Below are 72,089 nucleotides of genomic sequence, written 5' to 3'. Positions count from 1 at the left end.
AGGACTCGTACCTCTACCACCATGACTTGGACTTGTACCACCGTGACCGGAATATCCTGGACTCATCTCAACATTAGGCTTTCCCTGACTATCTGCATCTCACTCAATTGGAATTTCTGAAATCCCTGTAGTAGACCAGGATATTTGTTCAACTGGTTCTAGTACTTCTATGGTATAACATCTACCTCCCAGTATGGATAAGTCTGTTCAAGTACTTTAGAATCAATCAGATGAGTAAAAATATCTCCATACATAGATAGAGTATGTACGTCCCAAGAAAATGGTGGCATAGTCAGCGATGAACCCGCTTGACTAGGATATGCAAATGCGTCGCCATCTCTAGTGGAGTTTCAGAAAGAAGATATTCATCACCAATGGCATCCTACCTAAAGCTGGGAAATCCACCCGACCTAAATTTGCGACTGCATAGCAATATTAGGCTTGTAAATAGTACTAACCAATAAAGGTAATTTGTTCTGGATCTCGGCTCCTAGATCAAATTTAAGATGCTTCCCAATGTGCACCATCCCTTATCGACTTCTCTCAATTATCTCGAGAAATCTCTTCACGCAGACAAGGGTTGAAGGTTGTCACCTTTCTTTTCTGCAACTGAAGAAGTAGTCTTTCGCCGTAATTCCAAACATCATTTGCAAAAATAGGAAATTATAACTCAATCTCTTAAGGATTAGGTCTAGCCTCCACTTTTTTGAACTCGAGAATCGTTGTATACAGCATGAAAAAAAGGTTAAGGATTGTTTTACGTAACTATTGAGTCCTCTGAACAAGGACAACATGTTGACCGTCTTCAATATGTTCTTTCCAATGTCCGATATCGTACTTCTGTGCGATTAGAAAAACTATGATTGAATTGCAGAGAAAAGGTTCAGAAACACGTAACTATGTATACCCATTAATACTGAAAATAATAACATTGCATTGGTTAGTACATTTACCATATCAAAACGTAATGTGAAAAATATTGGTCCTTACCTCCAACATTCCCCAAAAACCATTAAAGATATCTTTGGCACACGTCAAGCAAACATCGAGGGCTATGTAAAGTTCTGATAAAATTGGAAACCCCCAGTCGTATCTTGGTATTTGCTCTAAATATTCTAATGCCTCGAGAAAACCAATAAACACCACTGATCTTGCATTTGGAAATAAACATTGGCATATTGACCACAACAAAAACAAACGTTTGAGATCTTAATAATGGCCAGTGAACAAATATTGTTTGTCATCTAACCTTTGCTCGCTCATTTTGCTAGCATAACATTGAAAAAAACTTTTCAACCGGACAACTTTTAGTCCATGGTTTTTATTTGTCTATATGCATGATTTCCTTATACATCATTTGAGTATAAAGGAAGTCTTTTTTTCCATCTACCTTCTGATACCCAATTTAGTCTGTTAAATGGAAGTAAGTTTCCTTCACATGAGATTCTTGTTAACATGTACAAACACTAGTGGAAATATGGGGCTTTTATGACCTACATCCCCGACCCTCAATGGCGGTCAATTGACCGTGGACTGGTCAAGACGGTCATTGATATAAAAGAAAACACGGGAAAAATTCTTGTGCGGCTAAAGTTCGTCGTTGATATATTACTATTTTAACCCTCTAGTTCAACTGACGCTACGACCGGTGAACTTAGTTAATTATGTGACACGATTTTCTAGGCCAGAATAGGATCTATATCCTTATTTCCTCTTTCTCCTTTCTGGATTTCTCCGCTCATCTCTCTCTCTCTCTTCCTGCATACCCAAAAACACCTTCGTTCTCCTTTCTCATATCTCTCTCTTCTAATATGCAGACCCGAAAACATAAAATTATTCCTTCATCACCTTCATCAGTTCTTCGCTTATAATGAAGTTTTTAGCTCAAATTCAACAAAAACCTAGAATTTAATTTCTTTTGATTTCTCAATAACAGTTCAGCACAGATCTGAAAAACCTTAGTTTGAATCGAAGAGGAAATGAATCCTTCTTGGGTTTTTGTTTTTTGATTCAATTTCTATTACTTAAGAACTTGTGTTCTTGTGAAAGAAAGAAAAAATGGCTATAACTGATTTCGATTGCCAACTGATGTAAGTTCCTGTAGAAATTTAATTTGTGAAATGTTTCATTATTTTTTCTTTTGATTTTGTATTGAAATTATTTGGGTTGGGTTTCTTTGTGTTTCTCTATTTGATTTAGTATTTTTCTAAATCCAAGTCTTGAGTTTTTGTTCAACCATTTTCATCTCACCTCTGTCTCTCGGGTTTCCTCTTTGCAAGTTTATTCAATTGCTCCCGATTGACATCTGCAAGAAAGGAAAAAAAACTATTTTATCTTCTTCTTTTAAAATGGATCCAGATCCGGAAGGTGAAATAGAAGTCAATAACCTCAAATAAATAATCGATTTCAGTCCGTGCTTTCAATGACAAAATCCTTCTTGCGATTAATTGGGTAATTATCTATGACCCAATCTTCTTCATCATCTTCAATTAGAGAAATCTTGTTTTTAAGATTAGGGTTAGGGATAATTTTGAAGATCTTGCTTTTCTTGGTAATAGTTTCCATTGAAGTGTTATTTTTCTTGGTTAGGGTTGTGATTTACTTGAACTGGTTCATATTGTGATTCCTAGTGATGGTGTGGTGGTGGTAGAGCTGTCAATTTATAACCGGCTTGCGTGTTGACCCTAACCCGGCTTGTTTCAACCCGTCCCGGCTTGGCTTGTTGTCTAAACGGGCCGGGTTAGGGTTGACATATACAACCCTACTAGAAAACAAGCCGGGCTAGGGCCAACCCGCGGGTTACCCGTCAACCCGTCAAAATTAATAAATATATCCCTCAATCCCACCAACTCTTTAAAATCCATGATTTGCAAACATATATTAGAATTAGTTAATTTTAAATCAATAAATAAAGCTAATTTTGGATCTACCCAAACAAATATAACAATTTTTAGATTTTAAATAATCAATCAATAAATTAAATTACAACTTAGATTCATCAATCACATATTTATTCGGGATGTCCTAAATTGATAAAAGGACTAGCATAATTTAAACAGTGAGTTAGTCTTACTCACATTAATTTAAACTTATAAAATGATAAAAAAAAAAGTAAAATGCTTAGTTGATGTTAGGGTTCTCTGCCTAAGAAAACTAAAGCGTCGTAACCGGCTATATCGTTGATTAAGTGGCAATAAAAACGTCCACTTTACAACTCAGTGGTAGGGCTTTTAGTTAAACACCAAATTGACCTAGGTTCGACATTTACTAAATGAATAATCCTAAACAATCCTAAATTTTAAATTTAACTTTTAAATTGATAACATTAACAAGACAACCCGCCAACCCGTCAGGGTTGACCCGTCTATGGCTAGGGTTGGGGTTTTGAGCTTGTTCGTGAATAGTACTAGCGCTAGGGTTGACCCTAACCCTAGTACGGGTTGGCAAGCTAGGGCCAGGTTGACCCTAGCTTTCCCGTTTGACAGCTCTAGGTGGTGGTGATGAAGTAGAGAAGATTTACATTGCTTGTTTGTTTTGTGATGTGTGGTTATTAATTGTTTCTTCGATTTGGGTTTCAGGGGTTTTCTGATATCATGAGTTGGTACATTTGATGTCTGTTATAACAACTAACAATCTCATTTCTATTCATTCTGATTAGGTATTAGTTCAGTTTCTTAGTACTTTGATTGAAGATGAAGATTTTGTGTATTTTCTGCAGCCCCTAATTAGATCGGAGAGGACCACGAAGATTATATGCGTCGTAAGGAGGGGATGATTCATGAGTTTGAATTGAGGGAAGTTAATCTTGATTCAGTTGTTTCTGGTCCAATTGAAGCTTAAATATGAATTGGTAGAATATGATATTCAAATGTTCTCTGAAATGGGTATCATTGGTGTGCTGAGTTCAAATTTTGATTCCATTATTTTTATTGAAATTTCCAGTTTTTTATATATATTTTAGATTGAATTTTGAGTCTCGATTTGTATCAATCAAGTTCTCTTAAAGCTGCTTTGCGAAGGTTTTTCAAGCCTGAGATTTTGGATGAAAGCAATAAGTACAAATGTGATAAGTAAGTTACTAGAAACCCTAGAAATTTTGTAGTTTGTAATTGTATCCATTTTTTCTAAAATAGGGTTTAATTTTTCAGGCGTGAGAAGTTGGTGTCAGCAAAGAAGCAGATGTCTATTCTGCAATCCCCTAATATACTTATAATCCAACTCAAGATAAGAATAACAGAACAGTTACTGCTCTTTTAACTGTTGTAAATCACACTAATGCTATTTCTAATTCTGTGTTGTGCTTCTAACTATCATTTGTGAATGTGTATTTTTCTTAATCAGTCCAACAGGCAACAATTTGTATTCTGCTTTATCAGGATTATCCTGTCTGCCGAAATAAACTGAAGTAACTAAATTATTTAACTAGACTACACTCATGGCGTTTAATAGAGACAACATACTGTAGTTATAGCTAAATCTTTACTGAACAACTAAGTTTGGTAAAAATAGTAGTGCATTCTTATATATAAACACTAAAGTTATAGCTAAATCTTTGCTGAACAACTAAGTTTGGTAAAAGTAGTAGTGGATTGTTATGTATTTTCATTGCATTTTGGCATGCAGAGATTCGAGGGTATATTTGGTGGGAAGATAGATCGAAAAATTGCCTTTGAGGAGGGTTTGGTGCTTTCTAATTACATGTGCAGAGAAAGTCTGGTATGTGATACACTTGATGAACGGATTCTCTTAATCCTTTTTTGTTTTTTCCCGTCTTATTTAAAATAGTTGATTTTCCTTGTGTATTTGCTCCCCCTTGCATTTTTCTTTCGTTTTGGATGTTTTTTGGCGAATAAATTTTTGCTATCCTCTTGACTCAAGTGTAAATTACAGAACTATAAGTTACGATGTACAAGGGACGATATTTAAACTACTTAATTTTAATTGTATTTTTCACATTTGTACGTGATAGTCTTCGAACTTAGAACTTCTGTATGTTGCGATGGTCATGTCTTAGTCTTTCGAAGTTTAGATAATTACTAACTTGAGTGTGTGTATGCAAATGTTTCATACCCTTACTTTGAGTTCCAGATGAATATATGTAATCCAACTCAATAAAAAAAAATCATGCAGGGTTAATATTAAGGAACATATTATAAAGAGCACTTCCGGTTTTGATAGTCGTAGAACTGGAATTCTTAAGAGCACGGGTTGCTTTATGCATTATGCAATCATTTATTACCGCAATAAGCTTCCTTTTTTTGTGCACTACATTATTTAGCTCATCAATTGGACGAGCATTAGATGCTCTTGGTTCAGTCACTAACTCTGATTATTAAGTGCTGAATTTTTTATTGTATTGTAGGCTAATACTCTGAAATTCTCTGACTTCTTCGCTGCAAGTTTTATTCTTGCTAAAGGTATTAAGGTTGGTTAACTTCTTTTTTTTTTCATTTACTTCTCTTCTATGATTAATGAAAGGAAGAAAGTTCTGCTCATAATACATAGATTTATCTAAAAAAAAAAAATCATTATCATTTTCTTGCATGAGATGCTAATATATTGTAACATTTATAAACTTTGTGCATAGCTTTTCTTATTACGAAGATCCTGATCACAGGGTTTCAATTATGTTTATCTTTGTTGTATAATTCCATATCTCCTTTGTGCGGTAGTTTTTGTTTGTCAAGTTTGTGTAATGTGCAGGTAAGCAAGTTTGTGTGTAATGTTGAGAAAGCTTTGGAACTCATTTGTTAACCATGGAGGTTACTTTGTGCATAGCTTTTCTTATTACGAAGATCCTGATCACAGGGTTTCAATTATGTTTATCTTTGTTGTATAATTCCATATCTCCTTTGTGCGGTAGTTTTTGTTTGTCAAGTTTGTGTAATGTGCAGGTAAGCAAGTTTGTGTGTAATGTTGAGAAAGCTTTGGAACTCATTTGTTAACCATGGAGGTTACTATTGAAGCCTAGACTCCATCTCTCATCAAATGTATTATGCATCTGATTGTGGAGAGCCTCAAATACAGGTTGCAAACAAGGTACTGAGTAATGTCTATCTTGATTGATTAGTTTCATAATAGTGATATTCAACTTAAAATTGGTAATGGTTTCCTAAGTTGTAGGATTTCTGAAAAGATCGACTTGTGGGATATTTTCATTCTTTGGAGATTGTTGTTCCATGGTGGACTTGTAGTCTTTTGACCCTTCCATACATCTAGAACTCATAATTTAATTGTTCTGCAACTTTGCAACTTAAATGCCAACTGAATCCATTTTTTGTAACTTTTTTTGCTTCAGGTGCACAATTATGAAGTGTTGGGTTAGTTCATTTTACTGCAGGTGTACCAAGTGTGTGGGGTTAGTTCAACACCAGACAGTTTATCATTTTACTGGTTCGTAATTTTCTTTAAGACACTTTGAACTTATTGGGGATAGTTGCTCTTCTCTTTAAGAAATCTTGAACTTATTAGGATTTGTATTGGTGTGAATTCAGAATTTGAATCTATATGAATCTATATGATTTTGAATCCAAGTGTAGTTCAGTTATAAATTGTGTAATGAATACATTGAATTATTAATGGAAAAGGCATTTTAAATTTATGAGCACAGGTTTCATCGAATTTGATTTTTGATTTGGGTTTGATTTGAGATTTAGTCAGATTCAGTCAGGCCAAACAACCAATCTGAATCTATATTTTTTATATTAAGATTTATATCTACGACAGATTGGGGTCAGTCATAACTTCTTGACCGTTAGTACCAGTCGTTGATATAAGATACACAACGACCCGCACAGACACGTCATAGATGAGAAAGACGCTCAAACAGCGACCCTTTCCCCGACCGCCAAAGCTAGTCATTTAACTCGTATCTATGACTTGCTTTGACGGTCGCGAAATTGCTATTTTCCGCTAGTGAAATCTAGCGGTGTAACTCCTATTTAACAACATATTCATATAGAGTTTGTTGAATTTTATAAAATGAAAAAAAAAAATTAAAAGTTTAATTGTAAGAAAAAACAAACTTACTGCGTTCAAAACCTTTGAAAAAAAACTTATTTGTAGTATTCCACCATCATTCGAATATAACTTGAATTATTTGAGTCCTATGGTTTCTAGGTTGTATATGTTTATATAATATAAATGGCACCAAGGATATCTTCGGATTCTCTCTTGAACAACAGGGGGGTGTAACACGAAAACCGTAAGGAACTCAGAACATCCACCTCTTAGAATGACTGAATTAACTCGCTCGATCTGGATGGACAAATATGTGCAAAGGGAGTACACCATCACGAACTAGTTGTCTAATATTTTGAAACTCATATTCTTTATCCACAACATAACTTAATTCACTGACCGGGGTGCTAGTAGATTCTTTTGACTTTTCTCTATTTTATTCTTTTCCTACTCATATTTGTTTAAATAAAGATAATTTTTTCCAGGAAGTAAGTGAAGAGAATTTTATCTAAGAGAAAGAAAGAGAAGAGAATGTGTGAAGGAGAATGAGTGAGGAGGTGTGGTATTTATAGGTGTTGTAGAGTCAACTGCTGACGATATTGGGTCGACAGTTGGGATATAGATAATTTTGAGCGATTTAATGAATATATCAGGTGATAGAGATTTTATCGCTGGCGTTGTATACAATCGCTCTCTAAAAATTCTATCGCTTAACTCTTTTAAGATAGTAGCATAACTCATTTGTCATGCCTCCTAGTAAGTCATATAAATTTTTTTAAGATAGTAGCATAACTCATTTGTCATGCTCTATATTTCAAATATTAATGGATGGTACTAGGGCTAACTAACAGTTGATCGCTAAAAATATCTGATTTTACAAATTTATCCATATAAAACTTTTATCTTCTCTTTTCATACCTCATCTTATAGATAAAAAAAACTGATTATTTTTCTCAAAATGTCTCTCTCCCTCCGGGTAGCAGTATGGCCATTTTGGATATATCAAAGACCGGTATCTTTTTTATAAAAGAATAATAACAGGAAAACTAAATAAATAAAGAATAAAAAACTTTAGAAGAAAATGCTTTTGTCCTAAGATTGTGTATTAAAGAAGAAGTTAAAAGATTTCTAATGTGGGTAAATTTGTAAAATCAGATAATTTTTCAAAAAAAATTAGAGAAAATAAATTTAATTGGTCAATCTAAAATCTCAAACAGTCCATGTACTGTGCATTAATGTCACGACTTTCTTTCACAAACACCACTGCAATAGGTCAGTTGGTCTTGTAGGCATCGACTTAAAACTGGTGAGTCCTTCAACAAAACAAGCATAGAAATATTTGAGCAAAAAATGAAAAAGTTGGAAAGGGCCCAACCGGGTTCGAACCGGTGACCTATTGATCTGCAGTCAATTGCTCTACCACTGAGCTATGGACCCAACTGTTGTTTATGCTTCACAGATTAGTTTGAAGTTCAGGTACCAAATGTGGTTCAGTACAAGTGTCAAAATACCGGATCTGCTCCTAATTTTCCTGTGTACGCGCAAACGTAGCATATACACGGACACTAGAAACATACAAAGTACAGTGTCTGCCCGACTAACAAAGGATAACCTGACAGAATAACATAGGCAACTGGTAAACATTTTCATGAAAGCACCTCCAGACCTCATCTGAGAGTTTTGCAAGTTGGTATAAGAAGCTTAGAAGCCATCATATCATGCACACCGAGTTATATTATTGAAAACATCTCATGCATTGGGGTTCACAAGGACTTCGAATAGTCAAAATTAAGAAGGAAACAAGTTGATCAACTGATACCATTTAGTATTTACACAACTTTATCGGTATCAAAGTTTACGGATCCGAAATTTCTACACTAGATTATACTTTCAGTCTTTCACCAACACCAACAGCTGAAAATCGTAAAAGCAGCTAAAAGAACACTTTGATATCCATTTCATGTTACCTTTCTCTTCTATATTCTTTATTCTTCTGTTCTATGTGAGATTTGATATTAGTCAAGGCTGCTTTTCGGCAGCAGGAGTCACTACTTCACCACCAACTTTGCTTACTTGAGACTCTTTCTTCGGGCCAAAGATGAATTCCTTCACGGTACTTTCAGCTGATAGTATTTTGCTCTTGATCTGAAATCACAAACTTAGGGCATTAGGCTCATTTCCTATTACAACTATAAATGTATTTTCTACCTGCAATTTCATGCCGCTTACAAATTTAAAAACAGAAGATAAGAATGGATTCAAGCTAAAGCTTGTACAAATGCAGTCAGAAACGCATTAAGCAAGAGGCAATAACTTGGCTTCCAAATTACCCATTCCGATCAGTTCAGATGTTACACAGGAAGCATTCTTAGTAAGACAATATCCCATGAAACCATTTGTGGAATTCAACATGAAAAGCAAAAACATCACCGAGTACAGGTAACATTGGAAACAACAAAATTTCCCAAAAATAACCAAGAAATGAGTCTCTTTGTTCTGCCATCAAAAGTCAATTCGAAAAGCAAGTATATGTAAATCAATATGAAAAGGGAAAACATCGCTATAGTAGAGGTAACATTGGGGATCAACAATACTTCTGCCAAATTCTTTTGAAAATTTGAATCCCCAATTACTTCAATTCTTATATAACCTTAACTGCTTGTGGGTGTCATTATTATCTTACCCAAAAATCCTTCACACAGGAAGCATTTTAGTAAGACATAATCCCAAGAAACCATGTGCGGAACTCAACATGAAAGCAAGAACATCACCGTGTACAGGTAACATTGGGAACAACAGAATTTCTCAAAAATCACCACCAATAAACGACTCTCTTTGCTCTGCCATCAAAAGTCAATTTCGAAATACCCAAGTACAATCACTATGTTTCATACCGAAAAGCAAGTATATGCAAATCAATATGAAAAGGGAAAACACCTCTAAAGTAGAGGTAACATTGGGGATCGACAACACTTCTGCCAAAACAACAATTATGACATCCCAATTCCTTTTCTCAATTCCAGATTTTGGGAACTAAAGAAATGGGTTCGGAGGATTTCCGAGTGTTTTCTATTTGGCAAAGAAAATTATGACAAGAAAATTGGAAAACCGCCACACTATTGAATCAATGTGCACTTTCTGACTTGAACCCGAATCATGAACTGGAGAATTCTTATGAAAATTGGAACACCAATTACTTCAATTCTTATCCAACGTTCACTGTTTGTGGTTACCACTATCCTGTCCAAAATTCAACACAGACCTATGTAATCTAACCAACAATGTAAACAAATCCCTTCTAGTAACAAGGGCCAAGGAAAACCCAATTTTTTTTTAACAATTAAATACAAACTAGTACCCACTAACTCTTTTGATGATTAAAGCTATGGGGCAAAGTCTCCAATCTACACATACACAAAATCCCCCCAAAAGAGCACACCAGCTTCACCAACAAACAAATTGGAAGAAACCCACATCAAAAAATCAAAACACACAGCAAACCCACAAACAATCAAAGGAGATAAACCTAAAAACATGCATTTACAGCTCAAGAAACAACAGATAAGTATGAATTTTGTTGAGATACTTACAGGGTCAAGAATATTGGGTTGATTTCCATAATCAGAAGTCAAGAGAAAATATGCTGCAGTTACAGAAGCCACCATTGCTGTTTTCCTCACCAATTTATCAGCCTTGGGATCCATTTCTTGAGAATTTCAGGGAGAAAGAGAGACTGTTTGGACTTGTCGTGTAAGAAATTATGAGAAGTCAAATGAAATAGCTGAGGATGAAGAAAAAGAAAGTTAAGTAGAAAACTTGAAGACTCTTTTACAGGACACCCGGCTTATACGATAGAAGCACACCAGACCAGATAGGTGAGTCTGTATGACTTTGGGCTTTTGCGTCTTCATCGTGGCCCATGTAGAAATACAGTCAACAGACTTTAATCTTGGTCTTGATGGAGATGCTAGATTTCTTTTGATGCTTATTTATCGGAAAATGTTCGGTGTACCGAAAAGGAGCACCGTGATTTTGGTGTGAGAGAAAAAAAGATGGTGGACCCCACCTTTTACCCCATCCCCTGCAAATCTCCCCTATGGTGTCCTAACAGCCCTTGGATTTCTTCACGGTGCAGATCGCGGGACACACCTTCAATGTGTGTATATCGTTGTTATTTATCTGCAAGAAATGTTACTATCTGAAATATTTCTTAGGGAAATGATGATCAGTGATCCATGTTATTAACCATGCCTTAGCTTCTTGTTGTTTTAAGAACAATTGGTTGGTTGAAGAATATCGATGTTCCTTCGTATTTTCAGCCTCTATCATTACTTTGAGTAATATAAATGGCTAAGAAGCTCTCATTCTCCTAATAAAAACGCAACGCAAATCTTATCCGCCTGAAATGAAGGAGCCGCTCTGTGCAAGACGACTTCAACCTATATTCAATCTTAGCATCTTTTCTTCTATTTGCTCGGTTTTTCAATTTTTCCATTTAGTTTTTGGTTCTGAATCTGAGCTATTTGGATTCAACCATAAATTTTATATTTCTTTTAAATCGATTGTTATTTATATTTTAAAGTTTGATTATTCTAACTCTTCTATTGTTATTAGATTTTAATCTGCTTGTTTCAACTGGTTTTGTTCTTGGTTCATCTTTTTTTGCTTGGGGTTTATTTGAGGTCTCTTCACTAATTTGTAGGTTTTAATTGTTAACTCGGAAGTTGGACTTGTTTTCTCTCTAGCAGAACTCGATATTTAGTTGTATCATCATCAACTTCAGCTAGAATTTGAGATCTCTGACAACATCTAAGACCTCAAGAACAACGGAAGCAACAACAACAGACGCCAAAATACATTTATCAACAACAATGGAAACAACAACAACAGACACCAAGATACATTTATAAACAACAGACACCAAGACACCAACAACAATCACCAAGACTACAATACATGTGCATATTCAAACAGATTCAGTCTATTTGACACCGATTCTGACGGACTGATAGACACATTTATGTGTATAATTTGTTCCCAGTTTTTCTCGTGTTGGAACTCATTTTTGTACTAATATTGTGGTTTTATGTATTTATATATATATTCTGGAATAAAACTTTCGGGGAAAAAATTTCTCAAAAAATACCCAGGGCACCCCTAGGACATGTGTTGAAGGGATCCTGGAAGAGAATAGAGGGTATCCACCTTTTCCTTCGTTTGAATTCAGAAATTTGCGGGAATATGTTGAGGTCAAAGAGGAAAATTAGGCTTCGAAATTTTGACGTGATTTAAGGAGATTCAATGGCTAAAATTGATTGGGTTTGCTCCTTTGAGATAGACATGGATGATATGGGTGTTGGATTCGATTCACTTTTGCTAGATAATCTAATCGAAGCAAAACATGGAGGATACATATTCTCGGGTCGATTTCTAAGAAGTGTGTGATGTGATTGGAGGACTGCATGTGGCTAGAGGGAGTTGGACTCCTTCTGATCTTGTTTTCCACGAGATTAGAGCGGGATAACCACATTCAGAAGCGTGAAGGAGTTAAAATAGGAAGTTTTGTCCCGTGAATGACATTGAAGATTTCGATAATTTTGGGGAGTTATTAAGCGTGATTCTTGGTCATGTTGAGTATATACAGTGTGTTGGGGAGTCAGAGACGAAGACAAAGTAAGATTGGGAGAGAACAGAGAGCGAGAATCGAGAGTTTCAATTTTCGGCTGCAACTGCAAGAGGAAGAACACGAAGAATAAACCTGTCCAAGACATTCGTTAAAAAACTTTCATCTATTTATATGCTTTTCAAAAAACAGTAACTATAACACATTTCTTTTACCGTTCTCTGTAACAGTACATTTACAACGCCTATAGATATTGCAAATTTGGGGTTCTAATTATTTTTCTCTTTTTCATCATTTATAAACAATACTTTGAGAAACTAATATTTTGAGATAGTTTCCAACATGATGAGCTAAAACCAATCTCTGGGGTGAAAGAGGAAGCTATTTTTCCAAATAAAAAGTGGTATTTCTTAATTATTCAATTTTTGCAATCTAATTTATGATTATTTGCCTAGATTAAAAATTGATTTTATTATTTTTGTTAAGCAATTGTGTTCTCTATAGATGGAGGATGCTTGGCCTAGGGTTTTGGTGTCTCATGCTTTCGATTAACAATTGTTGTTTCTAAAAAAATCTATTTTTGCAATAATTAAGAATCTACTTGAACATGTGAATAAATCACTTTGATATTGGTAAATAGCGGAATCCTTAGTCCAAGTCTCTCTATAATTTTCATACCAACTTTTATTTGAGTTTCTTATTTTTAGTTTTAAAATCGAAAAATCTTCACAAGTCTTAACGAACTATTTCTTACCCAATCAATTCCAGCAAATCACGTCCAAAATTCAAACCATAATTCTGCCCTTTGACTGCAACAGGTTCCCTCCAAATTTTGGATTTAAACGAATAAGAAGTTGATTCCCCCTATCCCTTATTTGTGTCCCTTTAGAACATGTCCTAGGGGTGTCCTGAGTAATTTGGAGGGGTGTCTTTAACATTTTTTCGAGCCAATTTCCGACAGAAGTTTTATTCCAAAAAATTCCTATAAATACATAAAAAACACAATATTTGTACAAACCGAGTTCCAACACTATACAAGTTGAGAACAAATTAGACACATAAATGTGTCTATCACTGACCAGTATGGCTCTGTAACCTTCGTTTATATAATTTCTTTTGGATTAAAAACTCCAAGAAATGGTTGGATTATTTGATGATCCTTACACTTCTGCAATTTGTAGTCTGGTGAAGTTTGTTTTTGTTTCATAAAAAAAAAAAAAAAAAGGCCATTTAACTGGCTTGGTATGCAGTTACACACCATGCTCTAAGCTGGCTCTGCCTTTAGGGTGCATATTGTGCGAAGTTGTGTTATCTTTTTATAGTATGAAATGAAGCCATTTTCATTTCGTATTTCTTTGAATTTCATCTTCATAATCATCATACTTTGATGTTATATGAAATCAGGCTTCATAATATATGAAATCATGCTTTAATTTTCGGCTTCATCAATTTTACCACCATATACTGAAATCAGGCTTATTAACATACTCCACAACACACAAATCGGAATCAAACATTGTATTCATACCATATATATGAAAAAAAAAACATATTATGTTACATCTTGGATAATAACACTAATAGAGCAAACATGTTATTCTAAACAGGTTCGAAATAAAAAAAAATAGAAAACAATCATGTAGCAATTTCCTCAAACTTAGATGATGGATAAAACTAAATTGCTTTATGCGGTTTTTTATAAGCACCCCAACTTTTCACATTGCACTAAAAAAGTACCCCGGTCAGCTTTTAAAAGTTTGTTAAAGTACCCCTTTTTATTCAAAAGAAAAATTCCATCCAGTTGAGTACTAGGTAGTAGTTATCTTTCCAATTAAAAGTCATATTTATCCCTGACTTACATCTCCTTAGTGGGGAGGGTAAATAATTCGACACTCCTGAAAGCGGTGTAACTGTCCTGATCCGGACTCGAAGAACCTGAAAAATATTTTAGAAGGTCGATTTTCCATTAACCAAAACCCCCAAGACACTTGGGAATGATGAACCCTTTTCGGAAATAATGTAACGAACCTGAAAGCGGTGTAACGATCCTGAACCGGGCTCTACGAACATGAAAAATGATGTTGAAAATCAATACGATGGTAAGTAAAGGGTAAATATGTAAAGTAAATTAGTCTTAGATAACACTAGATGGAAAAAATAACTGTGAGGGCACTTTAACAAATTTCAAAATAACTGGGGCATTTTTTTGTGGGTTCCAAAAAGTGGGGTACTTTATCAATAATCTCTTGCTTTATTCAAGAGGTTAGAAGATAGTCCTAGATAATTATGAATGCCACATGTCTCTCAACCTTTCCCTCATAAGTTAGAGGGACTCGTCCTCATGGCTACATGGGACAACTCATACTTAACTTAAGTCTTATCTAACATTAATCTTAAACAATCTTTAATGCATGTTTAAACCATAATCATACGTTAATTAAGATTTCAATTAATTTGATTTAACTTGATTTAATCTAATGATTAGTTTACATTAGCAGAGATTTTTCTCTCAAAATAAAAAATGCTAAAGGTTTGTGCTTTTATTCTGTTTATATATGTTTGGATACACCTTGGGAAGTTCCCTTTCGACTTCTAGAAGTTGAAAAGCAAGAAGTTAGTGTGGTGACATAACTTTTAATGACTTCTAGAAGGAAGAAGGTTAACTTTTAGTGAAGTAAAATATTTTTTCTTCCGACTTTTAGGATTGATTTCTATTTTGATAAACTGCTCCACTCTCAATTTCCAGTTTAATAACATGATCCCGTTTTTTCTCAATTTTTCAAAAGTGCCCTTTCTGCTTTGTTTTCCATCTGGGTCCACCAAATGTTAGTCATCCTCGTTTACCTGGTCAAGAAATTGACTAAAATTACCCACCTTCTCTGTCTTCTCATCTTCTCAGCTCTATCCACCGTAAAATTCTCATCTTCACATCCACATGATACAGCTACCACCTCCATCACCAGAGCTGTGCTACACCTTTTTTTCACCCCTTTCTTCTTCTTCTTCTTAATTAGCCCACGATCAATCATCATATCATATTTATTACTGAGATGTATTGCAAGAATAGAAGATGGTTCTGGGTATGTTTTCTCACAGGGAAACAAATAGGGGATCTGGTGCTGATTTTCATGGGTATGAGGTTTTATTTGAATCTGATTTTGACCCGAGAAAATCATGAGAGATGGGTAGTGATGAGTGATGCCATGAATTGCAGGTGAAGAAGAATGGTTGGGGTTTAGTCGATTAAACAGGAAAAAACACTTGATATGAAATCAGAGATGATAGAAGAGAAATTAATGAACGGTGAGGGTATGTGGTTTTGCTGAATCAATTTGAAGAATGGTTGGTCTTGGATCCGACTTTGAGAACAAATTGAAGAATGAAGAAGAAGAAGAACATCAATTGTTGATGTTATTGAAGACTCAGATGGAGTTGCAGTCATATTTGGAATTGGCCTGAGTTCGTGACAATTAATGAAGATCTAGTACTAATATACGAGAAGGGTTATCTTGGAAATGATTAATAGGATTTATGGATCTGAGATCCGATTCACTGCAGTTGTGGGTGTTGATGAATGACTTAGTGAACTAGGGTTGGTGATGTTGCAGTAGCATGAATTGTACAAGAAAAATGAAGGTAGTACTGTTGGTTCTTCCAATGGGTTGATAAATGGATGATTGAGTTGTGAATTAGATGTATACTAGGTTGTGCAAGTGAGAAGAAATATAGGCCTGAAAATGGTCGGAATAACACCGGAAGCAGACATGACTCTGCCTGATTAATTCTTCAGTGAGTCGACTCAGTGACTCACTGAACCCTTACTCGGTGACTCGGCCGAATCAACCGTATTTAGACCAAATCTATTGAGGGATTTTGAGACTTTTACCAGGTGCCAGTTAGAACTTAACGACCCTAACAAGCCGTTAGCCATTTTTTGAATAAAACGGTCAAAGAAGGGGTACTTTTGAAAAGTTTAAAAAAAACCGGAGGAACTTTTATCAGTGTATTTCAAAACAGGAGTACTTTATCAAAGTTACCATTTTCTTTTTCTATTCAAACATGCTTTTACTTATGTTTGCGTTTTTGGCTTGCTCATTTGTATTTAGTCTTTTCTTTCTATTATGATACTTCCAACAGTGGAGGCGGGATGACCAGATCGATTGTACTTCAAGAATTACTTTTCAAAAAGCTAGAAAATAGCTTGGAATCACATTTTCTAGTAGCGCGTTTGGATGCACACTCAGAAGTTGTTTTTTGATTTCTGGAAGATAAAAAATAAGAAGTCAGTTTGGCAATAATATTTTAGAACAACTTTTAGAAATAGAAAAGTCAGCTTTTTGTAAAGCAAAATAGTTTTGCTTCTAACTTCGACTTTTAGAGAAGCAGAAGTGAGAGGCAGATTTGTATCCAATTGCATTTCTGAACTCTGGAATTGATTGATTTCAACTTCCAGCGTGTTCTTAGCCTATGTGGGGCCTTTACTTAACAAAGAAAAAGACATCATCTTTATAAAATTGGGTATACCACCAAACTCTTTAAGTCAGGAAGATCTTATTATAAAACTGTTGGGGATTTTGGTAGCTGTCTTTAAAGAGAAAAAAAGAAAAGAAAAGTTAGATGAGATTGATCAAAGAAAGTACTGACTTTGATTCATTGATAGCCAATGCCCACTACCATCAACCCTCTTGCCATTAACTACTGTTAGACAAAGAGAGTAAAGGCCACAACATGTGAGATATCTTAAACTTTACAATCCATCCGGATCAAAAATGTTTGCTTGATGACCCCATTTGCTTTTCCATTGACAAATCAAATTTATTGCTTGAAGAAAGAAGATGAAGGAGATGATGATGTTAATGATGATTAGAGATCAGAATCAAATCGACTCAGATCAAGAACCAATTACTAATACAAGTAGTAGTACAAGCTGGAAGCTTTATGAAAACCCATATTATTACCCAAAAAACAAAAGCAACAACCATCTTAATCTACATTATCAACAGCATCATCAACAGCATCATCAACACCACCATCACATTCATCTCCCTGTTTCTGCTCGTCAAGTTGCTTCTTCATTTTCTGATTTCACATTTTTTCAATCAATAATGGTTTCTCAATTGGAATCAGCTAAATCTCAGATCAAACAATTGAAATCTGAGCTTGAATTGGAGAAAAAACTCAGAAGAAAAGTTGAGTCATTGAATAAGAAACTAAGTAAAGAACTAACAGAACAGAGGAAACAGAGAGAATCATTACAATGTCTTTGTGAAGAACTTGCTGAAGAAATTGCTTGTGATAAATCTGTAATTGATGAAATGAAAATGAATATGGAAGAAGAAAGAAGAATGTTGAGAATGTCTGAAGTTCTAAGAGAAGAAAGAGTTCAGATGAAACTTTCTGAAGCTAGGATTGTGTTTGAAGAAAAGTTATTAGAGTTGGAATTTCTCAAACTTGAGAAATTTAGAGAAAATTCTTCCAATGAAGAAGTGGGTTTTTGTCAGAAATCTTCTATTCTGAATCTGAAGAAGAACAATAATGACAATGGGGGTGTTATTGTCAGATCGACAAATCATAGAAAATCTGCATCTTCTTCTTGTTCTGAAAGTGAAAATCCTCATATAAAAAGAGGGATAAAAGGGTTTGTTGAATTTCCAAGAGTTGTTAAAGCAATTAGTAGTTTAAGAGGTAGACAATTAATGGGGGTTTCAAATAAGCTTGAGAATCCTCAGAAGAGTCAACTTCAATTCTTGCTTAGAAGACAAAAGAGTAGTCCTTTCAGTAGAGCTAACAATCTTTTTATGGCTTGATCTTCTTCAATTCAATCTCAGTTTCTATGTTCAGTTGCAATTTCTTCTGTTTCATCATTTGTTTCTGTACAAACCAAAGTTGTAATAAGACACTGGAAGAGGAAAAAGGTTTTTCTATGCTTCAATTATGAGATTCTGTGAAATTTTTGGTAATTACAATTTGTTCTTGTTCACAATGATTAGCAGGATAGAACTCAGCTATATGCTAAATACTTACTGTAAACATTGTGCTATAACAGAGCTTTCCGCACTGCAAACATTGCCATTGGAGATCTCTAAGCATCTGGTACCATAGTCTCGGCAGTAGTTCTAGAGCATTGGCCGGTCTATGCAAGTCGTGCCTTGATCTGAAGCCTGTTCACACCCCTGCAGAAAAACACCTAGGAAAATGGACTGTCGAAAACGCACCAGAGAGCTTTCCACACTGCAAACATTGCCATGGGAGATCTCTAAGCATCTGGTAGCATATTATCGGCAGTAGTTATAGAGCATTTGGCGGTCTATGCACGTCGTGCCTTGACATGAAGCCTGTGCACACGCCTGCAAAAAACCACCTAGGAAAATGTTCTGTCGAAAACGCACTGCCCAAAAATCAAAATACTGTTTACACTCTCAAGAAAAACGCTTGCATCATTTTCTATTTTTCAGAAGAGCAAAAATTGCCTCTGCTTTATTTACTCAACAAAGAAAAACAATGCCAAATAATTTGAAGAAAAATGGGAATTGGGATACTGATTTTCATAAACTCGGTCAAAAATATCCCTCTACTAAAACACTCTCATTTGAGATCCTAGATTGTAATTTCTTCAATTTACGAACTTCTCTTTCAAGTTTCTTTGTTGTTTGAATTTCACTCTCTTTTCTTCCCTCCCAAACTGGCAATACTTCCATCACTACTTTCTGCACCAGACCTTGCTCAAGACCCTCTTCAACAAGTTCTTCAAGATCTTTATAGTCTCCAACAAAATCCACCAAAACGCTGCATAATCCACGGCTAGCACAGTAATCAAGAATTGCATTCAAATTTACCTTATCCATAACCACAGTTTCAACTCCTTGACTGGTTGTTTCGGGGTTCACCACCGTATCATTCTCCGCAAATATAATCACCTGGGTTGCTGCATCAGCAGTTAAAATGGGAATTTGCACAGGAGAATCTGTAGTTCTTGCCACTATGATCTGCAAGGGTTGTCTAGCTTGGGGTTCTTGCGAAGTAGGGAAGGTGAAGTCCCCAGTCAGTGAGCCACTAGACAGGATACACCATCATAAGCTTGTAGTAATTGCGAGTAGTAACCACCAGGTTCTTTGGCAGCTAACCCGACCTTATCTAAAATTTGCCCATTAACACACTGCGAGTACCTGTACACCGTAAAAGCAACAATGTACAATACATTCAGTTGTCATATTTGTGCAAAATATTCTTTGCATAAAGTTTATTTTGGAGTATTAACTGTTTCGCAAATGTAACATCAATTCCACAAACTGACATTTATCATGTGCGTAAGCAAGTCATTCTATTTCCAGTTGATTCACCATGAGATAGAGAATTATCTGATAGTTTGTGTCCTTACAAAAACCACAAGGAAATGAAAACCAAGTAAGCTTAACTGATTACCTCAGTGTAACAAAGGGCTTCCCAGTGAGCATTCGATGAATATAAGCCTCATTTAGATTCTTGCACAACTCTTCCTCGACCGCAACCGTAACATCAATTCCTGCATTCCTTAGTTTCTCAACCCCCCTTGAAGCAACAATTGGATTTGGATCCACCATCCCCACAACAACTCGATTCACTTTAGCTCGAATCAATGCTTCGGAGCACGGCGGAGTCCTCCCAAAATGGTTACAAGGTTCTAAACTTACATACGCAGTTGCATTCTCAGCCTTATCACCAGCTTCCCTCAATGCAAAAACCTGACAAACCACAAATCATAAAAATCAAGAACAATTCAAAAACTATAACAACAACAACAAGAATTTGACTAACTAAATTAGATTTTTACCTCAGCATGAGGCTGACCAGCTTTAGGATGAAACCCTTGACCAATAATTTCCCCATTCTTAACAAGAACACATCCCACCATTGGATTAGGACTTGTACATCCAATTGCAGTCTTTGCAAGTTCAACAGCTTTTCTCATATAAAACTTATCATCTTTTTCCCCTTCACCACCACCACCACACCTGATTCTACTCAAACGACCATTGTTTTTCATAACAATTGAAGATTCAGAGACCCTTTATCGGAAATTACATGACCTACTCTTGAATTTTGAATTTGATGAGAAAATCGTGGGATTGAGGTTTGAGAACTGGAGTGTTTGAAGATTCATTTTTAATCTAAACCTAGAAGTCTAATTTCAGGACACATCACAATACTGACAAGTTTGACTTACATGAGACTAGCCAATTTAACTCAGAACGTTTCAACTCGTAACTTAAAAGAGCAAGTATTTGTATTTGATGTAATTCCATTAAAGAAAAGATTACAGTATTGTTGCACTGATTTGATATTGAAATGCTCTAATTGTGCATTTATGATCGGGTAAGTGTATGATTTTCCAAAATATTAAAACGAGTGTACGAATGCGAACAAAATAGGAGTTTGGAAAGCAAAGCAGATCCATGTATGGTTGAAGCGTGTTTGGATACTAAAAGTTGGAGTGTTTTTGTCTGGTTTTCCGAGAAGCAGAAGTCAGATGTAAAAATATTTTGCTTCACAAAAATTTAGTATTTTTTTCCTTTCAAATTTTTTTTTTTTTAAAATTTAAATCGGAGCTAACATCTGTTTTACTGACTTTGATAGCAACTTAAATATATATCCAAACGCGTTATAAAACAATTTGTTTCCTGAAAAATAGATTTCTTTTTTCTTTATATGAAATTGTCGTTTCCAAAATAACCCCGCACTTTGAGCTCTACAAAATAACCCCGCACTTTGAGCTCTATAAATTTCAAATTACATGAAACATAAGGGATAGAGGGCGTCTTAAAAGAGTAAAATTATTAAAAAAAATAACTACTTCTTAATATTGCATTTCATGCTTACCCATAATATTTTCAATATACTACATTTCTTTCAAAATCGATTAGAAATTGGAATTTATTACTTTTTCAAAATACTTTTTTTATTAAATTTGTAAATAATTAGATATTTTTTAAATGTTTATCTTTTTTATTTTATTTGAAGTTTTAGAATTTCAAAAATATTGGGTTTTAAAAGAACCATTAATTGGGGGATAAAAAAAGGAACTGGGGAATAGAGGAAAAAGACAAAAACTGGATCCAAATATCAAATCAGGATCACCCCTTATCTAAGTATTTTTTTAAATCCTAATGCACCCACACTAATCAGGTTTAGTGGTTAATAATAATTAGTCAAAATCTTAAGTATTTGTTAATGATTAGTGTGTATTTTTATTAGAATTTGTGTGAGTGAGGTGAGAGTATAAGGAGAAAAAAATATTTGAGAGGGAATTTTTTTTTGTGAAAATGGAGGATGATTGTGAAGAGAGAATTGCTACTAAGAGGTTGAAAATTTGATTTTTTTTTCTTTGAATCCACCATTGTTGCAGTTGAAAAAGCTCGTTTCCGGCATGGTATTCAACCAAAAAACCATGCCGGTATTTGCTGGAAATTTTCATAAATTGTTCTAATCAGTCCACTTCCGGCACAATTATCTAATTTTCGAGCATGCCGGCACCACTTCTGGCATAGTATGTTGCTTAAATTTCTATGCCGGCATATGATGAAAAGTATCCAGAAAATTGATTTTTTTTCGCTTGACTACCGGCATTGATAGGATGTTCCCGAGTATGCCGACACCATTTTCCGGCATGGTCGTCATCAATTCCGGCGTGGTCTTCATCAATTCCGGTATTGTAAAAAAAAATCCGTTTTGAATTTTTTCTGGTTTTAATCAGTCCACTGCCGGCACAGTTACTTAGTTCTCGAGCATGCCGGCACCGGTTTCCGGCATAGTATGTTGCATTAACATCTATGCCGGCACATGATGTAAAGTATTCAGAAAGATGATTTTTTTTCACTTGACTACCGGCATTGATAGATTTCTATCGAGCATGTCGGTATTTAGTTACGGCATTGAATGTTAGTTACTAACCATGCCGGCACCGTTTTCTGGCATGGTGTTCATTAATTCCGGCATGGTCTTCATCACTTTCAACATCATCTTCATCACTTCTGAATTAAAAAAAAAATCGTTTCCAAAGTGAGGAGCCGGCAGAGAAGGAGAAGAGAATTTGATAGGGAGTGGGGAGAGTTTAGAATTTGAAAGGGAACGAGGAATGTTTGGGTTTCAAAGCTCTAACCCTAAAAGAAATTAATAAGAAGTGGAGATAGAAACGGGAAATATGATTTTGTTTTTTCATTTTAAGTTTTTTGATCTTTATTTTGAAGGGAGGATATTCTAGTATTTTCATACCCCAAAAACACCCCTTAACAGACACCATGGGTTGGGGGAAGTAATCAATATCCCCCAATTCCTTTTTTTATCCCCCAGTTAATGGTTCTTTTAAAACAATCAGCTGATAAGACACGTACAAGATAGGCGATTGTTCTTGATGTTCTTGATCCATGAAGAACATTGACCCAAAATCAGCATAATATATGTTCTTTATTTTTATGAAAGATATTTGTTGATCCATGAAACTACCAAGGATTTCATCCGTTCGTGTAGTACTTTATTTTCTTGGATCCAAATATAACTGTAACTTGTCCAAATCTAAGAATTTTTATATCTTTATTGTAAAAAACAAAAATTTGAGTTTAGTGCAAAAAAAAAAATAAGGTCATGCCGACGCCGAATGAAAAACGGTCAAAGAAATGGCCGATTGATACAATTCTCCGAAGAACAGTAAGGGCATTTATATATGTCAACCATTTATGACAGAAAAGAATTGCAGAGAAACTCTTGTATATTTAAATTTTTTACAGTCGGCACATATGGAAAACCTTATCCACCGATTATGGACGAATTGTAATATACAAAAAAACTATTAATTTTTTCATCGTTCACATTTGTGGAGGATTGTATCAATCGGCCATACAAAAGACGAACATATGATGATTCCAGACTGATATTCTCCATGGAGAAAGAACATCAAGAACAATCGGCCTTAAAACTAAAGAACATATGCCAATTATTGGTCGTTGTTCATCATTGATCAAGAACAATCGGCCATAAAAATGAAAAACTTATGCAAGGGTTGGTGTTCTTCACGGATCAAGAAGATCAAAAACAATCGGTCATCGTGCATCATAGTAACAGATTTTACTTCTTTAAAATCTGCTATTATGATGCACGATGGCCGATTGTTGTTGATCTTCTTGATCCGTGAAGAACACCAACCCTTACATAAATGGTTGTGGCATTTTGGAAGTGAAAACGAGGCTTTATGGAGAGTTACTATAGAGGAGAAGTATGGAGAAAAACCTTTTGGCTGGAATTCTAAAATATCTAAAGCATCCTATGGTTGTAGTTTTTGGAAGGGGATTTGTAATTTTTTTTTTCTCTTTTCTCTTCGAATATTAGAATGCAGGAGGGAGATGGGAACAACACTTGTTTTTTGGGAGATACGTGGATTGTCGATGCTCCGCTTAAAGAACGATTCCCAGCTGTGTATGCTATTTGCGAGAATAAAGGTGCGGCAGTGGCAGAAGTAAGAATTATTGAAATGGGCTGATTAATTGGAACTTGAACATTTCGAGAAGAGTGCATGACAATGTTATCACTGAACTGACCACCTTGCTTCAATTGCTTGATAACTTTCAATCTACTGATGTTAACGAACTTGATTACAGAATGTGGCAAGGGAAGATTTCAAATGGAATCTTCTCGGTTAAATCTTGTTATCATAGGATAATAGTTCTTCCCCACATCTGATAAATTTTCTCCCTAGAAAAAAATTGTGGTCGAAATTCTGGCCAACTAATGTTAGTTTTTTCTTTATGTGGGTGGAAAGTTACTCAAAAATATCTACTCAAGATGTGATGTGCAAGAAAGGATGGACTTTTGAGTGGGTAAATCACAGCTATCTTTGTATCAAGAATGAAAAATCAGTCAACCATCTTCTAATTCATTGTAAAGTTGCTTGTTCTATTTGGTACTTTTTCCTTAAGGATTGGTCAGTTGTGTGGATGATCCCTCCTGACCTCATAAATCTTATTAGATCTTGGCCAACGTGGGCTATTTCGCCTAGGAGACAATTGGTGACTAAAGATCTCCCTGCGACTGTTTTTTGGAGTTTATGGGAAGAAAGGATCAAAAGAGCGTTTAATAATGTAAGTAGAAACGAGAAGTCTATAATTGATTTAGTAAAGCTATTTGTTGCCTATTGGTTGCATAATAGAGGTTTTTTTGTTACGGTATTTATTTGGAAGAACTTGCCATTGGATGGAAGGAAGTTCTTTTCCAACCTCCTTGATATATGTTTTCTTCTTGGGGCTCTTTTGGTGCTTGTCTGTGTGTGATGATTTTTTCCCTTTGGTCTTTTGGGGTGCTAGCTTGTAGCATTCTTTTTTCTTGTTGTTTTTGGTCGGGTGTCCTCTACTTGTTTTGTCGAGGACCTAGTCCATAGTTCATGTACTCAACCTCCTTTCTATAAAACGTTTAATTTACTAATAAAAATATACATATATATATATAGCAAATTTTACTTCTGAACAACCACTACAGTGCAACTTATAAATAAAAAATGATGTGCATTAAAATTGGAGCTGGGACTTTCATGGATTTTACACCTTAATTAATTTATCTATATTAAATACAACTCTTATTAGATTAGGTAGATACTAAATCGTGTTGTTTCACTGAGATCCATCGTCTTATCATGAAAGAATTGAGATAACTCCGCATTTTTTTTAATCAATACAACAAAAATATTTATAGAAGAAAGAAAGGATATACAAAAATAGCCAAGGGGATCACAAAGGGAATCAACACCCTAAGGAGAACAACCCCACCATAATGCATAAAGGTGAGCACAAACAACAACAAAAGCAACAAGAACATAAATTAGTGCAACCTATCCAATTATAATGAAGATCTTGGTAGGTGATCCCTCTAAAAGACACATTGGTAGAATTCCAGTAGAGCAACAGTGACTTGATTTTCCTTATAAGATTATCTTGCGAGTATTCCTTGTCTTCTAATATGCAAGAGTTCCTTTGTTTCCACACACTCCAAACAAAAGAAAAAGGTAAAAGCTCCCACAACAACAAACTATTCTCACCAAGTCCTTGCATCCAATGGCATATGAAAAGTAGGAATTATTGTTTAATCCAGTTTTTCATGACCCAGTTAATGGCTAGTCCACCCGTGAAAAAAATTTACTCGCTAGTCCAAAAACTTTGTGGAAATTATAAAGTGTGTTTTCTAAATGCCTAAAACACCCTTCCATATCTAATTAGTTTCAACACATGTAAATGTTACTACATACTAGTAGTATCAATATGGTGATACTACATATTAATATATACTATACTAGTAGTAACAAAAATATGTTACTAGTAAAACTAGGTAACTACTTTACTATACTAGTAATATATAAATAAATACCGTTATGTTATGTGTTGATACTACATATTAATATGTAGTATCAATACATAACATAACAAAATTGATATGTAGTATCAATACATAACATAATGATATTTATTTATATAGTACATAACATATTGATACTACATATTAATATGTAGTATCAATACATAACATAACAGTATTTGTATGTAGTAACATATGTTAGTAACATACTACTAGTAACATATGTTACTACATACTACATATTTTACTACATACTACTAGTAACATATGTTACTACATACTACTAGTAACATATTACTAATATATGTAGTATGTAGTAATACATGTAGTAACATATGTAGTATTATATGTTAGGGTTAGTAGTGTAATTTTAATCTTTTCAAAACTTTTTTGGACTAGCGAGTAAATATGTTTTCCCGCTAGACTAGCCATTAACCCGGGTTGGGTTTAGTGGACTAAATAACAAAGTTCTCAATGTGAGTAACATTGTAGTTTGGTATCCAGTCCCGCGAGAATTCATGCATGAAAACATCCAAACCATATTGATAACATGGCAATGCATAAACAGGTGGTTGATGGTTTCCGAATCTTTTTTTGCAGAAAACACACCTATTTACAAATACCCGTCCCCTTCTTGCAAGATTGTCTTGAGTTAGGATTGCGCCATGATGAATAAGCCATACGAAAAAAGCAATTTCTGTAGGGACTTTAGGATTCCAAACTTCCGAATAAGGGAAAACATTACCTGAAATTTTTTGGCAGCCCCTTGTAGCATGACTGAACCGTGAATACTCCCTTTGGATCCCATCTCCAAGATATGGAATCTACTGTAGAATTTAAGTTGACACTGTCCAGGAGAGAATAAAAATTCCTCCGCATATCTTCATCGGAGGAATTTTTTTGTCACAATTATTAACAACATAAAAAACTTTTTCCAAGATAATAAGTTTCACAACCTCTTCCGTGGCATGCTCACAGATACATGGTATTGAAGCTTGCCTGACTAGCGAATAACAATTCTCTGATGGTTGAAGTTGTGGACCTTCTTTCGATACATACTTTTCACAAAGTACTGCTAAAGCATTAGCCTCATCATCACAACCTCCCGATGCATTTCTTGTTGATGGAAATAGAATTCCGACTGAAAGTATTAGAAACATACACAGACACACAATGTTTTTCATGATTGTTGTTGTTATGTCTTATGGTGTTGTTAGTTATATATTTATATACAAAGGTTGCAGGATTATACTTGGAACAAAAATAAATCAAATGCAATAAATTCAAAATATTACGTAATAAAATAAAAAATAAAAAATTAATTTCTTGTCGTTGAGAAATATTAAAAAAAAATCAAGGATTAATCACACAATAACGTAAGATCTTTTGCGGCTCGTCTTATTGTCAAAAAACTGGAAATTTGTAGAAATCTCTTAAGAATATATCCAGGTTTTAAAGATCGGATTTTGCACTAATGATGGATCATATTGTTAGGTACTGATATTTTTCAAAGATTAGCACGCATTATATTGAATTCATGCTAATGGGCTTTGATTTTCTATGGGTTTAGCAAATATGCTAGAAGTTCCGTGGTATTTTTTCTTGGTTTTTTTGGGGACTACTCTAAAATGGTGGGGGACTATTAAGTGATAAGAATATCTACCTATAGTTATAATGGGTGTCCTAAACTGTGAAAATGACTAACCTACCCTTAATATATATATATATATATATATATATATATTTTATATATAACCACCTCCTCCCACCACCACTACCTATATATATAACCACCTCCTCCCATCACCACCGCCTCTTACCACCACCACCGACCACCTAAAACCACCACCACCACCGGCACCTCTATATATAGCTTAATTTAAATCATTAACAAAACAAAATCAAAACCAAAATTATAACAAACACATTACTTGTCATTCGTTTTTGGTTGAAAAATAAGAAGTAATCATCAAAATGAGTTGAAAATGAAAGTTACAGAGAGAAGTTCGGCTAGCAATTATGTGAAAAACTTTGTCGAACTAGCCGAACTCAACATTAATGGAGGTTTTTCTTTTTTTCAGAGAAAAGTTCGGTCACGTCGAAAAAAAATGTCTCAGCCGAACTTTTAGTTCGGTTACATCGCAAAAAGTTCGGTTACGTCCTAAAAGGTTCGGTTACATCGTAAAAAGTTCGGTTACGCCGCAATTTCTCTCCTAACCGAGATTTTCTCTGAAAGAAAAAACTCCATTAAAGCTGAGTTTGGCTACCTGTGTTTTCAGAAACATTATCCGAACTGCACTTGTAGATGAGTTCGGCTATCTGTGTTTTCAGAAACATTAGCCGAACTGCACTTGTAGATGAGTTCGGATACATGTTCTTCAGATGTCGTAGCCGAACTTTGTTAACCAAACCGAAATCAATATCTCAATATAAAGCAAACAGAGGTCTTTTGGCCTTCGATTGATCCCAGAAATACTGTTGATGGTGTTTTTCCTCCTGATATTGGTAGACCTTCTAATGGTGTTAAACTTTTGGGTGGTCCTGTGAGTCTGGACTTGAGCTTTATTAGTGATATGATGTTGAGCAGGGTGAACAAGACTGTTCAACTAATGGATGCCATTAAGAAACTCAAGGATCCTCAGAGTGAGATGATGTTACTTCGCAATTGTGACGGTGTATCCATGTTATATTTTGCTATGCGCACTACCAACCTTGCAGCCCTTCATCAAGCCACTGAGCTTTTCGATGATCATTTGCTCAAGTACCTGAGACTCCTTATCATTGGTGATGGTCTTGGTTTTGGTCTTTTACAGCTGAGATTAGTTACCTGCCCATCAAAGATGGTGGATTGGGCATTTATACCATGGAAGACACCCATACTTATTGTTATTTAGCTTCTCAGAGCCAGACTACTTCGGTGCAAAAGGTGATTCTTGGTAACTTATTCTCAACAAACAAATGCTCTACTTATCAATTGGCTCTTCAGAAATTTATCCAGGTATGTGGATTACCTTCTTCTTATTGCGTCGATGATACTTCCCCCCCCCCCCCCCCCCCCCATGCATTCTCTGACAGTCACTTATTTTGATGCAGTTAAGAAGCAAATCCCAGACCAATTTTCCATGTATGTAAGAGATTCCATTTTGTAGCAGTGTAACCAAGTTAAGCATGCACAAGATTATTTATTAGCTACACCTATTAGTGGGCTTAACCACTGTCTCGGGCCTAGACAGTTCAGAGTTGTTCTTTGTTATCGCCTTGGTATCCCATTGTTTGTTGAGAATGGTTTATGCTCAAGTTGTAACAAATCTATGGATATATTTGGAGATCACGCGCTCCATTGTGCTAAGGATATCAATATTAAGTTTCGACATGAATTTGTTTGTGACATCATTGCAGACATTTGTTACAAAGCTAGTGTGCCTGCCCGTAAGGAAGTTTCTCTTGGGTTTCTTTCAGATGACGACAAGAGCTTACGGCCTGCCGATATCCTCGTTCTTAACTGGGAAAATGGTCAAGATGTGTGTATGGATGTTACAGGCGTCCCCCCTTCACAGATGAAGGTACTCGCTCTTTCGTTCCATGCAAAGCTATCTCTAGTGTTGTTTCACGAAAACACACTAAATACTTGGACAAATGTGTCGCACATGGTTATGGTCTGGGTGTTCTTGCTTTTTCCACTCTAGGGGAACTTGGAGAGGATACTATATGTTTTTTCAAGCGTTTGAAGAATTGTTTAGTTAGTAATGATGCTAGTAGTGGTTCTGGTAGCTTTATTTTTCATAGGCTAGGTATTGCTATTCAAAAAGGGATTGGTGCCCAGCTTGTTGCTAGGATGCCAAACTAAGTTATTTTTGATTTTTTTTAGAAAATTGTTTTCGATTTGTAAATTGTTCTTTTTTAGGAATGTTTTGGCCAATTCAAGCACCATTAAATAAATTTGAAGTATTCATGAGTACTCAAAACATCATACTCTTGTTGTGACTCTTAAAGAAAAAGATCTAATTTTTTTTCTTCTAAAACCCTCATCTTCATCTTCATCTTCTCCCTCTCAATAATTCTTCTTTTGAAAAAAATCAACTTATTAATTTAATCTCCCTAATTATTAATTAACTAACTAATCATTACCAAGGGCAAATTTGGTATTAAAAATAAATTTAGATAAAGGATGACTCTATATTACTTCTAATATCCACCCAAAAAAGTAATAGTAGTCCCCCACTATTTTGGAGTAGTCCCCAAAAAATCGTTCTTTTTCTTGCTGAAATTGGTAACAGAAGCCCTAAAGTCACCAAACTCATTTCTGTTCTCTTTCACGCCGCACTTCGATCCTATAGGAATTGATCTCTCGTATTATAGAATGTTTTTCAGAGTATTTTTTTTTGTGTTGTGTTTTGTTCTAGGGCTCACTTCTTCTCTTATTATATCTGTTTTGTACTTTTTTTTTTGATTCGAAAACACCATATATTAGACAAACTTAATTTACATAACTTAAGATGATAGATTTTTGGTCATCCCCAATAATGTTCATGATTTTATCTGGGATGTTACAGGTGTATTCAAAAGCAGATCTATCAGCTATAGAGGTTTTAGCTATTACATGGGCAGCTGTATTAGCTGTTCTCTTAACATGACTTAGAGTAATACCAGAAAAGCAAGAAATAATAGTCTATCTGTCGTATGTCTTCTATAATGCCCAGATTGTTCCATTGGACTGACGGAATCTTCTGATTGATTGAGTTAATAACATTCAAACTATCCCCTTCCAAAATAACTTGATGGAAATTGCTGTCTCTAGCCCACAATAAAGCTTCTTTCAGGGCTAGACATTCAACATTTTCTGGATCTACTCCTCCATTGTAGTATTTCCCTCTGATGGCCCTGCAACTTCCTGTTGAGTCACGCATAATTAGTCCAATAGCAAATTCAGAAGTATCATAATCAAAAGCAACATCAACATTGATTTTTAAGACTCCCGTAGGAGGTGGAGACCATAGTTGTGCTTGCTTTTGAATTCTCACTGGACAGCAGAAATACAGTGGTTTACCATGAAATTAACGGAGATTAACGTGAAGTATATATTTTGGTTTTTATTCTCAAAAAATTTAGCACATTTATTCTTCCAGATAAACCAAGCAGTTGTCATCAATGTAATGACCCATTTATTCCACTCATGCTTAAGACAATCAGAAGATTGGTGAAACCAACTTGAGATCCAGTCAGTAACATCAATATTTTGGCTTTCTATTGTAGCAATGTTTACATTCATCGCAAGCCAGATGGATTTAGAATGATCACATTGTATAAGCAGATGATGAAGAGTTTCATTTACTTGGTGGCATCTTGGACAAATAGGATCTACCTCATATTTGTATCTATTCAAATTAACTCTAGTTGGGACTATCCTCCTAATGCACTTCCAAATGAACAACTTAACTTTGTGAGGTACTTGCATCTTCCATAATTTGGCCCAGCTAATATTTATATTATTTGTAGTGATAGAACCTAAACTAGGAGGAACAGTAGATAAAGCTCTATATGTATCTCTAACAGAAAATTCTCCATTTCTACTAGGCTCCCATATAAGTTTATCTGTTCCACACTGAGTGACATACATTTTTAATATTAACCGAGCAATATCATCTGGGAATAAGTCTTTGACAAGATGTTCATTCCATCTCCTTGGGTTATGGAGCATGAGATCAGAAACATAAACAATTCTAGCAGGTTCTCTGAAAGAATGTTTTGGGGTTGGCGGCGAGTTTAAACCTATTACCCACTTGTCATACCAAACAAGGATTTTCGTTCCATCTCTAACAATCCATCTGTGAAATTGTTTCACATAATGAAGACCAAGCTCTAAAGCTTTCCAAATCCAGGAGGAGTTGTAAGGAGAATCCTGAAGATGCAAGAAACTACAATAAGGGGAATATTTGTCTTTCATCATCCTCACCCATTGGGTATCCTCTTCAGTACACAATCTCCATGCAAGCTTAATTAGAAGAGAAATATTAAATCTTTCTAGATTTCTGAAGCCTAACCCTCCCTCATTCATAGAAGAACACAAAGAATTCCAAGCCACTAAATTTACTCCCCTATTTGTCTTATGACCCCACCAAAATTTCCTTTGTGCTGCATCTAGTCTATAAATCACGGTTTTTGGAATTTTGAAGCTACTCATGTAATGAGTTGGAATAGAGTTGAGAACAGACTTCACCAGAGTTGTTCTGGCCGCTTGATTCAGAGTTTTAGAAATCCATCCTTGAAATCTATTATCATAAGAATCTTGAATAGATTTAAAGGAATTAGTTTTTGAGGTCCCTAAAAGAATTGGGAGACCTAAATATTTATCAGAAGAAATTAGGTGTTTAACTCCTAAAGTTGTTCTGATATTTATTTTTTCATCATCTGACAAATCACCTGTAATAAATGCTGATGATTTTGAGAAATTTATTAGTTGACCTGACAGGCCACAAAACTTCTGTAAGCAGCACTGAATATGATGAATGCTATCATTATTTGCATGGAAAAACAAAATGCAATCATCGGAAAATAACAAATGATTTACAAAAGTTGTTTTTTTAGTAACCTGAATACCGTGAATTAAATGCTGGTATTCCGCGTGCATCAGAGACCTAGTTTGATACTCCATAGAAATTATAAATAGGTAAGAGGAAAGAGGATCCCCCTGCCTTAGCCCACGAGAAGGAGTATACGACTGAATAATTCCACCATTAGTATGATTGAGATGGTTGTAGTCGAAATGCATTGATAAATTAAACTTCTCCAGTCTTCACAAAAACCCAAAGAAGCTAACATTTTATCAATGAATGACCACTACATTCTGTTGAAAGCTTTCGACATATCTAATTTGGGAGCTACCAAACCTTGTTTTTTGTTTGACTTCTTCATTGTATGAACCAACTCATGAGCCATGACTATATTGTCATTAATGTATCTCTTCGGTACATATGCTGCTTGAGTTGGTGAAATTATGTTACCCATTAGTGGTTTCATCCTCATAACTAACATCTTAGAGATAATTTTATAAATTATATTACATAATCCAATTGGCCTGTAATCACTTGGAGTAGTCGGATGTTGTGATTTGGGAATCAAACAAGTAACTGTATGATTAATGTTAGGCGTTAAAGATTTTGTAACGAAGAAATTTTGCACAATTGACAACATCACTGGCCACAGTAGCCCATTGAGTCTGAAAGAAACCTGCCGAAAATCCGTCCGGACCAGGAGAGTTCCAACTAGGAAAACTTTGAACCACAGAAAAAATTTCCTCTTCAAAAGGAATTGAGGTTAATTTAACATTATCCTCTGTAGTAATGATTGGAGTAATTATGTCGAAAGAGTCATCCTGAAATTGAGGGTTTGATGATTGAGCAATACTACCAAAGTGATTGGTAAGAAGTTGTTCTAATCCTTGTGAGAATGAAACCAATGTCCTTGATCATTTCTAAGAGAATATATTCGGTTCCTAGTTCGTCTTCTGTTGGAAAAGGAATGAAAATACGCTGTATTATTGTCCATATCCTTGATCCAACGGTCTCCTGATTTTTGTTTCCAAAAATCAGCTTCCACTTTCTTCCAATGATGCAACTGTTGTATAATTTGATGAATTTTGCATGAGTTTTCATCAGTATACTGTTGATTCCGAATAGTGGATAATTGGAGTTGGAGATTGTGAACTCGACTAGCAATCTTTCCAAAATGAATTCCACTCCATCTTGAAAGTTTACTTCTAACATTACAAAGTTTGTGAGTTATGTTCTGATTACTACCAGAAGAAACCCAAGAGTTTCCGATGATATCAGTACACTGAGGGTCTCTCAACCAACATCTATAAAATTTCCAAACATTCCTAGGTTTGACAGTATCAAATTCAGAGAAGAAAGAACTGGACAGTGATCCGATCCCAGAAAAGGGAGATGTAAGAGTTTAGAATCAGGGTATTCTCTGAACCAATGTGAGTTGCAGAGGGCCATATCAATTCTAGCTCTCCTATATCCTTTTCCATTAACTCTATTGGACCAAGTATGTTTTTTACCTGAATAACCCACATCGGTGAGACCAGCATCATTTATGACATTGCAAACCCATTTATCTAGAGAATTAACACTTGTAGATGCTTCTTCTATTGACAAATGAATGTTAAGATCACCAATAATTATCCAAGACTGGAAAACATTTTCACTTAGTTCTCTAAAAAATTCCCATTGTTGTTGTTTCAGATTATTATAGGTAGACCCATAAACACAGGAAAGTAAACGCTCTTGTTTTGAAGGGTTAGATTGGACCAACAAGTGGATCATATTATCTTTACTACATGCAATATCACAAGGAAAACAAGACTTCCAAAGTAAAATTATGCCCCCAGCTAAACCAACAGAACTAATAATGTGAGAATTTGGGTAATTGTATCTTTGGATCAGACTTTGGGCTTTACCTGAACCAATTTTGGTTTCCATTAGAAATATAATGTCTGGATCATGTTGTTTGATAATGTCACTTAAGTAATCTCTAGTGTCTTTACCCATGAAACCTTGAACGTTCCACGATAAAATTTTCAATTCTACTACACTATAATTATTATTAAACGGCACACCAGAAATGAATGGGCAGTAATATAAAAGACTTCTAGAAAATAATTGAAAGGTAAAAGCTATTAAGATAGGAAGCTGAAAAGATAGAGGATTTACCTGGTCATCAGTGTTGGAAGAAGTTGCTTTAAGTCTTTTAGCAAGGTTTTGCTCAGACACTGTCCCATGAAATGAAGAATATGAGTTAGGAGATGGAGAATGCTCATCCAAACTAACTTGCTCATTACCAGAAAGCTCTAAATTTTTCTCATTAGGATTATGACTTGATAAATTGTCCTCAAAGTGAGAAATAAGAGCTTGGAGTGGTTGGGAGTAAACTTTGGATATGTAGGTTGAATATGGGTCAATATTATCCGCATTAAAGTCATCAAAAGAGACATCAAGGTCTCCTAGAGCAGTATAGTATTTCAAAAGATCCATATTCGATCAAAACCCACTATGAGTGAATGTATTCGTTCTCATACACCTATGAAGGAGACGAAGAAAAAGGTTACACCTTCACCTGTAGCTTCGAACAAAGATGATTCAGAAGAAGACGAGTCGGAAGAAGAAGAAGAAGAAGAAGAGGAAGAAGATGAGGACGAAAAAAAGGAAAGCGAGCTTCCTAAAGGTCCCACATCAACTAAATATCATGGTAAGAATCTGAAAATTGATTTCCGTGTTGATATTCCACTTTACGATGGGAGTGTCGATGTAGAAAAATTGGATGATTGGATTTAACGTATAGAGACGTATTTCTCTTTCTTTGAATATTGTTCAAAGGAAAAGATAGTTTTGCGGCATTGAAGCTACAAAAGCATGCTTTAACCTGGTGGAAAGCTTATCAAAGACAAAACCTAGGTAAAAGAGTATTGTCGTGGAAAAGATTCAAGGCAGTTGTAAGGAAACTTTTTTATCCGGTTGGCTACCTTGAAGAGAGATGGTTCAAGTGGTACAACTTGAAGCAGACCTACAACCAAACCGTGGAAGAATTTACTACGGAATTTCAGAATCAAGGTATGATTTTGGATTTAGACTTGGAAGATCATGCTATCTATATGAAGTATTGATCGAATTTTAGATAGTGGTAAATAGAGTTGTCGTTCACTCGGACTTTGTTGGATTGATTTTAGGCTTAAATATAAAACGTACTCAAAAATAAGGATATATATATACAACTTTTGTGACGGGATGAAGAGATGACTGGGACTCGGGATTCCACCAATTCTCACATTCATGCGATTCAACTATTAATTCCATACAATTAAAGCTCATAAAATAACAAACATCGACTCTAAATCTTTGCCAAGGTAGATTTTATAAAGAATTATATGTAAATCACAAACATGACGCATCTAAAGTACCTAAGACTAAGCATGCGACATCTAACGAAATCACAAATAATCAAGAAAAATCATAAATCAATAATAATAGTGCAAATAGTCATAAAGGAATTAAATAGAATTACCACATGGGTGAAAAACAGCTTCCTCCATCGTCCCAGTGATGAGTTCTAGCTCCTCATGGTGAAAACACGCTAAAAGGAATCTTTCATTGCTCAAAAAGGTGTTTGCAAGGAGAAAAGGTACAAAGCAGTGTGTTTGTAACAGTTATAATTGTTACAGAACCCACTGTTACAGAGAAACACTTAACAGACTGTTGCGAATTCGAAATAGTTGCTACAAAAACTGTTACAAAGATATTGAATTTGAAACTATAGGTAACGGTTTTCTGCGACTGCTTTTAACTGTTGTTTCGTGTTCTTCTTCTTCAATGGCAGCAGCAGAGACAAGCTCTGCAACTCCCAATCCTCAGCCTCTGTTCGAACCCCTCACACTCCCTTCACTCCTGTGACTCTAATATCCAATTTATACTCATAGCACCTTCAAATCTTCCGTGATAACTCCAAAATATTTTTTTTTACTCCCATGCAAGATACGGGATTATTCTTCCCTTTCATATCTCTGCTCGCGAAAAATCTTCAACTGACACACTCTAAATCGTCTATTCTTCACCCAAACACGTAATAGATTGATCACAACATAATCAGGTCACACGCAGTTACCGCAAGCAGCTCGGAAAATCCCGAGAATAATTCTTCTTCTGGTTTACGTGGAAATCTTCTTTTTAAGTAAATCCAAGTCACATACCTTCCCTGTTATGAAGGAACAAACGTATAAGAATCATATACCATGAAAATCTCTTACAGAATATCACCCGAACCCGATCCAGTAAACCTCAGCAAACCCGTGAACTCCACACCTCTGTTTCCTTCTAACTCGAGTTCTAACCAATTTGGGTTCAATAAAATTACTATAACAGGCCTGTGTAGGCCTAATAAGTAAACCCAATCAATTTCAGCCTTTTAGTCTCTCTAAAACTCGATGAAAAACTCAACCCTAATTCTGCAGGTGAGATGATTTGTTTCCCGCCAAAAACATCGTTCAAATGAAGAAGAAAGGGTTTCCCCCATACCTGTCTGTGGAGTGTAAATAGCAGCTGGTGTGGCCCTTAGTAATTGGATGCCCCATAGTAATAGGTTGCCCCATATCCGAAACTGCGAGTCCGGATAACAGGTGTCCTTTGGGTGCCTTTAGCAACTTTTCGAACCGAATTTTCCAAAGATGTTAATTGCCCAAAAATACCTACAAACACACAAAAAACCATAATAAGGACGAAAACGAGTACTAACAATACGAAACATTGAGGACAAGTTAGACACATAAATGCGTCTATCAAATACACCCAAACTTATTATTTGCTAGTCCTCAAGCAAAACAAAAAAATAAAACCGAGTTAATCTCGGGAGGGTTTACCAGAGGTGTACCCACAAAACCATGACTTCTAATTGGTCACAAGTATCCAAAGATCTATGAGGACATACATAATCTCAACCTATCTCCAAGTAACTAGAATGCCAGAGAAATTAAAGGTGTCAGCTCTAAAGCTGACTAAAGAAAAAGGGAGACACATCCGCAACACTGCTAGATAAAGAGATACCCGCTACACAGCTAGATAAACATTGTAAGATGCGTCCGCTGATTTACAACTGGATAAGATTAGGAGAGAGATAAAGATAAGAGGGACATCTGCTACACAGCTGGACTAATTACGTGTGATGAGTTAAACCAGTGCTAGAAAGATCCTGTGCCAGATTGAAAGCGGACTAACAAAGCAACCAATTGTATCTTTCTTCGACTCTCTCATAGTGCTTAGTAGAAACAACTTCTTCTTCGATCTTCAACTGTTGATGATAAACTATCGAACCTCATAGAACCTTGACAATTAACTCTTCTCTTCGATTTCTTGCTTGACTTAAAAATTTCTACTTCCCTATGGCCTTATTGAACAAAAAACTAAAAACTATTTATATAACAAAAAGAACGTAATGATGATTTTCTTTTCTTTTCTTTTTTTTTTTCTTTTTTTTTTTTTTTTTTTTTTTTTTTTTTTTTTTTTTTTTTTTTTTTTTTTTGGTAACAAAAAAAAAGAATTACAAGACAAAAATTTACATGGCCATGAGAGAAGGACTTAGAACTTGGATCTTCGCAACTTGTGATGTATTGGTATCATGAACTTCAATAACTTAAATCGTTTGCTCTTATAGCTTTTTGTAACTAAGTCTTCAAATTTGATTTTTGAATTATTCTTTTCTATTGTTGGTTCTAAACCTTAAACGTCTTCAACTTTCTTCATAGATTTTGATGTCGCTCCGTTTGTTGATGATGATAAGTTTGTACTGAGAGAGAGTCTCAATCCAGTAACTAAGACAACATTGTGAGGTTGCTTTGTCTTTCTGGCATTTCCTGACCTACTTTCCTTTCCATCATGGATGGTTAGGTCCATCACGGTTACCCTCTAAAACGAACAAGTTTTCTCCTGAATTTCAAAGATCTCAATGTCTTTTTCTCTAATGTCTCAAAAGATTGTTATCTCTAGCATTCCAATTTCTATCTTTTCGGTGAGAAACAGTATGTAAACTTATCTAATCGGATACTATGTGACGCTAGAAGTTTCTCCCTTACCCCTAAACTTAAATCTAACATTGTCCTCAATGTTTTAAAGATAAAATTAAAAACATGAACAAGGAGAAACTATTACCACTTGAGGGAATAAAGAAGAATATTACCGTGTCGCATGAAAATGGGTTACCTCGCAAGAAGTGCTAAGTTTAAAGTCTTCAGCCAGACATTGGAAGAATTAGTCACCTCGTATAATCGTATAGAAGTAGCCGAAATAATTGTGGGTCATCTGGATCAAAAAGTGTTACCCACAAGAAGAGGAAACTGCAACAGACCAAGAAGATACCGAACATACCGTTGCTTAAGACAACTACATCTAGTTGTGGTTCAGGTTCAGGCTCTATAAAAGGGTCTAAATAAAAGCTTTCATCGGTTGGATTTCCTCAAAGCTAAGATCCGGTTCAGGCATTAGAGTCTGGAAAAACTCAACTAAGAACTTATAAGCACATAACAACAACCTAAATAACTAGGGATCCTCTAAGTCAATTAGATTTGACTCACACAGCTGACCACAATTAAAGAGGTGGTCTTCCTTAAGAAAATGTGTCGACCTAAATATCCTAAAGTAATTAGGTTTAGTCTCAAAACTTAATAACCGACACATTTGAAAATCATATGTTCCCACAATTGGTTGAAAAGTTTTTGGTGGGAAAAACAAAGTCAATCTTGGTATCATAGCCTGGGTTAACCACATCAACCAGAGGATGGGTTTCTAACAACTGAGCTTCTTTCTGGGCATTATTAGGTTCGGGAAAACGTGTATGGAGATAATCTTGTAAGATGGTTGAGGCAAAAATGTCAAGTCCTACACGAGGGAACTTTCTAAGAGTTAAAGGTAAAGCACAAGGAGAATGATAATCACCCCCAAACTTAGAGTTTTGGGTGTCTCTAGGTAGACTAACTACAATTTCCCTAATTTCTAGATCATCAGAATCCTGAAAATGGTCAATTGCTTCTTTTAGGTTATACTCAGGTGATGCATCCTCACTCATATTTAAAAGCTCTACGAGTTCATCTTCTTCGTCTAAGACTATTGTTTCTAAATCGCTAGACTCTAAAACATTATTCTCAGAATAAACTCGTTCCTCTAAATCATTATCGGCTTTGTAAACAGGAAATACTACATCGTCTAAAACGAGGGTATATCTAGTCAAATCCTTGTCCTTTTGAATAGGTGAATAATTATTAAAATTATTTGGATTTGAACTAGAAATAATATTATCATTGTAAAGCTCAATTGGAGTAACCATTTCCTGATCACTATTCCTACATAAGTATGATTCTCCATCAACACTATTCTCATCATAATAACATGAAAGAGATTGAACCTCATCTAAAATAGTGTCTCAAATTCTATCCTCGTCATCTTGATTAGGTGAATAGTAACTATCCTCATTTTCAAGGGTAAAACTGGGAACACTGTGTTGGAAATTCATATAATTTCGAGTAATTCTTTTGTTCGTCTCAGCTATCCGCTTGAAGTGGTCTTCTAAAGAAGGTTCACTCATTATTGTAGTTCTTTCGTCTATAATTATACTATTCATCTCAGCTAACTTACGCGTCGACTCAGCTAACTTCCTGAGGGACTCTTCTAAAGGAGGAATAGGAACAGAGGGATCATAAAAAGGACTACTTTTCAATAGTTTGATTGTATCCTGTAGAGACGAAGAACTAGTACTATAATCTTCTTGCTCGTAAAACTGATGCATGTGTGGATAGTAATTGGGCTCACCAGGGTATGACCCGTAACCCTCGAAAGCTTGGCGTTCCCAACCACTATTCACACTATGGTAAGAGTAATGTCCATATTGTTCAGTTGGATAATCATATTCATTGTGATGGCTATTATAATACCAGTTTGACATCCTAACTGCAATGGAATTCTATACAAGCGCAAACAAGGCTGACTCGACCACAACAAGCCTATTTTATCTAGCAAACAAAAAGCATGATGGCTCCCTTAGATTGTTTCTATACCAGCTTCTAATCCTTCGAAAGGGAATTCGTTACAATTTGAGCAAACCCCTCTGGAATTAATCCGAATTAAAGTAAGTTGAATTGAGGCGAGGGAAGCTCAGTGGAGCTTTGATACCCAAGGCCTCACCGGAATTACAAGGCGGCGCAGTCACGCATTCAACTCACAGAAACCATTATGAACTTCGAAGTATGCTTAAAAGAGTAACCAATATTTTTCGAATGACTTTCCTATTAAGCTCGTTACCCTATCGGTCTCGTTCTAGTCAGTATTTTAAGCTTAGGTTCGCGTAGGTTACGTGTTCCTAAGGCAGGCAAGAAGGAAACAGTAATGAAATCCGAGTCCTTATCTTGATTTGGCCAGGCCTTTCCCTTTACTAGAAAATTAAATCCGATTTCAGGTCCTCAACATATATGCATACAAAATCATTTAGTAAACCCGCTGACAGGGGATTCGCGGGTGTTTAGAATTCTTACCTCCCGTTCCAGACGGGGGATGAACCGTTGAAGTCGATTCGGGCCACGACTCCTATGTCATGTACGAACCCGAGGGGCCGAAGCGACATCGTAATCGCCGTCCTTCCCTGTGCAGTTTATATTTGAAACTACCCTTCCGTAGGGTTTAAAAAAAATTAATGTCCAATGTCCAAAAAGAAAAAAGTTCCAAAAATAAAAATATTACAAAAATATAACCCTAATTACAATTTCTAAAAAAAATAAAATAAAATAATATACAAAATCTTCTTCTTCACTCCTTTTGGATTTTTCTTTTCTTTCCTTTTTGGGATTTTCTTTTTAGCACTTTTTTTTTTCTTTAGCTTAGCTCCAAATCTGAAAGCAAACAAAAATACCAAAATGCGTAAAAAAGAACAAATAAAACCTAAAAACAAATCTATAAACAAATCCGCGTCGGCGGCGCCAAAAATTTATCGAATTTTAGATAGTGGTAAATAGAGTTGTCGTTCACTCGGACTTTGTTGGATTGATTTTAGGCTTAAATATAAAACGTACTCAAAAATAAGGATATATATAAACAAATTTTGTGACGGAATGAAGAGATGACTGGGACTCGGTATTCCACCAATTCTCACATTCATGCGATTCAACTTTTAATTCCAGACAATTAAAGCTCATAAAATAACAAACATCGACTATAAATGTTTGCCAAGGTAGATTTTATAAAGAATTATATGTAAATCACAAGCATGGCGCATCTAAAGTACCTAAGACTAAGCATGCGACATCTAACGAAATCACAAATAATCAAGAAAAATCATAAATCAATTATAATATTGGAAATAGTCATAAATGAATTAAATAGAATTACCACATGGGTGAAAAACAGCTTCCTCCGTCGTCCCAGTGATGGGTTCTAGCTCCTCATGGTGAAAACGCGCTCAAAGGAATCTTTCATTGCTCAAAAAGGTGTTTGCAAGGAGAAAAGGTACAAAGCAGTGTGTTTGTAACAGTTATAATTGTTACAGAACCCACTGTTACAGAGAAACACTTAACAGACTGTTGCGAATTCGAAATAGTTGTTACAAAAACTGTTACAAAGATATTGAATTTGAAACTATAGGTAACGGTTTTCTGCGACTGCTTTTAACTGTTGTTTCGTGTTCTTCTTCTTCTTCAATGGCAGCAGCAGAGACAAGCTCTGCAACTCCCAATCCTCAGCCTCTGTTCGAACCCCTCACACTCCCTTCACTCCTGTGACTCTTATATCCAATTTATACTCATAGCACCTTCAAATCTTCCGTGATAACTCCAAAATATTTTCTTTTACTCCCATGCAAGATACTGGATTATTCTTCCCTTTCATATCTCTGCTCGCGAAAAATCTTCAACCGACACACTCCAAATCGTCTATTATTCACCCAAACACGTAATAGATTGATCACAACATAATCAGGTCACACGCAGTTACCGCAAGCATATCGGAAAATCCCGAGAATAATTCTTCTTCTGGTTTACGTGGAAATCTTCTTTTTAAGTAAATCCAAGTCATATACCTTCCCTGTTATGAAGGAACAGACGTATACGAATCATATACCATGAAAATCTCTTACAGAATATCACCCAACCCCGATCCAGTAAACCTCAGCAAACCCGTGAACTCCACACCTCTGTTTCCTTCTAACTCGAGTTCTAACCAATTTGGGTTCAATCAAATGACTATACCAGACCTGTTTAGGCCTAATAAGTAAACTCAATCAATTTCAGCCTTTTAGCCTCTCTAAAACTCGATCAAAAACTCAACCCTAATTCTGCAGGTGAGATGATTTGTTTCCCGCCAAAAACATCGTTCAAATGAGGAAGAAAGGGTTTCCCCCATACCTGTCTGTGGAGTGTAAATAGCAGCTGGTGTGTCCCTTAGTAATTGGATGCCCCATAGTAATAGGTTGACCCATATCCAAAACTGCGAGTCCGGATAACATGTGTCCTCCGGGTGCCTTTAGCAACTTTTCGAACCGAATTTTCCAAATATGTTTATTGCCCAAAAATACCTACAAACACACAAAAAACCATAATAAGGACGGAAACGAGTACTAACAATACGAAACATTGAGGACAAATTAGACACATAAATGCGTCTATCAAGTATATCTCTGAGTTCCATGAGTATATACGTAAGGAGTTGAAGATGTTTTCGGTGGATACTAACTCCGAAGAAAGTATAAAAGCTAATGCCATTGAAGGCAAGCTTAAGAAATCTGATTCAAAGGGAAATACTAAGGTGAAAACTGGAGGTACCACTGTGAAAGGAGGTGAAAGGAGCAAAGAAGAAGGGAAGTTTAGTGACAAGGAAAGTTTAACTTGCACCCATTGCAAGAAAACATGTTACATTATTGACAAGTGTTGGGTTAAGAACCCTCATCTAAAGCCTTAAGGATTGCATAGGAAAGAATCCAAGAAGGAAGCGCTAGTCGCTCAAACTCCAAAAGAAGTCCACAGACTAACGGAACCCAATTCAAAGCTTTCTCTTATGACAGGGCCACAAGAAAGACCTTCAAAAGATGATCTTAGGGAGCGACTCTTCACAGTAAATATGCAAGTCAAAACAACACTTGTTGATGCTGTTATTGACCCGGGAAGTCAGAAGAATTTACTTTAAAATTCTTTGGTGCAGAAGTTAGGATTGAAAACTTTCAAACATCCAAAACCATACCCATTAGGATGGCTTCAAAAGGAAGGGGGTTTACAAGTTTCACAGCAGTGCACGTTCAAATTTGCTCTAGATGAGTCATATATTGACGAAGTTACATGCGACATAGTTCCTTTAGATATTTTTCAGGTGGTACTAGGTAGTCCTTACCTATGGGATGCAACTCTACACATGAGGGAACAAAAGTACACCTTTACCAAAGATGAAGAAAGTTTTGTGATTCGGGATATTGATTCTCCTCTTGAGGAAGCAAGCTTAATCAAAGCCACTCAGGGTAAGCGGTTGGTGAATGCTAGCACAAAGTTCATTCTCCTTGTGATTCGTTCTCTTGAAGAGGATCCGAGTAGAGTATGTTTAGCAGCCTTGACTGCTCAACAAGAAGGTGACCTAGAAAGGTTGAAGTTGAAATACAAGTATTTGTTTTCTGATGTCACAAGATTACCGTCAAAGATGAGTGTGGAGCCTGAATTCATGTTGACCGGGGAGAGTTCTCTGCCTAATGTAGGTCTTTATCGCACAACCGTCGAAGAATCTGATGATATCAAGAAACAAGTCCAGGAACTCCTAGAATTAGGATGATAGTGCCAAGTGCTTCACCTTGTGGATCAGCGGTATTGTTAGTTCCAAAGAAAGATGGAGGCTGGCGCATGTGTATTGATTATAGAGCGTTGAACAAGATCACAATCAAGAATCGTTACCCTTTACCTAGGATATACAACATGATGGATCAGTTGGAAAAAGCTCGAGTCTTTACAAAGTTGGATTTCAAATTCGGATACCACCAGATGAGAGTCAGAGAAGATGATACATGGAAAACTGCTTTCAAAACCAAACAAGGCTTGTTCGAATGGTTGGTGATGCCTTTTGGTTTGTGTAATGCTCCATCGACGTTTATGCGTTTGATGAATGATTTGTTACGACCTTTTATAGAAGATGTTGTGATTGTGTATTTGGATGTATCCTTATATACATCAAAACTTGGGAAGAGCATCTTGTTCACGTTGAGAAGGTGTTTAAAGTGTTACAAGAAGGCCGACTGAAGTTGAACGTAAAGAAGTGTGAGTTTGGAAAGGAAGAGTTGGTGTACCTTGGATTCATTGTTGGTGGAGGACAACGGAAGATTGATCCAAGGAAGGTTGAAGTGATCACTAAATGGCCTAGACCTAGTACTGTAAATGAAATCATGAGTTTCTTAGGGGCTTGCACCTACTTGCGTAAGTTTATCCGGCATTTTTCAAATATTGCAGGACCATTACATGGTTTGACGGGAGCTAAGGAAAAGTTTGAATGGCAGCAAACTCATGAAGACGCTTTTCAGTTACTAAAGAGAAAGATTTCAGAAGCACCAGTGTTGGCATTGCCTAACTTACAACGTACTTTTGAAGTTGAGACCGACGCTTCTAACTATGCATTGGGAGGAGTGTTATTACAAGATGGTAAACCAGTGGAGTACCATTCAGAATTGTTCTCAGATGCTATTAAGAACTACACACCTTATGACAAAGAATTCTATGCTTTATATCAATGTATCAAGCATTGGCGAGTGTACCTTTTAGGTAAAGAAGTAGTGGTACATTCAGATCACAAACCATTGGAGTATCTACACGCACAGACTAAACTACAACAAGCCCGACACATGAAGTGGATGTCTTACTTGATGAGTTTCAACATTCTCATTAGGTACAAGAAGGGAGTAACAACCAAGTTGGCAGATATGTTGTCTCGACCTCTGAGCCTTAATGGTGGCCATGAGAATTCAGCCAATTGTTCCTCAAGAGTATGCGGAGTCGTACGCATCCAGCAAAGACTTCAAGAAGGTGTTAAAAGGTTTAAAGAGTGGTTTGAAAGGCGAGTTTGAACTTCAGGATGGAATGATATACAAGGGTCAGTTACTTTGCATACCAGAAGATGGAGATCGTTTACAATGGTTGAGAGAGGCACACACATCTCGAGTTGCTGGACACTTTGGGATGAATAAAACTCTTCTTAACCTCCGACGTTATGTCTTTTGGCCTAAGATGCAAGATGATGTGGCTAAGCTAGTTAGAGGGTGTAAGTTGTGTAGCACATCTACGCCTTCCAACAGAAAACGTGGGTTATATCTACCATTGCCAGTACCATCAAGGCCTTGAGAGAGTATTTCTATGGATTTTCTTGGTGGATTACCAAAGACCAAGTATGGGTATGACTACTTGTTCGTTGTGGTCGACCTATTCAGCAAGATGATCGCATTAATTCCATGTACAAAGACGGTTACGGGAGTCGGTGCAGCAAAGCTCTTCTTTGAGCACGTGTGGAAGCATTTTGGTTTACCTACTTCGATTATTTCTGATAGGGATAGTCGGTTCCTTAGTCACTTTTGGGATTCTTTATGGAAGATGATGGACACTAGGTTGAAGAAGAGTACAGCTTCATCCACAAACAGACGGACAAACAGAAGTGGTTAACAGGACTATGGTTCACATGTTAAGGGGATATAATTCTAAGCATCCTAAAACTTGGGATGAGAGTTTACCATATCTACAGTTTGCTTTCAATAGATCAGTTCACAGTTCTTCGGGAAAATCTCATTTCGATACGTGTTATGGTTACTTACAACCTAGTCCTTTTGATCTAATATTATCTAGTGACACCTCAATGAGGGGAAAGGAAGGAAGTGAACGACAAAAGGCACAAAAGTTCTCGGAGAAGATATCTCAGATTCATGCGACTGTTGAAGCAAAAATAAAGAAGTCACAAGCCAAATACAAAACAAAGCATGACAAGCATCTTGTACCTTGTAATTTTGGTGTTGGTGACTTGGTATGGATAAAATTAGGTAAGGAGCGATTGAAGGGAGAAGGTAAGAAGTTGAAGCCATTGAGGTATGGACCATTTCGTATACTCGATCAGATTGGTGACAATGACTTTCGTCTAGATTTACCACCTTATCTAGGAATGTACTCGGTCATCAATGCCGAATACTTGAAGTTGTTTGAACCACCATTAATTGATGATGACGACGACGACACTATGATCTTACCATGAGTAGAAGACTTATGGTTTGATAGAGAGGAACCACTCAAGGAAGACTGCATATTGGAGCGAAGAGTGACTAAAACACGACAAGAAGAGAAAGAAGCTTTTCTAATTGGATGTCAAGGTCAAGTTCCTAGCAAGGCCATGTGGTTTAACAAGGAAAAAGAGACTATCGAGTTCCCTAACCTTCATTTTAACTCTCACAGGAGTTCAAGTTCTTAAAAGGGGGACCCATGATACAGGTGTATCCGTACTCCTTTAGGTAACTTAGTTAACCTCAAGCTAAGTTGAGGGAATAATCCTATTCTAGGCAGGAATCCTTGTTTAGGCAGAATTCCTAGTTAGGGAAGAGTTTTGTTTTAGGCAATACTCTTAGTTTAGGAAATAGATTCCTAATAGAAGTCCTTGGTCGGCTGAGTACGATGAAGGCTATAAATAGAGGGCTGCTGATAGCTAAAACACAGATTCTAGGCACAGGAAACCTAGCAAACAGTTTAAGGTTGAACCACTGTTTAGAGAGATTGTGAGCGTAAGAAAGAGAGAATTGTAATCGTTTTCTTGTTCATAATTTAGAGAAGATATCTTTCTTCGAATTACTACTTGTGTTCTGTGTTTTCTAAGTTTCTCGTATATTATTATTCTGAATTCCGCATGTATAATAATAGTCGCCAAGGTACATAGATCAATACGTATCAATAGGTAATCAAATAGTAGAAGAATCTTTTTCATTGAATAACCATAATCAAACAAAATGCCAAGTAGAGATCAGGTAATATTAGGTTGAGAAACTGTAACTAATATTTTAAAAAATAAGCTTAATTAAAATATATCTGAGCATTGAATAACCACAATCAAACAAAAGTTCAAGTAGAAATAAGCTTAATTAAACTCTAATTGCAAACATTTTGCCCTTGGAAGTCCTTGAATCCTCTTTTATGATAAACGTCATTTGCTGCCTTCTCCTTTGAAGTCACATCTTTTCACTCTAAATTCAAATCACGAAAGATGTATGAGGATATTAAACTTCGCATGGGCATATGAGTTGTAATTTGATACTGAGATTGCTAAGTTGCTACTTATCCTATTTTGAGTTAAGCATTTCCACAAACAGTTTGGGTGAATAGTTTACTGAACTCAAAGAACCCGCTCTCTTACCTTGGAAAGTAGAGTTGACAAACTTAATTTAAACATGTAACATGTATTAAAGCTTAAGACTCAATTTGAATTTCTAGGTTATTCTTTGTTGTATCTGAAGTGAACTTAGTGTATTACAATTTACACTTTGGTATAATTTTGAATGATGATAATTGAGAGTCTACTCAAGAGTTTGAAGAGAGTCAAATTGAGAGTTAACATGAACTAAAACAATCGAAGGAATCGATAATTTCATAAGTATGGAGAACCCAACGTACCTGTAACGTAGATCCAATTTTTGCATCAATTTTTGATTTCAGACTCAAACCTTGAAACTAAATTCAAGAGGTTGCATTAGGGATTATAACAGAAGGTTAGGTTTATGTGAAAGTTGTTTGAGATCAAATCGGGTTTGAATAGAGAGGCTAGTTCGACAATCAAATCCGTGCAAAAGAGAAGTTTAGATTGAACAAATGAGTTGTTGCTCCGTCTACGGTGACGCTGCAGTAAAAGCGAAAACACGAGGGGCATGTTGGTCTATTCATGTCGATCAGCTGAAAAAAAATCCTTTTTTATTATAGTAAGATTTACATCAAGATGCATTCAATTTTATCCTCGCTCTTTTTTAAAATTTAAGTCAGGATAAATTCAATTTAATTCTTAATATTTTTTTTGGTGTACATTTCACTCATATTAATTTTTACTCGTATTTTAGAAATATTTAGACAAATGATCCATTTTCCTTAATCTCTTGGATATTGTGTATAAGCCATTATTGGGCTTTTATTTGTGATGGGCTTAGCAAATACATATGCCGGAAGTTCGGCGGTTTTCTAATTAGAAACAGAAGCCAGAAAATCACCAAACTCATTCCTTGTTCTTGTCTCTGTCTAATATAAAGAATCAAACGATATGTCGGACATTTAACACTCTAAACCGAAACCAGCTCATCCCTTAAAATGAAGAAAATGTTTGTAGTAGAAATGGTTGGGTCTTTGGATTATTAATTGTTTTTGGCAATAACATACTTGCAGCAGCAGCCGCGCGCCGCGGGGAGTAGGAGGCGAATAGGCTGATGATAGTGAGTCATTAACAAGCAATAAGCGCAAAATTTTTAAAGCAGCGCAGATCACTGAAAAATTTATACACTAATGACATCAAAGAATGCAATGTAACTTTATTTTACAACTCTACATTTGTAAGACATAAAGCATTCTGTATAACATTGACGCATGAATGATGATGACTATTCTTGTCAAGTAATCTACCTCAACCGATTCCCGTATACTCCTAATTTCTTCTTCTCCACATATGAGAAGAATTCTTAATTTTTTCAACTAAACTTCGCCCTAAAACAAATTTCTTCTATCCATCTATACTGTAAAATCAATGTATGAAAACATTAATATCGAGACTGATGAATTCACACCCGAAAAAATGAAGAATCAACTTCATCAGAAGTCTTTGTCAATGTATGAACACCCTTTAACCTGGCATAAATAAGAGCAATTATCAAAATCCCGCATGAAAAATGCTTAGCATGCAACAACAATTAGCAAGAATAGTTGGATGGTGTTTGTACCTATGGTGTTGTGGCAGCTATTATCACATGGATATGCACAGTCAACCAACTTGGTTACCCTTCTCTCGAAGTACCAATCGCCAACTGACTCTGCTATCGTCTGTTAAAAAATTAGTATCTCATTGTTAGTTCTATATATCCGAACTCAATTGTGTCTATAACGCTAAGCAAATTTCATTAAACTCTTAAAAGACTTTCAGGTTCATATGAGGAATAAGCAAAATGTGCAGCTAAATACGGGTGCATTTTGCAAAATGTACTTAAATGAGCACAGCTGAAGTTTACATACCCTATTGTGAACTCTCGGGGAATCTGGAGCAAACCATGTGTCTTGGGACTCACTTTGGCAATGAGCGAAACATGAATTTAAGAACATCCCTCCCGTTTTGGAGTACTCGTAAAAGTATAACAAAGCTTTAAGCATTTCAAATCTAAAACCTGTAAGTTTGATATTGAGAGCCTTAATCAGAACAGTCAAAGGAACATCTAAAAGGCGAATACAGTTAGCTGGTAGCTAGTTTGAGATAAAGAACAACCTTGTAATATAGTTAGCTGATGCAGATTACACGCTGCAGGATTATTTTTACATCGACTCCAATGTCCACGCAAATCAGTAGAAGGTGGAACGAGATTATGATGAAACTAAAAAAAGAGTTTGATCAATTTTTTCCGAAGGAATACAAAGCGGGGTTCGTTTGAAGTTTAGCATTTCAAAGAAAGCTAAACGGCAAACACATTCTTACTTGGAATACATCATATGCCGAGTTTAGGATGAAATATGGTGCTTTGACATAAGGCAAAGCATATTGCGGAAAGAAGCACTGTAAGAGAGAAAGGACATATGAGACCCATGCACCATAAAGAACGTGAAACTTTTGTTCATACGACAAACTATAGTCAGTTTAGTGGACTTGTACCTGATACGGATAGTAACGTGAACTAGTACAGTTTTCATTCAGAAACTGTTCTGTGCCCTGTAAATTTACTTCTCAGTTTTTTGGTATACAAATAATTGAATACTCATAGTACAATGAAAGTCTAGCCTTGTTGGGAAACAGATAGCGAAGTAAAAGTTTTGCTGTAAACTAACCTGTAGAAGAATAAGTTGTTCGAAAAATTCCCTTGCGGTGTGTTGCAAACTAATGTCTCTTCTGAAAAGGGGCAAAACCAATGAACAACATAAAAAAAACGCTAGACCATAGATAGAACTATTAGACTAAAACTGGTTAGCATACAGTTGTGTTCGTGTGTGTGTGTGTATGGTAAGGAATGGAGGATCACTTACATATCAAGGAAAAATCCAGCGTCACTCATACATTTTGCAGTGGTATTCTTGGGTAAAAAACTAGTGAAGTTATCACAGTGCAAGAAAGTCGCGAGACCACCAGCAGAACAACCTGAGAGCAGAGCCTAAAAAGCCAAAATTTGTAAATATTCAAACAAATTGATCCTTGAACTTCAGTTAAGATATACTATGTGAGACCACAGATGTGAATATGTACTCAAGGCCCGAAATAGTATGTTTCTGATCCCAAGCTACCGACAAATGTACAAATTGCGTGCAAGATGTACATGCCATTATAGAGTTTGGTATCAAACTATGCAACAATAATTCAAAATTACCCACTTATGTAAAAATATAATGAAACTAGTTAAAAGGTGAAAAAATAAAAAGAAGAAGAAAAGCTTTGCAACCACTTACCTTGTCTGCAAGATTCAAACCCTTGGGAAGAAGATCAAGAATGATGGCCTTCCAAATCCTCTGGCCCCTAAAGTATAGCTTTACTGTCTGTTTCCATGCCAGTAAGTAAAACCCACCATCAGTAAATCTAATCACTTGTACAAAATCATAGGTCTTTTGATTTTTTTTCCCCTCCCACAAAGAGAGTTGCACATGGGGCTGTTTCTTTGTGGTTGTCAAGAAGACAGGAGTCAGATAAAGTCAGACATGCTCAGTGGTCACACCCCAAAAAAAAAAAAATAGATGGTCAAAGATTTCTGACTTGACCTTTTTTGGTTCTTCAATACCATACCGAAAGACACCCAAAATATGACAAAGATTGGTCTTTTTGTTAACAAAAGGTAACTTCTTAATTTTGTATTCCTATCAATTCCCTTGATGGGCATATATGAAAAGAAAAAAAAATGGCTAATAGGCAGGCCAGAGTGCTCAACAAAATTTGAACCCATATTAGACATAACTTACTTCATTTTGATACAGGGAGTCCCCGGAAAATGACGCTCCGTCGCAGTATCTAAGCTTAACCCGATTCCAATTATGAAAATCTAAAACATATGTCAGCTAATTTAGTCGACAGTTTTTACTGTAATCACAGAAGTAAAAATGACAATGTAATGGAAACCATGATGGAAAAAAATGAAAAAGACTTGAGAAACATGAATTCTTCAACCCTACCTACCAAAGGTCCAAAACTGGGTTCTTTTGTTTTGTTTACCAACTGAGTTAATGGCATTGTAGTATACACTCTGCTCCTACCACATGTATTCTATGCATAAATGTTGCCAGCTGCAAGCTTATAGTATAAGTTATGGCAATTTATGCAGCATCATTGTTGTTGCCAAAAAAGAGTAAAGGAAAACAATGACACAAGTCTTATGGTTTTTCTGTCCTGGTTCTATTTATTATTAATTTACAGCCCAACTAAGTTATGTCTCTAGTGCAACCCAATGTGACCTAGTTTTGCATTTTAGTATGCTTTTTCATTTTTCTATTTTGGACCATGGGCATTCAAGTGAATGACCCACCTAGATTCATCTTACTTAACTCACATCAACATATGCATTCTTAAATAAAAAATAAATATCGATAAACAATTTAATGCTGAAGAATTTCGAACTAAGTAAGCAGAAATCGGATTTCTGATGACAGTATCGTGCTTATACCAGGATTTAAAGAGGCATTGTTGCTTAGAATCCCATTGAAGTACTCCCATTTGCTCATGTACCTGGTCGATCCATGTCGAGATTTTGCTCTTTCCAAACATGACTCAATGTCATTACACCAACCACCTCCCTATAGACAACAACAAATCAACAACTTACAAAGAAAAAGAGAGCGAGCATAATGTACCAATAATCCAACAAACTTCAATTTGAAGAAACAATAATAGGTAATTATTAGTTTGGTAATTATATTTTGATTAACTGCGAGTGTCCACCGTTTAGGTACACGGTCACGGTTCGAATAGACGAATTACTTGAAGTTGTTGCTTTTGCTTTTGGATGATGATGAAAATGGTGGTGGTGGTGGGCACGAGACTAAATTCTTCTTCACTTTTTTCTCCAAGTCCTTTTCTAATTTTTCTTCAGTGACTATGACTATCTCCACTTGAATATACATTTTCATACACAGATTGATATTAGTTCTTTTAGGTGGGAGCCATTTCGGTGCTCCAAGTGTGATAATTCACCAAAGAAGCTTACTAGATGGTAAAGCAACAAGAGCTACCGTTCTTTTCAAAGTAGAAAGATTGCCAATATGACTCTATTGTAGCGACCATTTGTGGAATCTTGAATAGGAGGATGTAATTAACAATCAAACAAAGGGAAAACTCGTAATACATTCCTCTGGATATGGGCGTGTTCACATGATTTATAAAGGAGATAGCAATTCAGGAATTTAATTGTTAAGATTGTGTTGTTTTATATGGATCCAAATTTCCTTGTAGAGTTTCGCACATCCCTTTATAAACCATGGTTTTACAAATGACGTTTAGTTCTAGAATCCAAATAACCTCAAAGAACACTAGAGGCCAAAAAAAAAAAGATAATTTCACTTTTGGTTGAATGTCATGCATCGTGGAAGCTATTACAGCTAAAGTAAATTCAAATTTAATGATATTCGATTGGTCAAACAAACAAAAAATTGTATTGGAAATCTTCGATTTTTATCGCAAGTAAAAATCTAGAAATCATTTACAGAAATCGAAAGTAAATATAATTTGTTTCACTTTTGTTCTTTTCAGTTGATTCAACAATTATGTTCCCAAACTGAATTCTGACTTTACTTAATTGGATTAGGAACTTGGAGATATAAGTAAATTGGTCGGTAAATCTGTGGTGTCTTGATCTAACCTCAATAATTGCTTAACCTACCTTATTAGCTAAAACAACTACTAATACAGTATTAAGCTTGTCTCACTCAAATGAAACCTGTAAAGTCAAGCGCAGTAGTCCGACAGTGTACAATTTGGCTACTTCCTACCAAATTCACGCATTGACACAGCTAATTACGAAAGAGACACTCTTTCTGGTAGGGCAGAAATAGTAAAATAATACTACCGTTACCGTTGTCTTTCTGTGAGGTGTAAATAAATATACTTATTTTATATTTTTTTAAGCAGGTAGAAAAAATAAAAAGAAAGAAGAAGAAGGAAGGGAGTGTTTGTTTGTACCTCAAATTGTAAAAGCCAATTACTTACTCCAGAACCATATCCTCTGTCTAGATGATATCCAGGTAGACTCCCATCCAAACAAACTACAAATAAATCACCAAAAATAAATTAATATTTACTAAGAAAAAAGAAACATATTAGCTAAAAATAATTTCGATCGAAGAAGGTAGAATGTGAGCGACTTACAAGCTCCTTGAGTTACAGCGTGTTGAACCAGAGTCATCTTCACAAGATTCTTTTTGGTTTCTGAATAAATTCCCAATGGTGTGAATGCTAACAACAATACCCAACTAATTAAAACAAACCCATAACTTGTTGTATTCATCTTCTTCTTCTTGTAATTTACTGCTGAAACTCGATTCGAAAACTGAACTTCTCCTTCTTGTTCAGATTGGGAAAACAGAGATTGAAATGCAATGAATGATCGAATTGGAAACATGGGTATGTTTACTATGGAATTGAATGCCTGTATCTATCTTTAAATCGGACCAACTTTCATTAATGACACAACATTCCTCTGTATCTTGAAAAAACTCTACTATCAATAATTTTACCAAAAGGCAGAAAATTTCCCCAGAAGAAATCCTAGAATTGAATTTGATTAATGTTAGGATTATACGGGATAATTCAACAAAGAATGGGTATGAATCTTAAATCGGATTAAGTTTTTTCTGTTACAAATGTTATCAACTGAACAGCTAGTGTATTGATAGTAGACTATACAAGGGGATATGAGAAACCAATGATTTTTGGCGGTAAACAATGAGAAAAGGCGCGGGAATTTTGATTGAATTTTTGTTAGAGCTCTGTTCTTCGCCTTTGTTTCTTGAATCAGAGACACGTAGAGATGGAAAGAGTAAGTAATGAAGAAGAAGAAGAAGAATGAGGAGATAAGGGATGGCTTAAATACTGCTGGTATGCTATTATAAAGATTGGAGACGATGATGGGAGAGAGAAGTAATTAAATCCGATGCTCTGTTCTGCTGTGCTCTGGTATTTCTTCTTAAATTTGTTCTGATTAGTTCTGAATGATGAAGGAAGGAGGTAACAGCTTTTATCTGGAAATAACAACTAAAAACTGGACCCCACATTCAATCTGTGTCTCCGTATTTAATTTGTTTATTCTCAATTCAATGCACATCTCATTTGTTCTCATCTACCGGTAATATTTCTGATGTGATGAATTTTTAACGTCCAAGATTGTACCACGTAGCCGTATTACTGAAAAAATAATGTATTAGGATGACTTTTGGTAAAATTATTAGGTGTTGATATTACTGATATGAGTTCGAAATTGACGAAGAACACGTTCTTGCGGGATTGTCTGGGACACTGGTTGGAACATTCCTCGCCAACCCAAAGTCCAGGCCAAAATACTGGCCAAGAAATTATTTTATGACAAATTCGTTGCTTGTTCTTATTTTGTAACTAAAAAAAAATGAAACTGGTGGTCCATGTATCAGGGCTTTTGGATTACGAGAAGATTTTGCACGGGAATATGCTAGATCTCCGGGCTTATAATTATAACGATACAAAAATATAACCAATCAATCAAAGTCAGATTTTATATTTCCAAAGGTTTCGAGTCTAAACTTAAAAAATACAATCAGCTTAGCAAGTGCAATACATTCTACCAAGAAGAAAAAAACTTCTTTAGAGGAAGTATATTAATGACCATGAAATTCTCTGCATTCCAATAGATAGGCAAGGCCTATGGCATGTTATACGCAGTGGTGCATGTGAATCGTGATAGCAAAGTGTTGGCCGCCGAAAATTGAGTATCATCCAATTGGGTCGAAAACTTAGTTTCCAAGAGTGCAATATTTTCGGCCCATTATTAATTAAAACTTTAGGTTTATCGGCGGAGGGCCATATTAATAATGCTCATATGTTTATCATCCCAAACTTTTTATGTACTCCGAATTACTAACTAGTTATTATACACTATGGCACATGTCATAACAAAGTGTTGGTAGGAGAAAATTGATTATCCAATCGAGTCCAAAACTTAGTTTCCAAGAGCCTAACATTTTAGGCCCATTATTGATTATTACGGTATATTTTTTATTTTCAAATCTATTAGATAAATTTTGATCTGAAACTGTATTGCTCCTAATGGGCTCCAGTTTATGCGGGAGAGTACCAAAATTCATGTACGACAAACTAGAAAGCCTTATTTTGATTAGTAATTTGGCATCCACTAGTGGAAATCAGCAGTTTCGAGACCGAGAAAGCAAATCATTTAAGTCGTATCTATGACTTGTTTTGTCGGTCAAAGAAAGGGTCGTTGTTTGAGCATCTTTTTCAACTATGACGTGTCTCTGGGGGTCGTTGAAAATCTTATATCAACGACTGATTTTAACGGTTAATACTTTATGACTGATTTCAATCGGTCATAAATATAAATCTTAATATAAAAAAAATAGATTCAGATTGGCTGTCTGACCTGACTGAATCTGATTGAATCTGACTAAATCTGAAATCAAACACAAATGAAACTCAAATGAGAATCAAATGAAACTCAAATTAGAATTCAAATAAGAATCAATTGAAACTCAAATTAGAATTCAAATAAGAATCAAATGAAACTCAAATTAGAATTCAAATGAGAATCAAATGAAAACCAAATTCAAATCAAATAAAATGAGAATCAAATTAAAGTTGCACACAAATAATTATTCAAATTACACAAAGGATTAAAATCTGTAGTTCTGACCAGTGTAATCTGTAGTTCTAGGATTTGATTACAAAACGATGAACTAAAAAACTATTGATTAAACACCAAATTATAAACTCTGATGATGATGAAGAACTTATTCCTACTACATAATGGTGTACCTGCACAGCAAAAGCCATCAGCTGATTAATGTGGGGAGGTCACCATACTCAAGAAAATGCTTATAAATCCTCTGTTTAGACCAATATAAGTTAAAAATGCTCTATTCACATTTGAATTCAGCTTACACTTGGGCTAAAAACCAACTGAAACCTCTGAACAAAGTACATTGATAAGACTTTCTTACAGTTGGTGCAAACTAACCAACATACCAGGCCATAGATAGAGACATCATGATCAGCAAAAATGTGAGCTGCCCTGATAATGTCATAATGGAATGCCCAGTAACTGGTGGTTACAAGACAACAAGAGGATAAAGAGTCATGTTGTCCACACCAGTAGTACGCATCTCTTTGCAGACTGCACAAAGATAAATGATAGAACTTTTAGTGTTAACTAATTTAACGTAAGTTCCACTGAAATGTGAAAAATGAAGGAAAAACAAAACAAGCAAAGGTAATAAGATCAATGAGGAATCTAATGTACAAGCTCAGGTATGAGTTCATTCAGAGGCATGGCTTAAGAATTAAAAAAAAAAAATCAGATACAAACGTAAGCCAATAGAGTTGTACAAGTAAATACCATGAGTGTTGATGATCAAGTACAAGAACCCAGTTAATGCATGTACACAACATGATCTTTTGGATAACCTGCGTGTTGATACCAGAATTTCTACAAGTGTTCAGTTTTGAGATTCAATTATTACGAATTGATTTGTTTAATTTCAGTTTCAGGGTATGAATTTATTTGTTCTTTAGCATGTTCAAATCTGGGTGTTTTATGTAAACTAGAATGTGAAGTTATTTTGGTTGTTTCTATGAACCAGCATGTTTAGTTTCTTTGATCTTTTGAAGTTACATTGGTGATACAGTAGTTGAATGGTTCTCAGTATGACCGAATTTTTCCAATGAAAAGTACTGAAATGTTAATAACTAGATATGTGGTGTTTTATATAGTTCTAGTGGTGATTTTTGAGTTATTTGTAGCTTATTCACTAGGACTAGGTACTTTGTTTTTGTGACAGACTAAGTTTTCTCGGGTTTTGACTAAACCCAATAGAGTTAGAAATGGCATTTAGTCACTTGGAATGTGATTAACTTTTTTGTGTCCGCCTTAATAGTTAAAAAATGCAACTATTTTCTTCACACACACACTTGGAGAGTAATTGGTGGTAATCACTAATCAGAACCTGGGTGTTGTTGGACTGGAAGCTTGGAGGGTTAGTTCAGCATTCTTGCTTTTTCCCCTTTTGTTTTAAACATATGCTTCTTTCTATCATTCTTGCAAATATTGGCTGAAATTCTTGGTTTAGTTGTTATATGTCCGTTTAATTACATTGCTGATGTTATTAACATCGTTAAAAGTCTCCACAATGGATTGTTCCTACAAATTGGTGATAAATTTTCATGGTTCAGAACATCTGATCCTTTGTGCTACATATGGTTCTGTATTTTGAAGCATGTCACTTGCTCGATATTTTTCCTAAAAGAAATGTATTCATTTCGGATGCTATGCTTACTGCTAAATCACGTCATACTAGAAATACCATACTTTGGATCTTTTCCTTGTTAACATGTTTGGTAGATGTAAATCTCAAGCCTGATAATATAAATGATCGCTTAAACAGTCACTTATTGAAGGTGTTTTGGTCCACTTTGAATCTCTGTGAATGCCTGCGAATTCTAGGAATGCGATTATTAGTGAATGCATGAGTGCAAGATATCTTGCCAACTGTAATGCTTGTATTGGATTTTGAGATTTTGTTGAAATTATAAGTGCACATCTGTCCTTAGAAACCTCCACATAATCACACTTGCTAGCTGGAGGTTAGTTACTTGCCCAACTAAACTTCAAGTTTTAGGAATGTTAAAGATGTTTACAAAACAAAGACGCCCAATCCATTTGATGAAATTAAGTAAATGGAAGTCGAACAGTCACATGGGGATTAACTCTTTATTTTGTCCTTATGAGACCTCTTGTACTGCTATGTTTGGTGAGATGGTCTTAAACCTATATGGCCATGTCTATGTTTGTGATTGCATCATACCGGACCATTACGTCTGCCATTTTATCGTCTATATTTAATAACAATACTTCCGTTTAACTATATCTTAATTTGTGTAAACCAATACAGTGAGCTATCGAGTAGCTAGTCATGAAGTGTAGAAATGGTTTTTAAATGGCGAACTCTTAATTAGAAACCACTAGAGCCTTTTTGGGGTAATTAGATCAGAGAACTCACTTCCATTTTGGCGAGCTATGAAATTGGATGATGGTTATCGTTGTTTTTGAACTGAAATGTTTCTTTTGCTCTAACCGGCAACACTTTCTATTGTAGTGGTTGTATTTTAGATATCCTGCACCATGCCATGATTCCTTGTATTGGATGGAAGATGAATAGGAGATGTCGAGGCTTTGTACCTTATAAATAGAATGACTGCCCTTTTTCTGTGATTTGTTTTGCTCTTGTTTTTTTTATATGATCGCTTGTTATTTGTTTTATTTGATTGCTTGTTCTGTGATATGTTTTCTCTTGTGCAATATTTTCTGTCATGATGTTTGTTTGTTCTCCAGGTTATGGCAGCAGTCTTCGTCAATGATTACGGACAACCAATTTCCAGGAACTGCACAACAGTGGTCACTGGAAGAGCTCATTGGTTCGTACACATGTGCCTGTTTCATACAAAAACCGGAAGATTGTGCCTCAGAAGAATAAGGATGATGTTTGGAATACGCTTAAGGTACAAAACTTACCTTAGTGAGGGTTGTATCCTCAGTTTTTGTTCACTCCTTTAACTTCTTTTATAGTGGGTGTATCCTCAGTAAGCCATTAATGAGATCTGACTTTACAGGACGAATTCAATATACCTGAAACATTGAAGGAAATTGTTCAGAAGTCCATGGTTGGTCCATGGAGGAGATTCAAAACTGAGTTACCTACCGATCATTATGATTTGTACCCTACTCATGAAAAAAGGATTCTACATGTTCCACCAACTGTAAGAGAAGATGATTGGATAAAATTATGTGAGAATGAAAGAGCAGAAAAGGCAACGCACACTACAAGAAAACTTGGTTTAAGCGACCAAAATCTTAGCAAGATCTCAAAATTTTGGTCGCTTTAATAGTTAAACAACCATGTTTGCAATTACCAAAAACTTTGGATGCTATTAACATGCTCCCATTAAATCGTAGCTACTAATTAAATTTGTGGGTTGCTCCATCATTTTTCCCAGTACTACATAGCGAGTGGAATAGTAGGTTAGTAGCTATTTACTTCAAGTTACCATGTATCAGCAATTCAAAATATGTTTGGCTGCTAAAAACCTGTCTGAGCGACCAAGGTATAGCGACCACCAATTCAGAAAAGGAAAGTGGATGATTCTAATAATGGGAAAGGGAAGCGATCACCAATCTAATGTTTGATGTTTGATGTTGAGATGTTTAATTTTGATTTGTAGAAATTTTACGAGGTGGGTTTCCAATAGAAGTTCTATAGTAATTTTACGAGGTGGGTTTCCCATTCTTTCTCATTTTGCTAATCATTTTCATTCAATTTATTTATACACATTCGTAGTATTCATTCCAAAATTTATATGTTCTACATATTTTCTACGATAATAATTCACTTGTTCATTCCCGTCCATTTCTAATACATTACTCGAAATTCTATCTAACTGAAAACCGAAGGTAATTATCGAATTTGTTTCCAATCATTACCTAACTCTTGGCTTTCTATTGGCCAGATAAATTTGAAAAATCGTATTCCTTGTTCGTTTTGTAATTAGCACAATTTTGTATGATCTTAAATACTATTTATATCCTAATTTCGTGATTAAAAAAATATTTGGGACAGAGAAAAGGAAGAATCAGAAAAATCTGTTTCCTATGATTTAACATGAAATTGATTTAGGTGTTTTATCAAAACCTTGAAAATTTTAAAATTATATCATTAATTCCTTTTTTTCAAAAAATCGGTGGAACTTGGTCAATTTTCCCGATTTACTGTCGGTAGTTCCCATCCTCGGTGAACTACTGAAGGACATACAGTTAAAATAATGGATAACTGGATAAACCAATTTATGTAAGAGAAACTGAGTGAGGTCCAACGATATTGGGTGAGATTGATGAATAACATGTTAAATTAAGTCAAAAGGAAGGAAATTTAGTTTATTTGATCGATAACCATATAAACTCATGGAATCTAAGAAAAATTGAGTGAGATCCAGTAATATTGGACAAAATTGATAAATAATGTCTTTAATTAATTAAGGTCGATGAACATTCAATTAAAATGATAGATAATAAAGAACCTAATGATTTTGGGAAAATCTGAGTGAGGCCGATTGACATTGAGTAAGATTGACAAATAACAAGTGAAATTAAGTGAAGCCACGAAAATTCGGTTTATTTGTTAGATAACTATGTGGCGAAATTGACTAAGGTCGATCGATTGAGATGCACTTGTATAAACCAAACAGTAGGTTTCGGATAACAAGTCTGCTCTAATTTATAATCAGGAATCTATTTTTAAATCGAGACCGAAGAAATAGAAGTAGAGACAGACTGCATTTTCCAGATTCATTCTTTTGGATTTTTTTAATCATAATATCGATAACAATGTCCTAAATTTATTAATATTTTTTTTGGATTTTTTTTCGTGTCGAATGTTGATAACAAAACCGGATACATGAGTTCGTATTAGCACAAACAGAAACACACTTGCTTCTCAATCCGTATGAGCATCCCAAATATAATATCAACTGTCAAGATCTTTTTCTTGGTCCGTATGAGTGGATCAAACAAAATGTGGTCCGTCGATCATTTTAATTTTCATTATTGGTTGTATCCCTCAACCACTCGAACTCTAATTCATATCTGGTTCTCTCTTTCTTTCTTTCTCTCCTTCGAAAAACACCTCTCCTCTCCTCCGAAACACACCGTCGGCGCTTACATGTAAATGTATTTTTAATATGCCAGAAAATAGATTTTTTAAGGTTTTAGGGTATATTCCAAAGGAATCTTACATGTAAATGGATGGATTCATCGTTCTTACGAAGTTTCCGACTTATAGTAGTTCACTCATGGCCACATTTGAAGTTCGAATCAACACCGAGCTTCATATTTATCGATTTCGATGATGTATCATGCTAAGTTTGAAGTTAGAACCCTCCCGGAGCTTCTTGGATCATAGTTTGTATGTTGTCATACCACATTTGAAGTTCGAATCAACACCGAGCTTCATATTTATCGACTTTGATGATGTATCCAGTTAAGTTTGAAGTCATAACCCTCCCGAAGCTTCGAAGTTCATAATTTTATGTAGTTATACCACATTTGAAGTTCGAATCAACACCGAGCTTCATATTTATTGATTTCGATGATGTATCATGCTAAGTTTGAAGTTAGAACCCTCCTGGAGCTTCTTGGATCATAGTTTGTATGTTGTCATACCACATTTGAAGTTCGAATCAACATCGAGCTTCATATTTATCGATTTTGATGATGTATCCATCTAATTTTGAAGTCAGAACCCTCCCGAAGCTTCTAAGTTCATAACCTATATGTCGTTATACCACATTTGAAGTTTGAATCAACACTGAGCTTCATATTTATCGATTTCGATGATGTATCATGCTAAGTTTGAAGTCAAAACCCTCCCGAATATTTTTGTCTCATAGTTTATATGTTGTCATACCACATTTGAAGTTCGAATCAACACCGAGCTTTATATTCATCAATTTTGATGATGTATCTAGCTAAGTTTAAAGACAGAACCATTCTGAATTTCGTGGTCCATCTCTAGGAATCTTATAACTGAGTTTACCAGTGTGAACTAATTCTACATCATGACCTGTATGACTTGTCAAAATTACTTCATGACCTATGTGACTAATCAAAATTCATACCGGAAGCACTAAGAGAAAGCACAAAAACACAAAGGGAAAGCACAAAGAAACACACTAATTATCGAATTAATTTTTCATTTTCCCGATTCATTCTTATACATCTTTTGGATTTTTTTATATCAGAATGTCGATAACAATGTCCTAAATTTATTAATATTTTTTTTGGATTTTTTTTCATGTCAAAGATTTATAATTAAACCGAAAACATGAGTTCGTATTAACACAGAGAAAGCACAAATAAAACACACTTTCCTTGATCCGTATGACACTCTTAACATAAATCTATACCGTCCAAATATTTTCATAATCCGTATGAGCCCTTCCTACCACATCTTAGCCGTTCAAATTCTTTTAGATAAAACGATTTTTTTTCTCTCACTTATCTTCATTCACTCACTTTTCTCTCGTCTCTCATCTTCCCCTCCCTCAGAAAAAAACTCAAATTCTACATCTGAACAAACGAAACCAAATCTCACATCGATTAATTGATGATGAATGGATTGGAAATGAAGATTGAGATGCAGTCGCTGCTATCGGTAGATTCATGGGTTCTAGTGAACACCCTAAATCTATCTCTCTGCCTCCTTTCTCTATCCCATCTCCATTTACTCTTCTCCTGCATCTTTTGCTAAACTAGATCCCGTTTCTCACACTAACAACTCACCCACCTACATGTCTTTCTCTCTTTTTCAACCAAACCAGTAACACGAAATCACTCTTTTTAACTCTCTTCAAACTTCAGTATCATCAAGAAAGTATGATTCGTTGTTATTTCAATTTATTTTTCAAAATTTGTTTAGGGCTTTTCTTATTCGATGCATTTAGGGATTTTGGTTCTTTTCAGATTCTGAAAATTTTGCATTTTTTTCTGAAATCCGTTACCCTAGGTTTGATTGGGTTCGATATTGACACCATATATTTGTCAGACAATGAGAGTTATGGAAGAATCAAGATATGAGGTTAGCTTGAATTCTTATTACACGAGATTTTATGTCACTGATTTGGATTTGGTCGCTATTGAAGAAATCAGAGAAGAAATATGGTGTTTGTTGTTGATTTGAGAAGGTTGATGGTGGATTCAGAGAATGGGGTGTAGCTGTTGGTTTAGTATAATTGGTTATCATCGGCACTGTCTCAATCTCCTTGATACGGTAACAAACCCCCAATTTCTTACTTCTTTTATTAATTTTTCGCTCACATTTTTTCATCAAAATCTGAGGTTTCTTTCTTTGATTGCTTAAGTATGTCTAATTAGTTTTATCTGGTCTCTGAAATGTTTTTTGTGTTTTTGTTTTGGGTGATTGAAGTCTTGGAATCGGCAGTAAACGCAACTAATGAATCTAGGGATTTGAGGTGGTATGATTCAATTGAGGCTGATAAAGAAGCAGATAAAGATGCAGAAGGTATAAGATATACTTTAATCTTTGTTCAAGTTTTTCAATTTCAAAACAATGCTTGAATTATCTTAACTAGATTGTGTATTTTCAAAAATGAATGGACTGGGAATGAGGAAGCTACCAACTTTGAAAGGTTTAGTGCCGGTGATGCATCTGGCATTACTGCAACCATTCTTTGCTTGCCTATGGATATGGTGGCATCACTGTAACCATTATTTGCTTGCCTATGGATACGGAACATGCCCGTATTCAACTATTAACTTCTAGTTTTGATTTTAATTATTAATATCTCCTGAACCAAATAATGAAAAAATTCCACAAGTCCTATGATTTGATTTATGCATTTAGGGCGAGTGTTTTAAAACTTTTTATCTTTGGACATTTATTACGGATATTGTGGATTAAATAATTAAAACATTACTGAAGTTCACCCAAAAGTTTAAAAATGGATATTTTCTTGTTGTCTTATAATGCACTGTATACATGTTGACGTTTATTATATCTTAACTACTATACTTAACTATGTTTTATACAAAATTTCTAAGATGGATTAGTTTCTCAGATGTACTACTTTTGTTAATTTACAGATCCGAACAAAGATGGTAGCACCTGCTGGGGAAGCGTTGGGTGGTGTTGTTGGTGTCTTTCGGCACATGGTTCAGACTGGTATAGATTTTGGTTCTTTGTTCCTAGTTTTTGTAGATCAGGAAGTCATTGCTTTTGTTTCTTTTAGACAAAACTATCCCTCCTAAGCCCTATCGACAATGGTCCTGTTGTTTTTCTCATTATCTCAACTGTAATCCTTTTTTGTCTGTTTCCAGACAGACATTCCTCCTGCAACTGTTGCTCAAATGGGTTCCACTCTAGGCCATACAGTGTCTCATGGACCTGCACCTATACCTGCGCAAAGGCCTTTTATGCCAGGAGAGAATAACACTGCAGCAGGATTTTCTCAACGACCTGCAATGGGTGCACAATGAAAGCTCCAAGTCCTGCTCAACCATCGCAAACAGTTGCAACTACAGCGCCTGCAACTCCTCCACCTACCGTTCAGTCAGTTGATACATCAAAGTTACTGGTAGGTTACAACTCTTTCCCTTACTCAAAACTCCACATATTCTTTTGGTCTATGTTTTTGTAAAGGAGAAAGCAAACTTAATCATGAACTATATGTCTTCTTAACATTTTGGACATATCCAAGAATGCATCTGATAAGCTTATTCAGCTTTGCCATGCTGGACAATGGTGATTTTGTTACTGACTTACAGATCCAGGTAAATAGTCTAGATAAAATTATCTTCAGTATTATTTTGTGACCATAGAAGGAACTCGTGTGCAGTCCACTTTCATGCAGAGAACCGCTCTATAAAATCGTATTCATATGTAGTCTTTGTATGTTCTATGCAAATTCTTATCATAGTGCACATAATGAGGGCACAATTTACCAAAATACACAAAGATTTTCGTATTTGTGTAAAAGAAGAGGTTTGAAGATGGTTAAATGATTTGGTTTTATGGGACAAAAAGAAATTACGTTGCACAACAGGAGGCAACTACAAGTTTCCAATTAATTCCTTGGAACCTTGGATGCTCATTACAGGTTATGACTTTGTTTGTAACGTAAGTTCAAATGACCACAAGCGAGTGAGACGAGTGCAACTTCTGGCTTGCAACACTTAAGCAAATGATCCTATATGTAAGAACTAACTGTGCATTTCGCTTTTTGTTATTCTGGTTCATTTTTTTTTCTGCAGTTTGTTAAGTTCATAGTATCAATCTCATCTCTTTGTGTTTCTCGTGAAAACTAACTTGTTTGAATCTCTTGGCAATTCCACAGGTGTTAATTACCAAGTATCCTCTAACTGCACCTATCCATTTGGGCAAAGAGCAGACTACAAGTTGTGGAGATTCAGGATTTGCTGGTTTCTTTACACTTGAATGATGAATGATCAGAGAGGAACTTAAACACAAGAATGATGGCAGTATGAATCTCTTATTATGAGCTTGGTGCTACAAAGTCGGAAGGAGTGTTCATCTTTTGTTTCAAAATTAAGGAAAATGTAATGATTAGTTTGTATTTTTGATCTTTTTGTTCCTGTAAAGATTGTTTTTTTTAAAGAAATGATGTAAATTGATCTATGTGATACAATAAAACTTGATTCAGTTTTTAATTTGGTTCATAATTTGTTTTAGTATCAATTTTAATTGTAATTTTAATTTTAATTTCAATTTTAATTGTAATTTTAATTTTAATTTCAATTTGGGATTATCGAAATCGGCCAGATACTTCCGGCACTAGAACAACAGATGTAACGGGTAAAAAGTTTGGTAGCTCAAAAATGTAAGCAACCAACTTCAGGGAAAAAAGTTTGGTAGCTCAAAAACGTAAGCAACCAACTTCGGTAGCTCAAAAATGTAAGGAACTAACTTCAGGGCAAAAAATTTGGTAGCTCAAAAATGTAAGCAACCAACTTCAGGTATTTCACTTGCTCTATTATGGTTGGTCAATCTATGAAGCGATCGGCGTTTTACTTACTCTATTATGGTCGGTTTATCTATGAAGTGATCAGCGTTTTACTTGCTGTATTTTGGTTGGTCTAGCTTTAAAGCGATCACTATTTTGCTTGCTCTAGGAAGGTCGGTCTAGCCATGAAGCAATTAAGAAAAAAGACGCTATGTGATAATTGCTTGATTACTAAAGTGATTTCCTAGCTGCTCTAGACTTGTAGAAATCCCACCTTTTGCAACTCGAGAGCGAGAGCCAAATTAAGTCGCTTTAAGGGTTAGAGCGACTCAATATGGGCTTTTCCAACCAAAAATGACTGGTCGCTTAATCCAACTTTTCTTGTAGTGGCAAATAAGAATTGACCATAAGCGGAAAAGACAACAATATGGCTACACACATTGTTCTGGTCGCAAACCTCATTGCGCATAACAAGTATTTAGGCTTATTTTCCCCTTTTCTCGCAGTTCACACTTTTGTATGTATTTGACTGATACGTGTACTCTTATGCAGTTGTGCATAAGAATAACTTTACTTGAAGCAACTTTTTTTGTTCGATGTAACTTTTTGCTGAATTATGTGAACACAAACCGGCTTATGAATGGATACGTACACTTTCAGTTCATCATTTATTTGTATATGTGTGGGTGTTTTTTGTTCTGTTATATGTGAATGTACAGGGGACTTCACACAAGGTCAGCTGAAGCAGCAGTAGCCAGCCGGGGAAATATCAATCCCTGGTAAGTACTTCAGTTGGTTATATTTGTATTATAAAGTTTAAATTTGTGGATTTTGACCTTCAATTTATACTTGCAAGGTATTATGCTGCTGGGAAGTCGACTACATCTGGATTGGCATCAACTCGTGTACCTGCTAGAATACCGGGTAAGTACTTAACTTGTATATTTTCTAGATTCCATTTTTCTTATAGGACTTTGGTTTGTTGCGCGTGCGAGAGAGCTTATGGAATTTGGTTTGTTTCAGGACCAATTGCAATGATGGCGTGGATCAGTGGTTGCAGTTTTAGTTGAAGCTCTTGATGACTAAATCGTGGGCTTGTTTTTTATTACAAAACCACAGTAAGTATTTCTCATTGTTCTTCTCCCCAGTTTATATTTTTTTGAAGTTTTGTCTGCTTTTAACATAGGTTGGTATATATGCTTATGAAGTTTAAACTTAGCATATACTTTTCATCTATAACTTTATGCAAAGATTTCTGACTTGATGTCTTAAAATTTGCAGTTTCAAGTTGGTCTAGCTGTTGTTGTGCTTGAAGGCTTACTCCAAATTTTCTTAGTTAAGTCCTTAGCTGGCGTAACGGCCTCAGTATGTATAATAATTCTGAAAAACCATAGATGATATAACTATCATAGCTTACCGGTTCAATTGATTGAAGCTGCAAGTTTTGAGTAACTTTTTGCAGTATCTACTTATAGTGATTTTCAAGTGAGAATGAAATGAACTTAGGAACTGAAGTAGGTTTCCATGTATTCCCTAATGTAGTAGGTTTCTACGAAATGGAATGAACTTAGGAACTTAAGTAGGTTCCTACGAAATGAACAAGAACTTAATGTAGTATGATCCTCCACTTCTCTTACTTGCAGCAGTAACCTCATAACTTAGGGCTGATTTTTCTGCGCATACTTCCATCTAAGTATATGTTTTTTGTCTTTGCAGTTTAATTGGATGATGCTCTGCTGCGACAAGTTTGGAGCAAAAAGGTTGGAGAATAAGGCAGACATTAGGTAGCAGTAAGTTTCTATGTACATTCTAAGTTAGATAAATTTGTGAGCATAGGAATTTCTATGAACTGATACTTAGAAGAATTTGTATACATTCCCCTAGTATTTGATACTTGGAAGAATTTAAGTTCTTTTTTGTATGAATCAATTTGAATGTGATAAGAATTGATTGAATGGAGATGCATTTGATTGAAGAAAACATTGTTGATTGTGAATGATAATGAAAGGTGTATGCAGGTGGTTATTTGGAATTCCGGCGTATTCCGGCCGAGAATGAGCTGCCGGTCAACCTTGACCTGGTCAAAATTGGTCATTGTTGACTGATTTTGACCAGTTCAAGGTTGACCGGCAGTAATTTTTTTACAGTTGCAAAAAAATTCGTAACAACTTCAGCTTGTTACTACGTCCTGTTACTAAATATATTCATAACGGCTCGCGCATGTTACGACAGTGCCACGTAGTAACGGCTCTAAGCTGTTACAAGGGCCGTTACAAAAATATTCGTAACGGCCGGTTGAGCGTTACGAAAATATTGTAGCACCCTTTTTCGTAACGTTCTGGCACTGTTACAACCCCTAATCGTAACGCTCAAAAATCATTACGATTCGGAAAAAATGGTGTAGTGATAGTTTGCTTCATGCAGATCATTAGGTTCAACAAAAAAATCACACACATGTAGTATACTTCATCAGGTCGAATGATGACCTCAAAGTTCATCAGCTCATCCTTGCCATTAGGAAATGATATTTTAGTAGTTTGGGGAAGATTCTACTACCAACACGACAAGTAGAATATGAAAACCCACTACTTATTCAAATTCAAGCTTAGCCATCAAAATATGAACTCATATTCTAACCCTAAACATATATGTCAACAGAACACATACATGACTAATGTTTTTGTAAATTGAGCTAACATAGTATCATAATTAGACTTCACTAAGTTCCCCACTTCAACAGAACAAACAGATTGTAAGAAACATTATGCAGTCAGAAACAAATTGACAGTTACCTAAATCTAATCTTTTTTAGATGCAGTCATAATCAGATTTATGTTCTAACTTACAACTCACTCATACATCCAGACAATCCCCATGAAGAGAAAAATGACGCTGCAAAAAATATAAGCACAGGAAAACTGTCACTACAAGTTCAAATTAAATGCTAAACAGTTCTATATTGACAACACAATATTCTAGATCCTTACCGGAGAGGACATTGGTAAAAGATGGGTTTGTCTATTCTTGTGTATTCAACGTCACTCCCTAATTCCGAGAAGCAAGTAGCGCAGAGATTAGGATTATCTCCCACAAAGAGATTCCCCATGTAAACGAATTAAACGAAGGAATAACTAACTTAAAGAGATCCTTAACTAAATGGAAGGAACCAAAAAGGAATTGTATTGTTAAACTTATGACAAAAACTGAGGTCCTATAATAGGATGTACCCCAACATCGCACTGCACGCCCTTGCGGAACACACGACCAGTGCTGTCAAAGTGGCTATAAAATCAAGTTATTGATGTATGCATCACAAAATCTATTACAAAATATGATAAATAAGAGAAGGGTTTTCATAAATTACCTGGTTAGCAACAACCTTAGCCATTCTACTGAATTCCTTTTTCATGACAGTTTTGTGCACCAAAGTTGGAGGGTTATTCTTTTTGTTAGTCTTAGTAGTAGCAAGAAGAACACCTGAATCTTTTCCAGCTTGAACTGATCAAATAGTCTTTGCATTAACACTACAAATACCTAAACCATCACCAAGAAAAATCATTAAATAAATCCCTAAAATCTCACCCAACAAAATCAAAAGAAACCCAAATCGAAACAAACCCACAATAAATCATCCTAGGTCAGCTGTTGTTTGTGAAACATAAATTGAGTACAAAATCAAATTAAAAAACCTCAAATTAAAAACCTAGGGTTTCATTGAAAACTCCAAAAATGAAAATAAAATCAAATGCTTTAAATCAAAATCAGAAGTAAGGAAATGGAAATAGTCATTTTTTACTATTTAATTACCTTATTGCTGGTAAATCGGTTGATACTTTTTCTTCTGCTGTTGTTGAATCCCTGAAATTAGCAAAATAACCAAAACCCAATTACAATAATATCCCAAAATACAGTACAAAATCATATTGAAAACCATGGATCTATTATAAATGAACGTTTTTACAATCAAAGTATACCTTGAACGTTACACTACTCTTGTATTTGCGAGAAAAACAACTTTTACATGATAGAAGAAGAAGGAGAAAATAGAGAAGAGATCTCATCTCTTCGGAAGAGATGGAGAAGATTGAGAATAAATCTTTTCTCGTTTCTTCTGTTGGAGTTAGAAAGAAAAGAAGAATGGGAGAGAGATGGTGAGGGAGTGAGACGAAGAGGATGGAGAAGAGATATTTTCTCTTTTTTCCATTAGAGTTAGAAAGAAAACGAATTGAAGAAGGAGAGAGATTGTGAGGGAGTGATTGGCACGACATCCAACAAATTTTTTGTATTAAATATATTTTTATATATCAAGCCATCTAAAAATTGAACCACAGAAAATACTAGGTTCACTAGTCATGGTGTGGGTCGTTCAACAAGGAATAAAATATTAATAAATTTTTTAATTCAACGACCAAGTTTAACACCTGAAGATGTGGTCCGCATTTTTATTAAACCAGGGACCGTCTTAGAACGGTCCACGGTCAATCGATCGCTATTGAGGGTCGGGGGTGTGGGTCAATAAAATCCTATTTTCCACTAGTGATCCCCATTTAGTGTTATGAAATCCGATTTGGAACATTTTTCTAAAAAACTTTGGACGATATACTTAGAAGCTTGGTCGGGATGGTACGTAGAATGCTTAGTATCGTAATATTGGCCTCGTCCTTGCCTCTCCCACTCCACAGTTATCCGAATGAAGTTCCCATTCCATTGACCTAGCGCTCGGGAAGGTTGAATTTGCGATGTCACATAGTAGAAGAAGGGACGATCGAGATGATAGATCGAGGTCTAAGTCCGAGATCAAACTGACCATTAGTGATAATAGTTGCAGTATCTGGATGAGAAAATTTGGTGAAGGCATCTTTGTTTAAAATGCCCGATTGACCAGATAGAAACTCAACCTCGAAGCCTTAGAGTCTCTTTAATATCCCGAATAAATTCGGCGTCATTATGGTCGGAAGACTTGGGATATACATTTGTTCCTCTCTTATCAGCATAAGATAGTTTATGATCAAAAGAAAGGTTAGTCATATGCTCCCTTTGTTCTATTTTTCTTGATGTTGTAGAATTTTTCACGCAGATTAAGAAACATTAGAGACAGTTAAAAAATTTCAATTCTACCCATATTAATACCTTTTAAAAAAAAATTAAATGACCTACTTTCTAGTTTCTAGATTTTAGAGAAAGTTACCAATCCCATTGTAATTTACTTGGGATGTACCAAATTTTTATAGATTAGAGTGTATATCGTCTATGAGAAATATTTAAAAATTGGAGTAATTATTTATGTATTGATTCCAAAGCAAGGAAAAATCAGATAGAATTTGGGAAAAATACTAAAACTCTCGTCTATTTTGGATTAAAAAATAAACCCTAAAACATCAAGTAAAATGGAACAGAGGGAGTATAAGGGAAAAATTGAAGTGGGAAGAGGCGGAAATAAAGGATCTAGCGGAGGAAATTCTTCTTGAACAAACAACTGGCATGCACACCTCTTATTCATCTTATTATGCCTGCCATTGATGATGATCAGATGCTGATGATCAAACAATGATTAAGATGACATATTCTGAAAGATGGCAGTGACGATTACAGGAGTGATGAATAAAGATAACAAAAGAACGAAG

The 72,089-nt window shown here is 35.5% G+C and overlaps 3 protein-coding genes, 2 long non-coding RNA genes, 1 other non-coding gene and 1 pseudogene across 6 annotated transcripts; 2 read left to right on the top strand and 5 right to left on the bottom strand.

Moving 5' to 3' along the window:
* Positions 1–8,325: 8,325 nt before the first annotated feature.
* Positions 8,326–8,397, bottom strand: TRNAC-GCA. Its single transcript has one exon. It is a non-coding gene; the product is annotated as a tRNA-Cys (tRNA).
* Positions 8,398–8,674: 277 nt separating this feature from the next.
* LOC113273420 lies at positions 8,675–10,747 on the bottom strand. The gene is made up of 2 exons (XM_026523140.1): positions 10,551–10,747; positions 8,675–9,105 (listed from the first exon to the last, which is right to left on the bottom strand). The coding sequence occupies exons 1-2, from the start codon at positions 10,662–10,664 to the stop codon at positions 8,980–8,982; spliced, it is 240 nt and encodes a 79-aa protein (XP_026378925.1). The 5' UTR covers positions 10,665–10,747; the 3' UTR covers positions 8,675–8,979.
* Positions 10,748–17,158: 6,411 nt separating this feature from the next.
* Positions 17,159–18,546, top strand: LOC113274584 (protein BRANCHLESS TRICHOME-like). Its single transcript, XM_026523968.1, has one exon. The coding sequence runs from the start codon at positions 17,419–17,421 to the stop codon at positions 18,388–18,390; it is 972 nt and encodes a 323-aa protein (XP_026379753.1). The 5' UTR covers positions 17,159–17,418; the 3' UTR covers positions 18,391–18,546.
* A 426-nt stretch (positions 18,547–18,972) lies between these two features.
* Positions 18,973–20,869, bottom strand: LOC113274583 (annotated as a pseudogene).
* A 28,127-nt stretch (positions 20,870–48,996) lies between these two features.
* On the bottom strand, positions 48,997–54,872 carry LOC113274582 (pectin acetylesterase 9-like). Its single transcript, XM_026523967.1, has 13 exons — positions 54,046–54,872; positions 53,860–53,942; positions 52,349–52,478; positions 51,651–51,730; positions 51,147–51,233; positions 50,730–50,854; positions 50,535–50,595; positions 50,362–50,418; positions 50,188–50,265; positions 49,981–50,086; positions 49,734–49,882; positions 49,445–49,544; positions 48,997–49,352 (listed from the first exon to the last, which is right to left on the bottom strand). Exons 1-13 carry the CDS (start codon positions 54,296–54,298, stop codon positions 49,348–49,350), a joined length of 1,314 nt encoding a protein of 437 aa, XP_026379752.1. The 5' UTR covers positions 54,299–54,872; the 3' UTR covers positions 48,997–49,347.
* Positions 54,873–57,786: 2,914 nt separating this feature from the next.
* LOC113273419 lies at positions 57,787–59,714 on the top strand. The gene is made up of 3 exons (XR_003322388.1): positions 57,787–57,914; positions 59,270–59,436; positions 59,548–59,714. It is a non-coding gene; the product is annotated as an uncharacterized LOC113273419 (long non-coding RNA).
* Positions 59,715–69,668: 9,954 nt separating this feature from the next.
* Positions 69,669–70,566, bottom strand: LOC113273418. Its single transcript, XR_003322387.1, has 4 exons — positions 70,440–70,566; positions 70,273–70,323; positions 69,830–69,999; positions 69,669–69,747 (listed from the first exon to the last, which is right to left on the bottom strand). It is a non-coding gene; the product is annotated as an uncharacterized LOC113273418 (long non-coding RNA).
* Positions 70,567–72,089: the final 1,523 nt, after the last annotated feature.

Source organism: Papaver somniferum, chromosome 4 (genome assembly GCF_003573695.1).
Source record: "Papaver somniferum cultivar HN1 chromosome 4, ASM357369v1, whole genome shotgun sequence".
Lineage (NCBI taxonomy): Eukaryota > Viridiplantae > Streptophyta > Magnoliopsida > Ranunculales > Papaveraceae > Papaver > Papaver somniferum.
The sequence above is the reverse complement of the archived record's forward strand: the minus strand, read 5'-3'. Positions and strand labels throughout refer to the sequence as shown.

Bases quoted from the DNA above. Each gene is read 5' to 3' on its own strand.
- LOC113273420 (XM_026523140.1), bottom strand. From the start codon at position 10,664: ATGGATCCCAAGGCTGATAAATTGGTGAGGAAAACAGCAATGGTGGCT. The intron at 9,106-10,550 runs GTAAGTATCTCA...TTGTGATTTCAG, and splicing joins AACCCAATATTCTTGACCCT to ATCAAGAGCAAAATACTATC.
- LOC113274584 (XM_026523968.1), top strand. From the start codon at position 17,419: ATGAAGGAGATGATGATGTTAATGATGATTAGAGATCAGAATCAAATC.
- LOC113274582 (XM_026523967.1), bottom strand. From the start codon at position 54,298: ATGTTTCCAATTCGATCATTCATTGCATTTCAATCTCTGTTTTCCCAA. The intron at 53,943-54,045 runs GTAAGTCGCTCA...ATTTATTTGTAG, and splicing joins CGCTGTAACTCAAGGAGCTT to TTTGTTTGGATGGGAGTCTA. The intron at 50,266-50,361 runs GTACAAGTCCAC...TCTCTCTTACAG, and splicing joins CACGTTACTATCCGTATCAG to TGCTTCTTTCCGCAATATGC.